The sequence below is a fragment of the Pristiophorus japonicus genome, chromosome 12 (assembly GCF_044704955.1).
Source record: "Pristiophorus japonicus isolate sPriJap1 chromosome 12, sPriJap1.hap1, whole genome shotgun sequence".
Lineage (NCBI taxonomy): Eukaryota > Metazoa > Chordata > Chondrichthyes > Pristiophoridae > Pristiophorus > Pristiophorus japonicus.
In genome coordinates, this window is record NC_091988.1 from 165770027 (window position 1) to 165830974 (window position 60948).

The 60948-nt window shown below is 43.4% G+C and overlaps 1 protein-coding gene across 1 annotated transcript; it reads right to left on the reverse strand.

The window, feature by feature from the left end:
• Positions 1 to 26361: 26361 nt before the first annotated feature.
• Positions 26362 to 44845, reverse strand: LOC139277039 (thyrotropin-releasing hormone receptor-like). The gene is made up of 3 exons (XM_070895042.1): positions 44816 to 44845; positions 43287 to 44138; positions 26362 to 27025 (listed from the first exon to the last, which is right to left on the reverse strand). The coding sequence occupies exons 2-3, from the start codon at positions 44076 to 44078 to the stop codon at positions 26615 to 26617; spliced, it is 1203 nt and encodes a 400-aa protein (XP_070751143.1). The 5' UTR covers positions 44079 to 44138; positions 44816 to 44845; the 3' UTR covers positions 26362 to 26614.
• Between the last annotated feature and the right edge of the window lie 16103 nt (positions 44846 to 60948).

The following is a 60948-nucleotide window of genomic DNA, read 5'->3' on the forward strand; positions in this document are numbered from 1 at the left end:
CCTCGACACTGCTCCCGACTGCCGCCGACGCTGGGCCCCGGACTCCCTGCTGTGCCTTTTATAGGCCTCTCCACGCACCTCCTCGACGCTGCTCCCGACTGCCGCCGACGCTGGGCCCCGGACTCCCTGCTGTGCCTTTTATAGGCCTCTCCACGCACCTCCTCGATGCTGCTCCCGACTGCCGCCGACGCTGGGCCCCGGACTCCCTGCTGTGCCTTTTATAGGCCTCTCCACGCACCACCTCGACGCTGTGTTCTGATCAATGTGTTTTATCAAATGATCTAAGGCATGTGTTTTTGAAAGTAGTGGTCCAATTAAAATAAAATCTGTCATGTATTTAATTGTCATTGCAACCCATGTATAAACTGACCTAAGTTGTACACTGTGAGAACATTGACTACTAGGTGGTGAACTTGTGGGAGACACTCCTAACCTGGACTTTTAGGTATAAAAGGGGAAGCTCCACCCACCTTCTGCACTTCAGTGCTGGCTAAAGAAGGTTACTGGTCACAGAGTGATGTTCTCTCAAGTATGGGCCTCGTGTGCATTTATACTGTATAGTAAGGACATATCAATATCATAGAAATTTTGGGTAGTGCTTAAACACCACTAAACACTCCCCTTTGCCTATGCCACTGATCTTCTGTCAGTGCGCTGTGTGGGTGCAAGCGTGGATTTACTGATTATATGGTGCATGCACATTAATATGTCCTTACTATACAGGATAAATGCACATGAGGCCCATACTTGAGAGAAGATCACTCTGTGACCAGTTACCTTTATTACCAAGACCTCAAGAGACAGACGGTGGGTGGAGCTTCCCCTTTTATACCGGAAAGTCCAGGTTAGGAGTGTCTCTCACATGTTCGCCCCCTGTGGTCAGTGTTCTCAAGGTGTACAACTTAGGTCAGCTTATACATGGGTTACAATGACAGTTGAATACATGACATCACCTCCCCCCCAAAATCTTATTGGGATCACAGGTTAAGTCTCTCTGGTGGTTTACGCTCCCTTGTAGAGCGCCTGAGTTGGGGCTCCGGTTGTTGGACGCTGGCCTGTGTAAGGGGTGGTTTTCAGGGGGTCAGCTTTCCCTTCTGACCTTATATGAGCGGTTCCGAATCGCTCCCACACCCTTGGTTTTAGACATTGTAATTATGAAGGGACTGTGACAGACTTGAACAGACAATCGGTTTCAAGGTAGGAAGCAGGTATAGCTTTATTGTGTCTAAAAAGAAGTGAAAAGGCACACCTTTAATAACACACACACAATATTAATACCAATACACACTGAGGGGTACAACGCATTGAATAAAATGTCAAATTACAGACTGTGGGGAAAAGAATACAGCTTAAACTCTAAATGGGGTAAAGAGGAGAATGCAGATACATTTACACAAGTTATCCCAGCCTCCCCCCTCCCAATTCCACTAACTAACTAAGTTATAGCTCTGGGGGGTTCAGGGGCTATGCTCACCAATCCCCTTTTGACAGTTCCAACTCCGGGGTTCGCCTTAGTTGTCCCTGGGGTTCGCTTTAGTTGTCTACGTTCTGTAGTCTGTACCCCTTGGTAGTGTAGGACCAGCTTGTAGAATCAAAAATCTTCGTTTTTTTCTTCGGTTTTGTCGGGTTGGTTCCGGTTGACTGTTTGTTTGGTCGCGATGGTCCAAAACTTTCCGATAGTCATTTTGAAAGCCTGTTTGCTGTCATGGTGCTGTCCTTCTGGGTTTTAGAGATTCCTTTCGCTGATGTTTCGGGGTCTCACTTTTTCGAGGCTGGTGTAGAACATATGCAATGAGACTGCTAACTTAATTGTGTCTCTAGAAGCACACCTAACTGCCAGAACAGGCTTCAATTATACTAAAACAGGCTTCCTTATCTTCCATCAAATCTAGCTCAGCTCTTTGTTTTGATTTTGTAGCCCAGCTAACTGAATCTTGATTAAGTGGGTTTAATCTGGCGTTAATAGACTTTTCGAAGTTGGTGAGCTCTCCTCCACTGTGCTAGTCTGGCCTGAGCCAGATATTTCTATGCCTGTTGAAAAGGTGTTGGAATATGTATGCGACATTTTGGTCTTCTGGGTGGGGTGGATAAATAGGTCCCAGACAATTTGATTAGCTCCAATATCCAAACTGGCCCTTTAGGGATTGACCCCACCCCTTTTCTTGCTGACCCAACATTCATCTTTTAAAGTTCGTGGTTTCTTCCATGTGCACTTTAGGATTTCAAACTTTGCGGTAGATAGTTCCAAATTAAATTCCCTTTCCTATGAGTCCAAACACTGGAGGGGGGGGGGGGGGGGGGGTAGGGGGGGGGGGGGTTCTCCATGAATGCATTCCCTTTTTATCCCCTGCAGGCTCCGTCTGCCCCTTTAAACTCATTTTAAAAGTCCAGAAAACAGTTCTTCTCCTCTGCAGGGGAAAGGTACCAGGAATCTTTGCGAAATATTGGTAAATTCTACACCTGAGTGTCTGCTGTTTGTGGTGCCTCAGGCCTGTCAGGACTTCCCACAGTGACTGGGCTGTCCTCCACTTGGTTCCAGTGTTCGGTCACCTGTGGTGGAGTAAACTCTACGTCGTGTTCTTCCTCTGCTTCTTCTATGGGGTTGCTGAACCTCCTTTTAGTTTGATCCACGTGTTTGCGGCAGATTTGTCCATTGGTAAGTTTAACTACCAAAACCCTATTCCCCTCTTTGGCAATCACAGTGCCTGCAAGCCATTTGGGCCCTGCAGCGTAATTAAGGACAAAAACATGGTCATTGACATCAATACATCGCGCCCTCGCATTCCTGTCATGGTAGTCACATTGTGACTGACGCCTGCTCTCAACGATTTCTTTCATAGTAGCATGTATAAGGGATAACCAGGATTTGAGCATCCTTTTCATTAGCAGCTCTACGGGTGGAACCCCTGTGAGCGAGTGTGGTCTGGATCTATTAGCCAACAGGAGGCGTGATAAGTGGGAACCCCCTTGGATTCTGAGCATCCCCTGTTTGATTATCTGCACTGCTCGTTCCGTCTGGCCGTTTGAGGCCGGCTTGAACGATGCCGTTCTGACATGGTTGATTCCATTGCCTGCCATGAAGTCCTGGAATTCAGTGCATGTGAAGCATGGGCCATTGTCAATGACAAAGACATTCGAAAGACCATGGGCGGCGAACATTGCCCATAGACTTTCTACTGTGGCAGAGGATGTGCTTGAATTTAAAATGGCACACTCAATCCATTTGGAGTAGGCGTCTACTACAACCAAAAACATTTTTCCCATGAAAGGACCTGAGTAGTCCACATGGATGCGTGACCATGGTTTGGAGGGCCAGGACCAGGGGTTAAGGGGGGCTTCCCTAGGTGCATTGCCCAGCTGAGCAAACGTGTTGCACCTGCGAAGACAAAGTTCCAGGTCTGCATCTATCCGTGGCCACCAAACGTGTGACCTGGCAATTGCCTTCATCATGTCAATGCCCGGGTGCTCATTGTGAAGTTCTCTGATAAACACCTCTCTGACCTAGGGCATGACTACTCGGTTTCCCCACAGTAGGCAATCGGCCTAAATCGAGAGTTCATCCTTGTGCCTATGAAACGGTTTAAACTCCTCAGGACATGCTCCGTACGAGGCTGCCCAGTCCCCATTCAGGACACATTTCTTAACTAAAGATAGTAGCGGGTCTTTCTATTTCCAGACTTTAATCTGACAGGCTGTCACAGGTGAGCCTTCGCTTTCGAAAGCTTCAACAGCCATGACCATCTCAGCATCATGCTCAGCTGCACCCTCAGAGGTGGCTAGTGGTAGCCTGCTGAGTGCATTGCACAGTTTTCAGTGCCCGGTCTGTGCCGAATTTTGTAGTCATAGGCAGCTAACGTAAGTGCCCACCTCTGTATGCGGGCCAATGCATTCGCATTTATGGCCTTGTTGTTGGCCAAAAGGGACGTTAGGGGTTTGTGATCTGTCTCCAGCTCAAATTTCCTGCCAAACAGGTACTGGTGCATTTTTTTTACTGCATATACACATCCGAGCGCCTCCTTTTCTACCATCCCGTAGCACCTTTCTGCCCGGGACAGACTTCTGGATGCATAAGCTACCGGCTGTAACTGACCCTTGGCATTCACATGCTGCAACACACACCCGACCCCATAGGATGATGCATCACACATTAAAACTAGTTTCTTACATGGGTCATATAACGTTAACAGTTTGTTGGAGCATAACAAATTGCGTGCTCTATCAAAAGCCCTTTGCTGGTTGTCCCCCCAGACCCAATCGCGACCTTTGCATAGGAGCACATGTAGCGGCTCTAACAGCGTGCTCAATTTGGGAAGAAAGTTGCCAAAATAGTTTAGGAGCCCCAGGAACGAATGTAGCTCTGTCGTGTTACGGGGTCTGGGTGCTCTCTGGATCACTTCCGTTTTGGACGCATTAGGTCTGATCCCATCTGCAGCTACCCTCCTCCCCAGGAATTCTATCTCTGGAGCTAAGAAGACGCACTTCGCCTTTTTCAGTTGCAGCCCTACCCGGTCCAGTCTGCGTAGCACCTACTCCAGGTTCTGGAGGTGTTCTTCAGTATCGCGACCCGTGATGAGGATGTCGTCTTGAAAAACCATCATCCTTGGAATCGACTTGAGGAGGCTTTCCATATTTCACTGAAAGATCGCGGTGGTCGAACGAATCCCGAACGGACATCTGTTATACTCAAACAACCCCTTGTGTGTCGTGATGGTGGTCAGCTTCTTTGACTCACTTGCCAGGTCCTGGGTCATGTAAGCTGAGGTCAGGTCCAATTTTGAAAAAAGTTTTCCACCGGATAGCGTCGCAAAGAGGTCGTCCGCTCTCGGTAGCGGGTACTGGTCTTGGAGTGACACCCGATTGATGGTGGCCTTGTAATCACCACATATCCTGACCGACCCATCCGCCTTGAGCACCGGCACGATCGGGCTTGCCCAGTCACTGAATTCAACTGGCAAGATGATGCCTTCCCTCAGCAGGCGGTCCAATTCGCATTCTATCTTTTCCCGCATCACGTACGGCACCGCTCTGGCCTTGTGGTGTACTGGCCTGGCGTCCGGGTTTATGTGAATCACCACCTTGGTCCCCATGAAAGTGCTGATGCCGGGTTGAAATAATGAATCAAATTTGTCCAGAACCTGTGAGCATGATACTCGCTCCACAGAAGAAATTGCATTGACATCGCCCCATTTCCAGTTCAAGATAGCAAGCCAACTCCTCCCGATAAGTGCGGGACTGTCCTCCGGGATAATCCAGAGTGGCAACCTGTTCGCCGAATCTTTGTGGGTCACGACTACCGTGGCGCTGCCTCGCACCGGAATGATCTCCTTTGTATATGTCCGTAGCAGTGCATCAATCGGCAATAATTTTGGCCTCCTGGCCTTGGACACCCACAACCTTTTGAACTGTTTGATACTCATCAGGGACTGGCTGGCCCTCGTGTCCAGCTCCATTAATACTGGGATGCCATTGAGGAGCACTTTCATCATTATCGGTGGCGTCCTGGTATATGAACTGTATATGTGCTCCACATGAACTCGCTGAACTTCAGCTTCCAGCGATTTCCCCCAGTAGTCATTTGGCCTCGTAGGGCTTACATCGGGCCCGTCCTCCTGCACACACACACCAAGTGACCGCTGCGTTGCAGTTTCTGCAGGTATATTGCTGATACCTGCAAACTCCGGCTGGGTGTTTGCCTCCACACCTCCAGCATGAGCTGGAGGCCCCATTGTTGGAAATAAAAGGTCCATTGCCAGTCGATCTTCTCTGACTCTCTGTAACTGTCCTTAAGCGCACCATTAACAGGTGTTGATGGCCCCATTACTGGCCGCGTTGTCCATTGCAATGGCATGAATCGCCGTTCAGCTAGCCATTGTCTCTGTTGAATTCCCCCTTTGGTTCGACTTCATGCTGGGGCATGTCAGATTGCCCTTGTCTGCCTAGAGAACTGTGTGCTGCGTTAACAATGTTGATTCCCTGGTCATTTGCCGCATTTGAGCCAAGATTTTTGCCATAAATCATTCTGGTCTCTTCCTCCCCTGAGATAATTGTCTGCACTATCAGAGCCATCGCTTCCAAGGTCAAGTCTTTGGTCTCAATCAGTTTCCTGAAAACCCCAGCATGCCCAATGCCCTCCATAAAAAAGTCTCGCAGCATCTCTGCTCTGCATGCATCTGTGAACTTACATAGGCTCGCCAGTCGCCTGAGATCGGCCATGAAGTCTGGAACTCTTTGCCCTTCTCATCGCCGGTGAGTGTAAAACCGGTGTCTCGCCATGTGCATGCTGCTCGCCGGTTTAAGGTGTTCCCTGATCAACTTACTGAGCTCTTCGAATGTCTTGTCCACTGGCTTCTCTGGCGCTAGAAGGTCCTTCATCAGGGAGTATGTTCTGGATCCACAGGAGATGAGCCCTGCGTTTGTCGGCCGAATTCTGTCCCAACCATTTCTTAGTGACAAAACTTTGCTGTAGTCGCTCAATAAAGTCGTCCCAATCATCACCAACACAGTACCTCTCTTCTGTGCTGCTAGTGGCCATGCTCACGTGGTTTAAATCCCAGTTTCTCGTCGCCAATAATATGTCCTTACTATATAGTATAAATGCGCACGAGGCCCATACTTGAGAGAAGATCACTCTGTGACCAGTTACCTTTATTACCAAGACCTCAAGAGACAGACGGTGGGTGGAGCTTCCCCTTTTATACCGGAAAGTCCAGGTTAGGAGTGTCTCCCACATGTTCGCCCCCTGTGGTCAGTGTTCTCAAGGTGTACAACTTAGATCAGCTTATACATGGGTTACAATGACAGTTGAATACATGACACACATCAAGAGAGTAGTCAGTGGGCTCTCCTACATTGCATAATTTCTGTCTGACTTGCACCCTAACAGGAATTTACTGGTTTAAGTGCTATATGGTTACATTTAATTTTATTGTAGTGATAAAATATGTGATGAAATTTACTATTTTGATGGTGTATCACTCTTGTGGTTCATAAATTGCAAAATTTAGTAGATGAAACTGATGATGTAGAAAGCTGTTATCACTGCCAATGGGACTAAACTGTCAGACAGTCAGGAAAATGTATTCAAAGTGATTGGAAGACTTGAAGTATTATACTTCAGGAATATAATTAGTCAGTAATGTATAATTTATGAAATGTTTTTGTTAATGCGATCTTGCAAAACACAATTCAGTGTTCATAAACATTTCACGACAAATGTGTATCAGAATTGAATTTTCCAATGCTATACTCTCTGGTCTTTCAATCACATGTTGTCCCTTCACAAACTTGCAATTTTAGAATAATGGCCTGTAATTTGTAGTGGGTAATAACAGCGAACAAACAGCGTTCACTGTCATTGCCCCTCTGAAACTGACTGCAACTTCAGGATGTAGCGCATGTACATCCCAACATGAAAATCCTGAGGGTGCGGTCAGTCATTCACTGACTGCTGTGACACAGCCTGTGCTGTGGCTTCTTCACCCAGACACGCCGACATACTCATCACCCAGAGATCCACTGGCTCCCATTGCCCCAGTGAATTGATTCCAAGATCCATGGCCTTGTTCCATCATATTTGAGCAATCGGTTTCAAATTCAAGTCCCTGCCCAAAACATCCATTCTGCTGACATCAGATTGCCTCAATATTGGAGGGCAATCTTTCAATAACTACTCTCCTGCCTTCTGGAATTCTCAACCCAAACCATTTTTCTACCTATCTCTCTCTGAATGCCCCGAAAAGCTCTTTACTTAGACCATGCCGTTGGACGTCTCCCCCTTGATTATCCTCCATTTGTGATAAATCTTTCCCTAGCAGTTATAAATGGAATATTTTGGATTGGTGAAAAAGTACAAATATATTGGAATGTGATAAGACAAATTTTATTTTGTTTTGGTTCATAATTGGCATAATTATATGATGTCATCAATAGCACTTGCAACCTACCAGTCCAAAGAAGGCCATAGGCAGGGCAGCCTTGCCCACATCAAATGTGGTCATTTACAGTTGGTGCTTTGCAATAATACAGCTGCATATTTGGGAGCTATTTTTCTTACAGTACAGGAAAGAACAATTTTCCTCACACATTCATGGCTGAGCAGTGTTATTTTTTGTTTAAAAATCAAGACTGAGGCAAGTTTCTGAGGGGATGCCTCAATGCACAATACATGAGTATGAGGTTGTGGATGTTCGAGCTTGCAGCAATTTTTCGATCTGTCGATGTGGTTTTGAACAGACTTCATATTTTAATTCTAGTCACACTGCCAACAATGCACTGACTAGAATTCTTGATCACTGCCTGCACCTTGGGACCCTAATGCGCACAGCAGAGTGAAATATGATACTGTCTGCAGCAGTCAGTATACTGATTTATTGCTCCTGTGCAGTGTCAATAGTAGCAATATGTAGTTCAGCTTGGATCAATGTGATCTTTTAGAATATCTATCACTCATGTAGAAAGGATACATATCAATTTGCTGATATAGGGCTGGTTATTAACTCGGTCTCTGATTACCATTTTTTGTTTACATTTCCCAACTGCAGTGAGTGAGATGGAGAGACTGGCTGGCTGTTCGGGCAGGTAGGCCTTCGGCACCAGGCCGCAGCCAGGGAGGAGAGAGGAGAGAGAGTGTAAAGTCCTTACTCTACAGCATGAAACCACACGAGGCACATTCTGGGGACAAGGTCACTCTGTGACCTGCTCTCTTTATTTACAGGACTCCAAAGACGATGACCCTGTGTGGGACCTCACTTTTTATACCTATGTGATCAGGTAAGAAGTGTCTCCCACAAGTTCACCCCTTGTGGTCAAGGTGTGCATCTAGGTTAAGTATATACAGTAATACAGTGGAGTTACATTGTGGTTGCATACATGACATCACCTTCCCCCCCCCAAAGTCTTATTGGGATCATAGGTTTAGTCTTTCAGGTGGTCTATGCTCCCTCGTGGAGTGCCGCAGTTGGGGCTCTGGTTGTTGGACACTGACGTGAGTGTCTGTCACCTGTGGTGATTCCGGCCTGTCCGGGCTGACCGCAGGGACTGTGCATTCTTCTGATTGCTCTTGTTGCTCGTTCACTGGTGGTGTTGTGAGCTCCATCTCATGGTCTTCTTCAGGTTCCTCCGTGTCGGTGCTGAACCTTTTTTTTACTTGGTGCAGATGCTTATGGCATATCTGACCATTGTTAAGTTTTACCACGATGACCCTATTCCCCTCGTTGTCAATTACAGTGCCCTCAAGCCATTTGGGCTCCATGGCGTGATTGAGGATGAATACAGGATCATTTATTTCTATACATCTCCCCCTCGAATTACGGTCATGGTACTCATTTTGTGACTTGTGCTTGCCCTCAACTATGTCGATCAGGACTGGGTGAATGAGGGACAACTGAGTTTTGAGTGTCCGTTTCATTAGTAGCCCTGCGGGCGGGACCCCCGTGAGTGAGTGCAGTCGGGATCTATAGGCCAGCAGGAGGCGCGACAGGCGGCATTGTAAGGAGGGTTCTTAAATCCAGAGCAATCCTTGCTTAATGATTTGGACCGCATGTTCCACCTGGCCATTGGAGGCCGGTTTGAACAGTGCAGTCCTGACGTGGTTGATGCAATAATCGCCCGACATAAACTCTCGGAATTCATAGCTTGTGAAACATGGGCCGTTATCACTAACCAGCATGCCATGGGTTGCAAAGATCGCACGTAGGCTTTCCACGGTGGTGGATGATGTGCATGAATTCTGAATGATGCACTCGATCCATTTCGAGTACGCATCTACCACAATAAGGAACATCTTACCCATGAATGGGCCCGCGTAGTCAACATGAATGCGTGACCATGGCCTGGTGGGCCAGGGCCATGGGCTGAGCGGGGCCTCCCTGGCGGCATTGCCTAGATGGGCACACGTCGTGAACCTGCGAACACAGTGTTCCAGGTCTGAGTCAATTCCAGGCCACCAAACATGTGATCGGACAATGGCCTTCATGCACAATGCCTGGGTGCTCGCTGTGGAGTTCCCTGATGAATGCCTCCCTGCCCTTCTGGGGCATAACTACCCAGCTGCCCCATAGTAGGCAGTCGGCTTGGATGGAGAGCTCATCCATCCATCTGTGGAACGGTCTGACCTCCTCAGGGCATGCTCCGTGTGCGGGTGCCCAATCCCCAGTCAGGACACATTTCTTAATCAGGGATAGGAGGGGATCTCTGTTCGTCCAGATTTTTATCCGGCGGGCTGTGATGGGGGAGCCTGCGCTGTCAAAGGCATCGACAGCCATGATCATCTCGGTGCTTTGTTCCGCTGCCCCCTTAGTAGTGACCAGTGGAAGCCTGTTGAGTGCGTCAGCACAATTTTCAGTGCTGGGCCGGTGCCGGATGGAGTAGTCATAGGCAGCCATCGTGAGAGCCCATCGCTGTATGCGAGCTGATGCGTTGACATTGATGGCCTTGATGGTCTGACAACAGGGATGTTAATAGCTTGTGGTCCGTCTCTAATTCAAACTTCCTACCAAAGAGTACTGATGCATTTTTTTTACACCATAGACACATGCAAACGCTTCTTTCTCAACCATCCCATATCCCCGTTCTGCTTGAGAGAGCGACCTGGAGGCATAAGCCACAGGTTTTAGTTGACCCTCAGCATTGCCCTGCTGCAACACACACCCAACCCCATAGGATGATACATCACATGTCAGAACCAATTTTCTACAGGGGTCGTACAGGGTCAACAACTTGTTTGAACAAAGTAGGTTTCACGCCTGATCAAAAGCCTATTCCTGACAGTCCCCCCAAAACCAATTGCAACCCTTACGCAGGAGCACGTGTAGCGGCTCCAACAACGTGCTCAAGTTCGGCAGAAAGTTCCCGAAATAGTTCAACAGTCCCAGGAATGAACGCAACTCCGATGTGTTGCAGGGCCTGAGTGCTCGTCGAATCTCCTCTGTTTTGGATTCGGTGGGCCAAATCCCATCTGCAGCAACCCTCCTGCCCAGAAACTCAACCTCAGGAGCTAAGACTTCTGGCTAAGAAGTCATTTAGACTTCTTGAGTCGCAGGCCTACCCGGTCCAGTCGGCGTAGCACCTCCTCCAGGTTGTGAAGGTGTTCCTCGGTGTCTCGACCCGTGATGAGGATGTCGTCCTGTAATACAACCGTTCCAGGAATGGATTTAAGTAGGCTTTCCATGTTTCGTTGAAAAATTGCAGCCGCTGATCGAATGCCAAACAGGCACCTGTTAGAAACGAACAGTCCCTTGTGCATGGTGATGGTGGTCAGTAGTTTAGATTCGTCAGCCAGTTCCTAGGTCATATTGGCTGAAGTGAGGTCCAACTTGGTGAACAGCTTGCCGCCTGCCAGCGTGGCGAAGAGGTCCTCCACTCTTGGGAGCGGGTATTGATCTTGTAGGGGCACCCGATTGATGGTGGCCTTGTAGTCGCCACAGATCCTGACAGAGCCATCCTCTTTTAGGACGGGAACGATGGGGCTCACCCAGTCGCTGAATTCAACAGGTGAGGTGATGCCCTCTCTCAACAGCCGGTCCAATTCGCTCTCGATCTTTTCCCGCATCACATACGGCACCGCTTTGTGGTGCACTGGCCTGGCATCCGGCCTTTGAAAGTCCCGACGCCCGGTTGGAATAGTGAATCGAATTGTTGTAGGACTTGTGAGCATGAACTTCGCTCCACAGATGACATTGCGTGAACATCCCCCCATTTCCAGTTCATCTCGGCTAACCAGCTCCTCCCCAACAGTGCGGGACCATTGCCCGGGACAATCCAGAGCGGCAGCCGATTCTCTATCCCATTGTGTGTGACAGCCAACATTGCACTGTCTAGCACCGGAATGATTTCTTTGGTGTAAGTCCGTAATTGTGTCTCGATACGTGCTAATTTGGGTCTACTAGCTTTAAGTGGTCATAGCTTCTCAAATTGCTGAACTCCCATGAGTGACTGGCTGGCCCCAGTGTCTAGCTCCATGCATACAGGGATGCCGTTTAGTAAAACCCTCATCATCATGGTGGCGTTGTGGTGTATGAACTGTGAATATTCGCCACATGGACCCGCTGAACCTCGGCGTCCATCGATTTGTCCCAAAAGTCATCCTGCCTCAAAGAACCCACTTCTGGTCCATCCGCCTCATATATTAGTCTGGTTGCAGGCTTCCTGCACATTCAAGCTAAATGGCCACTGAGATTGCAGTTCCTGCAGACAAGCTGTTGAAATCTGCAAGATCTAGCTGAGTGTTTTCCCCCACACCTCCAGCATGAGTTAAAGTTTCCATTGTTGGGAACAAAGGGACTATGGCCAGGCATTCCACGCTGACTGTCCCTTTGACTGCTCTTAAGTACCCAATTAGTGGGTGTCAATGGCCCCATCCCAGGCCGCATTGTCCACTGTGATGGTGTGAATGTCCGTTCAACCTGCCATTGCCTCTGTTGCAGTCCTACTCTGGGGTCTATTGCTGCCTGGGGAATGTCGGACTGCCCCTGCCTGCCTGCGGGCTCTGAGTCGCATTGATGATGTTGACTCCCTGATCCATCGCCGCGTTAGAGGCAGAATTGCGCGCGTATATTATTTTCGTCTCTTCCTCCCCTGCCATGAAAGTTTGAGCCATCAACGCCGCCGCTTCCAAGGTCAAATCCTTGGTCTCAATTAATTTGCGGAAAATTCCTGCATGACTGATGCCCACGATAAAGAAGCCCCTTAGCATCTCCCTCCTGCAGGCGTCTGTGAACTTACAGAGGCTGGCCAAACGCCGGAGGTCCGCTACAAAGTCCGGTATGCTCTGTCCTTCACGATGTCGGTGGTTGTAGAATCTGTGTCGGGCCATATGTATGCTACTTGCCGGTTTGAGGTGCTCCCTTATCAATTTGGTAAGTTCTTCAAAGGTTTTGTCCGCCGGCTTTTTGGGTGCTAGTAAGTCCTTCATGAGTGCGTAAGTCTTTGGTCCGCAGCTGGTCAAAAGATGAGCCCTTCGTTTGTCGGCCGTTGCATCCCCCAGCCATTCTTTCATAACGAAGCTTTGCTGAAGCCTCTCAACAAAATCATCCTAGTCTTCCCCAACACAGTACTGTTCCTCTGTGCTACCGGTGGCCATTATCGTGGGCCGTGAATTCCCGTTTCTCGTTGCCAATGTAAATTCCTTACTCTACAGCATGAAACCACATGAGGCACATTCTGGGGACAAGGTCACTCTGTGATCTGCTCTCCTTAATTACAGGACTCCAAAGACGATGACCTTGTGTGGGACCTCCCTTTTTGTACCTGTGTGATCAGGTAAGGAGTCTCTCCCACAAGTTCACCCCTTGTGGTCAAGATGTGCATCTAGGTTGAGTGTATACAGTAATACAGTGGTGTTACATTGTGGTTGCATACATGATAGAGGGAGGCATCGGGGAGGCCAAAGGGAAGAAGATCGGAGTCTGCAGGCAATATCGGGGAGGCTGGGAGGTGGGGGGAGGGGGCGGGGGAGAGGAAGATTGGAGACCGCCGGCCACAGCAGGGAGGCCGGAGCAGGAGGTGATCCGAGTCTTGAGGCCACAAGGAAGATCAGAGATCAATGCTGGGGTGAGATCAGAAAGAGCGGAGGGGTGAGACTGGAGGCCTTGTGGAGAAGATCGGAAAGGTTAGGAGGTGTACAATCGTGGAGGTGGGTGAAGCAGCTAAGCTCGGTCCACTTACCTCCTGGATGCAGCAGTCCTCACCTCCCTTTAACCGTCGGGTTTCCCCAGGCTCGGGAAACTCAGCCAGCCAGGATTAAATTTAAAATAGTGGATAAATCTGAGGCACGCAGCCTCATTATAATATTTAAATTACCAACTCGCCTCCTGTGAGCGGATTGATTGCCCACTCCTCATCTCGCTTCAGTTTAAACCAGAAGTGAGCGAGCTGGAGGCTGGTTGGGATCAGGATTCAAATTTTTAACATTTTAACATCCCATCCGACGCAAACCCGCCTGTTTTGGGTGGTTAAAATGCCTCCATGATGTCAGTCTTGTCTCTGACTCAAGTCACGGGTTTATACCCTACTACAGAGGGAAGACATTGATGACGGAGTCCAACACTGTCTTCAATGCACCAGTGCAACCTTCAGCCGCCAAAGCAAAATCCTGCAAATTCATTGGCAGGATAGGCGCACTAACATCAGTATTCTCTCTTAGGCCAACATCTCCAGCATCGAGGCATTAACCACGCTCGACAAGCTCTGGTGGGCGGTCCACATTGTCCACATGCCCGATGCTAAACGCCTGAAACAAGCACTCTACTCTGAGCTTCGTCACAGCAGGCAAGCCCCAGGAGGGCAGAGGGAATGCTTCAAGGACACCCTCAAAGCTTCCTTGAAAAAATGCAAAAGTCCACCGACTCTTGGGAATCCCTGGCCCAAGACCACTCAAATTGGAGGAGGAGCATCCAAGAAGGCACCGAACACTTCAAGTCTCTTTATCAGGAGCACACGGAAGTCAAGCACAAAAAGCAAAAAGAGTATATGACAAATCAAGTACCCCATCCACCCGCCCCTCTCACCACCATTTTCTGCAACGGTGACAGAGACTGTAGACCCCGCATTGGTCTCATCAGTCACCTTAGAACTCATTTTAGTGTGGAAGCAAGTCATCCTCGACTCCAAGAGACTGCCTAAGAGAAGAGAGAAGAAGACAGAGACATGGGCATGTAATCCAGGCCTATGCTTCAGTACAGTACTGAGGGAGTGCTGCACTATCAGAGCTGCTGTCTTTAAGAAGACACTTTAAACCAAGGCTCCATCTGCCCTCTTCGGTGAAGGTAACTTATCCTATGGCACCATTTGAAGAAGAACAGAGGTGTTCTCCCAGTGTTCTGGCCAATATTGATCCCTCAACCAACATTACTAGTCATGTATCTCATTGCTATTTGTGTCATCTTAATCTTTCCGTAAAACTGTGACTTCACTTCAAAAGTACTTCATTGGCTGTAAAGCACTTTGGGATGTCCTGAGGATGCGAAAGACACAATGAGCCTGCAATCACACTCCCCACGGGCGCGTACGAGGTTTATGCACGCGAAGAGCATGCGCCTAAACACAGCACTTGCGATCTGTCAAAAATGCTGTTGACAAATCGCACACATGTGAAATTAAAGGGCCTCCGTGGGTGGAGCGTTAAGCTATTTGTCCAACTCCTGCCCAGCAAATGTCCTTCAAATTCTTATGACTGAAAAAAGCAGGCGTAAGGCCTGTTTTTTTTATCAGCGTAAGACTTTTAAAGTACACAAAAAGACATTAAAAAAAATAATTTAAACATTTAAAATCCTGTTCCCTGATGGAAAGCCACTGCTCCTCCACTCAGGTCTCATCTTAAAATCTTAAATTCTTTTCGAGGAGGTAACAAGGAGGGTCGATGAAGGCAAAGCATATGATGTAATGTATATGGATGTTAGCAAAGCTTTTGATAAGGTCCCACATGGCAGACTGGCCACAAAAGTAAAAGCCCATGGGAAAGTTGAATCCAAAATTGGCTCAGAGGCAGGAAGCAAAGGGGAATGGTTGATGGATGTTTTTGCTACTGGAAGGTTGTTTCCAGTGGAGTTCCGCAGGGCTCAGTACTAGGTCCCTTGCTTTTTGTGATATACATCAATGACCTGGACCTGAATATAGGGGGTGTGATTAAGAAGTTTGCAGATGATACTGAAATCAGCTGTGTGGTTGATAATGAAGAAGAAAGCTGCGGACTGCAGGAAGATATCAATCAACTGGTCAGGTGGGCAGAACAGTGGCAAATTGAATTTAATCCAGAGAAGTGTGAGTTAATGCTTTTGGGGAGGGCTAACAAGGAGAGGGAATACACATTAAATTGTAGGATACTGAGAAGTGTAGAGGAACAAAGGGACCTTGGAGTGCATGTCCACAGACCCCTGTAAATAGCAGGTCAGGTAGATAAGATGGTTAAGAAGGCATATGGAATGCTTGCCTTTATTAGTTGAGGCATAGAATACAAGAGCAGGGGGGTTATGCTTATACTGTATAAAACACTGGTTAGGCCACAGCTGGAGTACTGCGTGCAGTTCCGGTCAGCACATTACAGGAAGGACGTGATTGCACTGGAGAGGGTACAGAGGAGACTTATGACAATATTGTCGGGAGTGGAGAATCTAAGCTATGAGGACAGATTAGATAGGCTGGATTTGTTTTCATTGGAACAGAGGAGGCTGAAGGGAGACCTCATTGAGGTGTATAAAATTATGAGAGGCTTATATATAGTGGACAGAAAGGGCCTATTTCCCTTAGCAGAGGAGTCAACAACCAGGGGGCATAAATTTAAAGTAATTAGTAGAAGGCTTAGAGGGGATTTGAGGGGAAATTTCTTCACGCAAAGGGTTGTGGGGGGGTCTGGACCTCACTGCCTGAAAGGGTGGTAGAAACCCTCATCACATTTAAAAAGTAGTTGGATATCCACCTGAAGTGCCGTAACCTGCAGGGTTATGGACCTAGAGCTGGAAAGTGGGATTAGGCTGGATAGCCTCTTCTTGGTCGGCGCAGACTCGATGGGCTGAAATGGCCTCCTTCCGTGCTGTAAACTTCTATGATTCTATGAAAATGGCACATCAGCCATCAATTATGTCACCGGAGCCTGATCTGCATATTTAAAGAGGCCACCACAGGCTTGGGGCATGTGCCCTTGCCACCTGCAATTTCACTCAATCAACTGCCATAACTTTGGTGGGGGGAGATTAGAGGGAATTCCTCATACTCCTTGTAAATTAGATTTCCGTCAATCTGCTACTAATGTTACGGTGGTCGAATTGGAGAATTCTTGGGGAAATTCCCAGCTATTATCACAACTCTAACTTGATACAAATTTATAGTTGTACTTAGGCAGAAGCTGCCAGCTAGCACCTGCAATTTTAACTTTGCATTTAAAAAGAATCTATGCATTTAAAAAGAGAAGGAAACATCCTCAAACTGCTTGTTCCCGCATTTGATATCCCAAATATTTACGACTCCTACATTCAGCATAATAAGGATTAAAATCCCTTTGGTGCATGCCACTTTAGATTAGTCTGAAAATAACCCTTAGATTCACATTCGACAGAAATATATCTTTGACCTACTCCTAAAACAGCAAGAATAGATGAATCTTTGACCTATCTACAAAACAGTAGAGTAGTTCAAACTAAAGTAGATATAAGTATAGGGCTGATTTTAACTTTCAGTGGCGTCGCTGACCAGGTGGTAGTGGTACTTTTTCTTTCCATTTACTTCACCGAAGCTTAAAATCAGCCCTAAGACATCAAAAGAGAAAATGACACATTTTCTTTAACTATATATAATGTATATATTGTTAATGAAACTGGTCATGTAAATGTCACAAAATAGTGCTGAACATCTGTTTAAAATGAGTGCTGAGGGGTCTTCATGCCATTTGTTGCAAAACAACAACATCTACTGGAGTGGCCTTCAGACAAGATTCAACAAAAGGACAACCCACCCCAATGTGATGAAAGTCATGATTGCATTGAACTTTTATTCTACTGGACCCTCTCCAGCCATTACTAGTGACATTTGCCAGTGCATCAAGCTGAAACCTTGTTTGTTAGGGACAACCTCAATATCACTTTTTCCAAGGCAAAGAGACAACAGCTCAAGAGGGCACAGCACTTTTACCAGGTGGTTGGTTTCCCTAAAGTGCCTGTTCAGAGGACACATCACAACAATCCTGTGATACATGTGAATTGCAAAGCCTACTACAGGCACAATGTCCAAAATCCGGAATCCTCAGGACGGACTCCGTTCGTTTTTTGGGGTTTTCTGGATTTCAAATAAGAAAATCAAGTCTGAAATCCAGAATCCTCGACCAAATACGTGCCAGGTTTTGAGCAGCGAGATCCGAAATCTGGCAAAGCCCAAAATCCGGCACAGACTCAGTCAAGGATTCCGGATTTCAGATGCGATTTTCTTTTCTGAAATCCGGTTTCCTCAACTGAATCCGTGCCGGATTTTGGGTTTTGCCTAAAAAATGTCCAGTTTTCGGACAATGATTCCGAACAACTCCATCAACTATGATCAAATTGTCCGGCTTTCGGACAATTCCGGTTTTTGGAGTTCCGGATTCGGGACGTTGCACCTGCATACAATTACCATTCAGGTAATCTCCAATCACAAGAACACAATGGGGGGAAAATTGCAGTCAAAGACTTCCTTCGGACGAACGCCTCCGACCCGAAAATAAATGACAAAAATACCTGGTGGTCCCAGAAAAACATAGGAGTCCAATCAGAGGCCTTCATTCGCTGTGCAGATTATGGGAACATGTCCATATTCATATCCTGGAATCACATGGGCCTGGACCACCAATCACTCTGGAGTATTCTCATTGATAATAATGGGAGCTCTGTTTTTGCGAGCTCTCATTACTATCAATGAGAATACCCCCTAAAACAAGAAATACAACACAATAAATTAAAAAAAACACCTCACATATTTAAAATAATTGAAATTGAACGTAATTAAATGGGGCTAATATTGCGGTCGGAGTCTTCCGCGGGTAATTGCCTCCAACCTGAAACATTTCTACCAATTTTCCTGGTAGTCCAGGGGGAGCATGAGATTCCCTTGGGGAGGCCTTCTCTTCCCGTGTCCTCCAGGTTCCCACACAGAAGGTGCAGTCACGTGTGACTGCTCAGCCAATCAGGTACAGTATTCCACAGCTTTCTCATTAAGAGCAATGAGAACGCCGTATCTACGAGTTCTCATTACAATTAATGAGAAAAACAAACAAACACACGAAACACATAATAAAAAATAAAAAACACACATCACGCAATTAAAATTAAAATTAATAAATATCTTAGAGAAAAAAAATTCCAAGTTTTTAAAAAGTTTTTTTAATTATGTTTAAACAATAAATGTAACGTAGTGGGCAGGGTTTTTAAAAATAATGTGTTTTTTAAATTTAATTATATTTTTGTATGTTTTTAAACTCTTACGCTTGTAAAATTGGCTAGATGCCTGCTTTTATCAGGCGCAAGAATTTTGAGGGCATTTGCTGGGCAAGATATGGGTAAATACCGCAACCTTGCCCAAGCAAATGTCCTCGCACCCGATATGCGTTGGATCTGTCACGCTCCCGGGGAGGCCGGGATTTCCAGCCCATTGTTTTAGAGAAATATATATATTTTTTAATGTTTTTGAATGTGTTTTAATAGGGTTAAAAATAAACTTACCTTAATAGACAAGGTTTTTAATGTAAAAATGTGTGATTAAATTTAATTTTTCTATGTTTTAAAATTCTTATGCATTAAAAGTAAACTATACGCCTGCTTTTACCAGGCAAAAGAGTTTGAAGGACATTCGCTGGGCAAATAGCCCAATCTCTGCCACGCGGATGCATTGGATCTATCAAAAGAAATTTTGACAGATCGGAAAAGCTGGTCCTTGGTGCATGCGCATCGCACGCTGAGAACCGGCATTTGCGGGGCCTCACCGGAAACGTGCGCACTTTGTATGCACCCGGCGAGGCCACAATTTTCACCTCAATATTTCAGGTGGTCTGTCAGCTACCCTGACACCAGCCACACTGTCTTCATTTTGTACAAATAAAAATGCCAGCCTATTTGAGGAAGCTGGCAGAGTGGATTGATGGCAGCTGGAGGCCCAGGGCTACCCTTTACAGCCCTGACAGTAAACACCTTTCTGAGGCAGAAAGTGCAATAAGGCTCTTGCTTCCACCAGAATTCTGGTGGGACACACAATCAGATTCTGAAACAGTGCTTACCCTGTCTTGGCACATCAGGTGCAGTTCTGCTCTACAGCCTGAGGAAGTTTCAATGGTCACCTTCATCTGCTGTGTGCTGCATCATTTTTCAATTTAGAGAGGGGAAGTCATTCAGCCGAAACTTGTGTTACAATCTAGCTGCTGTAAGCAGCTCTTGAGAAAAATGGGTGTTTTATAGACCATACCATCATCACTGTGGAGACAGTTTCTCTAGTAGTTACTTTGGAAATACAAATTGTTATTTTTAATTGTTTTTATATTGCAGTACTTGTGATTTATTGGTATTGTTTTGCTCATAAGCAAATGCATTAAATAGACACCAGGCTTGGTTTTGTATCTCCCCTACCGTCTGTGACATTTAGTGAAACAATGAATATATAGTCCTCAGATTGCTAACATGAGTGGAAAAAGTCACTGTTGGTATAACATATTTCTCCCGACACAAATTGGTCATTAATGACCTTTTTCCACACTCTATGTTAGCCTATTCCTATTTTTGAGGGGTAGAAATGCTCAGAGCAGTGTAAAACATGAATGAATAATCCACTGTTGCTTTATCCTAAAATTCATTACTCATACCTACTTTTTCCAGGAATATCAGGCCCTATTTTTTGATGTCATTGTGGACAATCGCAATTGTAAGTACAATGAACATCGACTGAATATATTTGAGTTTTATCAGGTGGTTGATTTCCCTAAAGTGCAGGGCCTCATCGTGGCATTAATATAGCGATTAGGGCACATCAAGTATTACATTTATTTGAGTAGTCTGCTGTTCTTTCCAATTAGGGATGTAAAAAGAAGCAGAATTAATAAAAAATAAAGTTATGTGGATGGTATATCTGGATAGACTGATACAAATTCTGGCAATACATCTGCGTGTTCTATAATATTTCTAATCATAATACTCCTTAAATAAATCTTCTAGCTGCCCTCTACACTTTCTCTATTGTCTTCTTACTTATATACATTTTAAGCCTAAAAATTCGGGTACTTACCACTCTCTGTTAAGGCCCATTTGTTGAAAGCAAAAGCCTTTAACCTCACTTCCACCCTCCTCTGGTGCAGGACTTGGCAACCGCCATTTTGGTGAGGGCTATACCACTGTCATTAGCAGTGCTGGCCTTAGAAATGCAAAACAACAAAGCATGACATCAGTCGGTGTGCAATGCTGACCTGACGCAACGCTCTGAAAACTTTAATGCTGGGCCCTAAGCTCACCCAGAAAAGTGAGCGTGCAGCAGACCTCATTATCATCATCATAGGCAGTCCCTCGGAATCGAGGAGCACTTGCTTCCACTCTTAAAATGAGTTCTTAGGTGGCTGAACAGTCCAATATGAGAACCACAGACTCTGTCACAGTTGAGGTAGATAATCGTTGAGGGAAGGGGTGGGTGGGACTGGTTTGCCGCACGCTCTTTCCGCTGCTTATGCTTGTTTTCTGCATGCTCTCGGCAACGAGACTCGAGGTGCTCAACGCCCTCCCCGATGCACTTCCTCCACTTAGGGCGGTCTTTGGCCAGGGACTCCCAGGTGTCAGTGGGTATGTTGCACTTTATCAGGAAGGCTTTGAGGATGATCTAAAGAGATGCTGTCAGCACTACTTAAAAGGACACACACATTGTTCAGGTTAAGTTTGGATTTAAGCTTTTGGACAGGATATTTTATTGGAGTAGTGGTTTTGTGCAATAGATGTTAAAAGGTTTTAAATTGTACAGGGAATGCTTCTGGATGCTTGCAAAGCCTCAGCTAGTAAAGGATAATCTTTGATGAGACAGAAAATGCTGGAAATACTCAGCAGGTCAGACAGCATCCATGGAGAGAGCAACAGAATTCACCTCTCGAGTTGAGATGCTGCCTGATCTGCTGAGTATTTCCAGGATTTTCTGCTTTTATTTCAGATTTCCAGTATCTGCTCACAGAGAGAAGAGGAAGACTCAGAAGAGGAAGATGCAGAAGAAGAGGAAGTGGATCTTGGCCAGGATACCAGTGACCACAACCCTAAATTCCCTTTCAACATTTGTCCTACACCTTACTTTCCCTCTGTTACTGACCATCACAACGTTCTCTTGGCCACAATGCTGAAATAAAAACCACCACAAAGCAAACTTTCCAATTCAATTTTATCCATCTATCCATCCAATATGTAAGAAATCAACTAATCACCCTTATGCATTCACTTAGTGACTGTGTGCCTTTGCCTATCCTGATGTCACACAGTGCTACCTCAGTGGCTGTAGCAGGGTTGGTGGAAGGTTGCTGACTTTCAGTGGGGGAGACTGCAAATTGCCTTGCAGGACGACCTCGAGGAGTTGGTGGATCGGAGTGTCTGTTCGACTGACAGTGTTTCTTCTTTCTTCTCGTTAACTCTCCTCCCCCTCTTCTTGGTCAACCACTGGCTGAGCAGGCTGCATTTCATGGGTGTGTGACATGAGGAAGGCGCAAGGGTGGAGTTATGGTGAGGGTAGGATGGGAAAGCAAGAAGTGCATGTGAGAAGGAGGATAAAGTATGAGGATACCATCATCTTGAATCCTTTCAGCCCCGCCACTGACCAAGGGCTTAGTCATGCTCCTGTCAAGAATAGACAGCACTATCTCCTCCAAGGGGGTGAGGTGAAGCTTGGAATGGGAGGTGTGCCTCGTGTTTGATAGAGATTGTTGGTAGGTGAGTGATTAGAGACGTTGTGCATTGAACCGTGTGTGAGGCTAGTGGTGCAGTTGGTAGAAGATGGCCTTTTAAGATGCATTCACTGACCACTGGTCTGAGGTCATGAAGCTTCTTTGGGTACTAGTGCCAATGGTGGGGCAACACTACTGGCAGTGATCTGTTCTCACCTCGCTCTTTCTGGAGGGCCTCCTGGCCCCTGTGGGCAGAGGACCTCTCTTACAGTGTTGACCCCCTGCATAAAGCTGGAGTGCTGCATGCGAGACCCTGGGTGTCCCTTCCCTGTTGAGCCATTTGTGCTAGTGCTGAAGCACTATTACCATTTTTTAGGTGCGGAAGGCAATTCACTTAAAAAGCTGAAGACTGCCATTTGGGAATTATGTTTAATGTTTTACATTTTTTCAGAAGGTATTTAAGCTCTAAAGGCTAAAAACTGCCTCTTTTAAATGACTGTTATTTTTCATTCTAGAAGGCAGTTCCTCTTTAAGGGACCAACTGCTTTTTAAAATGATAGACTAGCTTTAAGATAACGCTATTCTTGCTCCAGAGACATACGACCATGCTACATTGGGCCACCTGCTGAGGGTAGTGCAGGAAAACCAGCCTTACACAGTAGATTTTGCACTTTGCGAATGTTAAACAGCAGGCAGCGCCAAAATACCAGTGCTGCCTGCGTTATGAATTCAGATGGTTGTTAACTGTGACCCACGCTGGCATCGGCAGGTTTTTGACACAATGCAATTTCTTAATTAAACTTTAGTCTGAAACTAATTCTCATTACTTTTTGTTTCTTTGTATTTGATCATATTTTTGCTTGAACTTCAGTGGGAACTACTGAACTCTTTCCTACATTAAGCTTAATAAGGATAACAGTGAGCAATCTCTCTAAATTTATTTATATCAGATTTTAATCCAGTAATTCTCTGAGGTTCTAAGGCTCTTTTAAATTGCACAGCTACTCTGCCAAGATCCAATTATCCCAATATACTCAGATATTGCATATGCTCCACAATGAAAGCTTCAGTCATGATAGTTCTAACCTTGTCAGAGCTCTAACCAAATTTGCATTTAAAGCTTCAGGGATCAAAATTTATCGTCTTCATGCATCTGTAACAAAAACCACTGACTGAAACTAAAATGTTAATTATTCTTTCAAATATGGCCTGACAATAGCCTGTGGTGGCGAAATTGCCCCTCGCCCCGAGTGGGGGCAGTAACTGTTCGGAGGTGGGACTTCCTGTGCCCGGCCTGGAAGTCCCGCCCTCGAAACAGAATTGGGCCATGTGCCCCTCAAAGGAAACGGAGCACTATCTCCGGCATTCTACTTCCTTGGAGGGGCACTCCCAGGGTGGTAGCATCACACGGAGTCCTGCGCCGCACTGAGGAGACCAGCGCTATGCCGTAGGGCACAAAGGGGTCGGCACAGGGCAGTGAGGGGTCATCGCATATGTCATATGCCATCGCCTATGGCATCGCTACCGGGACAGAACCCCCCTCCCTGGGTGAAAATGCCATTGCGCCCCATTACGCTCCCCGGAGGCGCTAATAGGGCTTTAAAAAGGGGCAATTTTGGCCCCTGTTTTCTTTCTTGTATCTCAAAAACCTTGCAAAAGTAGTTATTAATTAAATTCTGCAAGGGTTCTACCTCACAAACTTTAGCCTTTAATTATTCATAATGGTTTTTAGTAAGGGGAAAATGATGTAACATAATTTCCTAAGTGAATATTTTATCAAAGATTGCAAACTAAAGGTATGCATTTCTTAAGTGTGCAGCTAATTAACATTAATTGTGCACAAGCTCTTCAGCGGTACCTATCCATGGGTGGAACATGGCCTCTCCTCCCAACCCCTGCCATGGTCCTCTCAGCTGCTTAAAAAAGCCAGTCGATCCACAAAAGTTGACAAAAAATTTTGGTGCTCAGCCTGACCATCTACCCTCCTAGAGGTCAGTAAATCTCCAATCACCCAGTTAAAATGCTTCCATTGATACGCTGGGTCCCACTGGAGCCTAAGGAACGGTAACTCCCATCCTAGAGTGACCCTACCCCTGGCTCCATCTCCTGGCCATCATTTGCGTTGGAAGGGATAGACGGAGGTGTTGTCACTTACAAATCAAATGGACCCGGAAGGAATTTCAGAACCGTTTTTTTATTTATTAAGGAATATTAAGTTTATGGCATTGTTTTGGACTGAAGCACAAAATAGCCTCATAGCAAATCAGCAGACCATTTTACATCAATGTATTATAAAATCAGGCACAGTGTAAAACAGGCTGTCGATTCACGATGAGTCCACTGTCTCGTTATTGACAATGGCCAATTTCACTTCCTGTACGTCTAATTCTGTGAAGAGATCTAAAAACAATTATCTTTGAATGTTATTTTTCCAAACTCAAAAACAACAAAAGTTTATCTTTCTTTGTTCATTTTTCTGAAAAGGTTCAGGTTTATGTCATAATTTAAATGTAAAATATTTTTTTAAATGAAAATTAAAATGACAATAATGAAAAGATTAGGAACTGAAAGCTAATAGGTGAGTAAATAAGGTGAGTAGTAACAATGAGCTTTAAGAAATGACAAATTCCTATAATGACAGATTTTCTGATATCAAGAGATATGGCCATTGTATTTATCACTTTAATGGACAAAATGCATAAGTACAAGAACATTCACTGAACATTACATACAGCCTTATTACTTTACAATTCAAGACATATACAACAACTTATGGAATCATTTAATGTGTACTATATAGAAATAAAAGATCACAAATCTATTCCAGTGGAAAATATTTTCTTTTACGATATACGTTAAATTAGTATTCTAAACAAATAAAGTAAACATATCTAAGACTCCCAAACAACATTGAAATGCTGGTTCACACTTACAGCATAAATAATTGTTGACATGACTATAAAGCTTGTTAGCATTCTAGCCTCAACCAAGTTCACAAAATTAGTTAAAAGCTGTAGGAATATTTTGTTTTATGCCATTTGATCCACTTGCATTTTAAACACGATTGCGTACTATATACAGTGCTGACAAAGGATGACGACAATTTATAATCAGCTCAATAAATTAACCTATAATATATTTACTTCATATTAACATTCACAGAAAGTGCATTGTGAAGTTCTCTCAAAGCCCTAGACCTAATAACTATGCAGAGCTGCAACATTTGCTTGAGGACATTTCCATATAAACATAAGCAAATTACATACATCGGCATAATGTTTTTAAAAACTCACAACAGAAAGTCATTCTATGAATTATCAGGATTGGATTTAGAAGTCTGGGTGCAATAGAAAAAAGCTAAATGTTGAAACAATAAATCAATTTTTGTATATTTTGTACTGTTGCATTCATTTTTATTTTGAATTTAAATACTGTAATGTAAAATTATTGGTTTATGTTAAACAAAAAAAAAACAACTATTAACACAAGTTGAAGAAATGGCACTTTATTTTATTGATGATTGTCATAAAGTTACTAAAAATAAGAATTCAAACATAGTAAATATTTCAAAACATGTCTGTCTATTTTAGGTGGTCTGCCCTGAAACTACCCAGTTTTAACATTTCTGTTATCACCCAGGGAAGATACATAGTAATCGGGCTATTGTGGTATTAGATTTGTCCCTGTATGATCAGCTGCAGCTCTCATTAATGAACATTTAAAATGGCAGAGCTTAAGGAGCATTCTGGACATTCTCTTGGTCTTAATGTAATGACATGCTAAATCAAAATGTTCTGGTATTTAGGAGCTGAATCATATTAGAATTACTAAGATAATATACATGTTTCTGTGAGTCAACTACTAACAAACTGTGTGAGGGGTAAGGAGTGTTTGTTAGCTCAACTGTAAACGCAAGTATAAAACATGTTTACAATTTTGCTACAAATAGCTAACCATGGAATTTTTTCCACTCATCTTATCAAGCCAGTGGTTTTTAATATGACAGCCTTTATTTCCAAATATAAAATCAAAGTTTTTATTTATTATAATTTAAAACATAATTGGTGTCTGAAATTGACAGCTTAACTGTCTCTTTAAAACCTTTAATATATTTGTTCACTTTAAAAATGTCAAGGAATTAAGATTCCCTTTGAGAGTATTTTACAGCGTGTAAGCAAAGGGGAATAATGGATCATTTAAACCATATGCTTGGCAAATAGGCGTTTAATGTTCTCATCTTAGTTTTATAAGATGATCATTACTATTTCAGGCAATGCTAAATGTGTTGGCATCACAAGCATTATTAAAATTTATCTTCTTGTTAGAAATTGGGTAACCATTAATATCCTCTTGTTCTGTTAGATCATGATCAGGACTTTCATGTGACATATCTTTCATCACACTGTAGTAAACAGGCACATTGTAGGCAGTAGGCTTCTCTGCCCGTGTCTGTTTGCATTTGCAAAGTTTTTTGAAGGCAGCACGAAATTTCTGAGACATTAGGTTGTAAATGACAGGGTTGATGGCGCTGTTCAGGTATATGCTCATCCTGCAGAACAACAGAAACCAGGTGTTCAAGTAGGGTGTATTCATCAAAGAGTTGACGACCACCAAGGTTCTGTAGGGCATCCAGAGGAGGGCGAAAAGAATAACCACCACTGCCAACATTTTTGTGACCTGGAAAGCAATGCATAAAACAGAGAAAAGATTATCAAACAAAATAGTATTAGTTCTTGAATAGTTAAATTGATTTCTCTGAGGATTTTCTGGTAAATCACCATCCAGAATATATACCGTTTTCCATAGATAGGAAATATTTTTTGATGGATGGACTCTTGCCCTTCCTTCCAAGAAAGAAAATAAACTTAAGGTGCTTGCATTATTAAACATTTTAATCAATGCAAACAAGAACATCCAAAGCAAGAGAAGATTTTTAAAAAAGAACATGAATTGATATAGTAGCTTTCAAAGCCCCAGGACGTCTCAAAGCGCTTGGCTGCCACTCTTATTTTGTAGGCAAACGTGATAGCCAATTTGTGAACAGCAAGGCCCCAAAACAGCAATGAGATGAGTGACCAGTTAATCTGTTTTGGTAGTGTTGGTTGAAGGATGCATTTTGGCTAGGACATTCTTCTTCGAAAATAGTGCTATGGCATCTTTTATGACCACCTGAACAGGCCATCAAAGCCTCAGTTTAATGTCTCATATGAAAGACCGTTTCTCCAGCAATGCAGTACTACCTCACTGTCAGCTCAGTGATGTGTTCAGGTTATGGGGTGGGAATTCAATCCTTAACCTTTTGATTCAGGCAAGAGTGATACCTGTGAGCAAAGCTGATACTGAAGATAATAAACAGTGTGCCACAAACCTAATACACATTTTGATAATATCTCAGAACCATACCATTATTAAATATAAATTTTGGGGAAATCAGAAATTGTGCTTTTTTTTTAAATATTCATAGTCATTATTTTGTGGTAAATAATACTTTCCAGAATGTCTGTTGACTTATCAGGGAACATAAGTGGGCAAGTAATCAGGCCTCACTCAGTGTCTGTAGCAAAAGTAAGAAAACTCATTGTAAGATTTGAAATGTTAAGGAACTTAAAGGAAATGGTTGTCCAGATCACACAGAAGAAAATGTGCAGCTTTTAATCTCTAGGGGTATATGTAAATATATGTCAGGAGTCAAGAACATAAACCATGTAAAACTCAGTAAACATTTGCTTTCCATGGTAACGCAAGAAAAATATTTAACCTTGCTGCTAAATCGTGCAAGAAAAGAAGAAATATCAATGTAGGGACTATGAAAGAAAATACTACTATTCTACATTGAGTGAGTTATATTTGTAGAATGTTGAATGAAGCAGGAAATTACTTAGAAAGAGAAAGTCAAATGTTTACAAATCTCGAAACCATAAAATTAGTGACTGGATAAAAACATTTTAGGTAGGTATAATCCAAAGCATCAATACTGGGAATGGTAACTGTGCATCATAAATAGGAATCAAAGTAAGAAAGAAAGAACTTGTGTTTATATAGCACCTTTCACAACCTCATGTCCCTAAGTGCTTTTCAGCCAATAAAGCACTTTTGAAGTGTAGTCATTGTTGTAATACAGGAAACGCAGCAGCCAATTTAAGCTAATGTCCCATAAAAAGCAATGTGATAATGATCCAATAATCTTTTTAGTGAGGTCAACTGAGGGATAAATATAAGCCAAAACACCGGGAAGAACTCCTGTGCTCGTCTTCGAAATAATGGCATGGGATCTTTTGCGTGCACCAGGGAGGGCAGATAAACCCTCGAATTAATGTCTCATCCGAAAAGTGGCACCTCTGACAGTGCAACACTCACTCAGTATTGCACTGGAGTGTCAACCTAGATTCTTGTGCTCAAGTTTCTGGAGTGGGATGAACCTACAACCTTCTGACTCAGAGGTGTGGGTGCTACCCACTGAGCCACGGCTGAAACTCTGACTAATTAGGATGTGGAATGTATGCATAGTCTATGATCTACAGCAGGTTCACTATTTTTGTAGCAAATAATTAGCATGATCTGAACAATGCCCAGTTTTTTCAGAGCATCAGGGGGCACTCTGATGTTCTGATTTTGGATGATTTGAATCATAGGCTATAATCCTGAGTTAGTCATCAAAGGCCAGGGTATAAAAGACTCAGTGGAAGGAATAGAACACTTGGAAAAAGTTACGGAAGTAAAGAATGGTTTTTAAAAAGATCTGGGAGCTTTTGGTTAACTTGAATGAGGCAAAAATATTTACATTTTCCACAGACATGACAACATGTTGGAACGAAAAGCTTGATTCACCAACATGGCAGCGGACTCTTCTATTGAACGTGATGAAATTTTTCTCTTTTCTCCTGCATGTTTTATGAGAAGTGGTGGAGGGGGATTGGAGATTTGTCTTGGGCAAATGGAATTTCAACTTCACTGGAAAAGAAAATTGGACAGAGTGTAAAACGGGCTGATAATTTGCTAGCGCCCGAGACATAACCCGTAACTTGTTGTTACTTCAAGATAATGCACTGCTGATCATTCCATTTTAAATGATCGACAACACTTAACTAACTAAGATATCTTCAAAATGCTCCTTCCAACGGGCACTGACTGCCTCGCTGTCCTTGATGAGTACCTCACCGTTCTTGGCCAGCAGTGGGGTAGGGCCTTGGGTGCTTGGACCGTAGATTGACGGCGCTGAAGAATCCACGCACGTAGTGGTTGTCGACTAACTGCTGGATCTCCTGTGCTTTCTCCACCCACCGTCTGTTTTTTAGGTCACGGGCTTTTTGTTGGACCTCGGCCTTCAGCTGTCTGTAGAGCTGCTTTCTTGCTCTTGTGTTGGGTTACTGTTTTAAATTCAGAAATGCCTTGCACTTGCAGCTAATTAGCTCCTGGATCTCCTGGTTATTTTCGTCAAACCAGTTTTGGTGTTTCCTGGTCGAGTGACCGAGCATCTCTTCGCAGGTGCTGATTATGGAGGCCTTGAGAACAGACCAGGTGCTGTGGGCACTATGCGTCTCTGGGTCAGCAAGGATTGCCAGGTTGGCAGTGAGGCGCTGCCTCAATTGAGCTTTCCTGTAGCCATGTTTCTGTTGCTGTCGCTGTTTCGGGGCTATATTGATGTTATTGATGATGCGGATTAGGCAGTGGTCCGTCGAGCAATCGTCGGCTCCTGTCATGGTGCGGGTGATGTGCACGTCCTTGCAGTTCCTCGCTCGGACAATGACATTTTCGAGCAGATGCCAGTGCTTGGAGCGAGGGTGCTGCCATGCTGCCTTGTTCTTGTCTCTTTGATGGAACAAGTTGTTGGTAATGACAAGTCCATGTTCTAGACATTTTGTCAGGAGCAGCGTACCGCTGGAGTTGATTTTCCCTACCCCTCTCTGCCAATCATACCTCCCCAGAGGTCTGTGTCCTTTCCGACTCTGACGTTGAAATCGCCGAGGAGGGTCAGCTTGTCATCTGTTGTGACTCGGGACGGATTGTTCGAGGCTGGAGTAGAATTCCTCTTTGGTCTCATCTGTAGCGTCCAGTGTTGGGGCATACGCGCTGGTGACTGTAGCGTACTGTTTCCGGGCGAGAGTGAGTTGAAGAATCATGAGACGTTTGCTTATCCCACAAAGGGAGTTTCATAGATGGCCCAGCAGCTCATTCTTGATGGCGAAGCCAACTCCATGGAGGCAGCGTTCTTCTTCTGGTTTGCCTTTCCAGAAGAAGGTGTAACCATCTCTTTGAGCTGGCCTTCCCCTGCCCGCCAGGTCTCGTTTAGGGCAGCGATGTCAACTTCGTAGTGTCTGAGTTGCCAGTCAACGATAGCAGCGGCGTTCCGGCCTGTCGCTGTTGGGGTTGTCCATGAGGGTCCTGACGTTCCAGATTCCAAACTTCATTTTGAAGGGTGGAAGATGCCTGTGCGTGAGTTCTTTTAACGTGGGGTGGCCATTGCACACCAGCTCCCACGTGGGCTTAGCAGAGCGAGGTCTTGGCCCAGTGGCAAAGGAATCCATGACGACTGGAGACCAGACTCTACTGTATGGGCCTAGATGCCTCTGTGAGTCGTAGGCTCGGCACTGAGAAGTGCCTTTAGGAGAGATGGCGAGAAATCTGAGGTGTGGAGAGTAAGAGACTTGAGGCAATATTTCACTCTCCCAGGTATTAGTTCCCGGCTGAGGGCAGATACTGGGGCCCTACTCGCGCTTTTTAGCTACACCCCACTCCATCTTTGCTTCTCAGTAAGAGAAGATAGAATAGCCACCGTCATTACATGCACCACGTGTCCACCGCAATTCCTCCAGCTGCTTTCGCCTCCACAGCCGAAGGGAGACTGAGACACCAACTGGATCGAGTAGACTCGATGAAAAGCTGGTCCCGGGACAGGCACACCGCGCTGCTTAGAGGGAACAGATGGTAGGTAAGTACTCGGTGGGATCCAAACCTGTAAGTTGGTCGGGAGCTTGCCGGACGCTGATAGTGTCTGCGATGAGTCCTTAACCAGGAATCTGTCTTCGACGTGAGTGCCCTCGACTCCATCTCGCAGCATGCCACCCGCCACCATCTCGGCACAACCCCAGCCCAGCTGAAGAGTAACAAGGCAACAGGAGCAGATGGAATCTCCGCCGAAGCACTAAAGCATGGCGGAGAAGCACTATTGGTACGAATACATGACCTAATTTCTCTTGTCTGGAAGGAGAGCATGCCAGGAGATTTCGGGGACGCCGTAATTGTGATCCTCTTCAAAAAAGGGGACAAGTCTGACTGCGGTAACTGCAGAGGAATCTCCCTGCTGTCGGCCACAGGGAGCGTCATTGCAAGAATACTCCTCAATCGTCTTCTCCCTGTGGCTGAAGAGCCTCTTCCAGAGTCGCAACGTGGATTCCGTCCACTATGGGGTACAATGGACATGATCTTCACTGTGCGACACCTACAAGAGAAATGCAGGGAACAGCACCCACCCTTGTACATGGCCGCCTTCGACCTCACAAAGGCCTTTGACATGGTCAACTGCGAAGGATTATGAAGCGTCCTCCTCCGTTTCAGCTGTCCTCAAAAGTTTGTCACCATCCTCCGTCTGCTCCACGATGACATGCAAGCCGTACTCCTGACCATTGGATCCACCACAGACCCAATCCACATTCGGACCGGGGTCAAGCAAGGCTGCGTCATCGCACCAATGCTCTTTCGATCTTCCTTGCTGCAATGCTTCATCTCACCCTTGGCAAGCTCCCCGCTGGAGGGGAGTTAAATTATAAAACAAATGGAAATCTGTTCAAACTTCGCCGCCTCCAGGCCAGACTCGGAGGCCGAACTCCAAGCCATCATCAACACCTTCACCGAGGCATTCAAAAGCATGGGTCTTACGCTAAACATCCGTAAGACAAAGGTCCTCTACCAGACCCCTCCACACAGCACTGCCCCCCAATTATCAAAATCCATGATGAGACCTTGGACAACGTGAACCATTTTCCATACCTCGGGAGCCTACTGTCAGCAAGAGCAGACATTGACGACGAAGTACAACACCACCTTCAGTACACCAGCGCAGCCTTCGGTCACCTGAGGAAGAGAGTGTTTGAAGACCAGGACCTCAAATCCGACACCAAGCTTATAGTCTACAGGGGAGAAGTGATTCCCACCCTCCGATATGGCTCAGAGACATGGACTATGTACAGCAGACTTCTTAAAACCCTGGAAAAGTACTACCAGCACTGCCTCCACAAAATCCTACAAATCCATTGGCAGGATAGACACACCGTTGTCCGTGTTCTCGCTCAGGCCAACACCCCCAGCATCGATGCATTGATAACGCTTGATCAGCTCCATTGGGCAGTCCACATCGTCCGCATGCCCGACACGAGACTCCCAAAGCAAGCGTTCTACTTGGAGCTTCCACATGGCAAGCGAGTGCCAGGTGGGCAGAGGAAATGTTTCAAGGACACCCTCAAAGCCTCCTTGATAAAGTGCAACATCCCCACCGGCACCTGGGAATCTCTGGCCCACGACCGCCCAAAGTGGAGGAAGAGCATCGGGGAGGGCCCTGAGCACCTCGAGTCCCATTGCCGAGAACAAGCAGAAACCAAGCGTAGACAGCGGAGGGTGCGTGTGTCAATCCAGGCTCCCCACCCACCCTTTCCTTCAACCATTGTCTGCCCCACATGTGACACAGACTGTAGTTCCCACATTGGACTCTTCAGTCACCTGAGAACTCACTTTTAAAGTGGAGCAAGTCATCCTCGACTCCGAGGGACTGCCTATGATGATATGATGATGAAATAAGATATTTAAGTTGGTATGAATTTTTTGATTTAATTAAGGCCTGGAGGAAGGCAAGACTATAAGAACATAAGAAATAGGAGCAGGAGTAGGCCATTCAGCCCCTCAAGCCTGCTCCGCCATTCAATAAGATTATGGCTGATCTTCTACCTCAATTGCACTTTCTTTCACTATCCCCATATCCCTTGATTCCCTTAATATTCAAAAATGTATTGATCTCTGTTTTGCAAATACTCAATGACTGAACCTCCACAGACTTCTGGGGTAGAACATTCCAAAGATTCACCACCCTATGATTGAAAAAATGTCTCCACGTCTCAATCCTAAATGGCCGGCCGCTTATTCTGAGACTGTGATCCCTAGTTCTAGACTCCCCAGCCAGGGCAAAGATCTTCCCTGCATCTACCCTGTCAAACCTTGTAAGAATTAGTATACAATTTTCACATTACATTTGCCTTGTAGATGACTCACTAAATATGAATGGATATAAAGTACTTACAAAGCAAATGTTTTAAAGGTTGTTTCAAGCACATAGCCACTGCTAGCAAACATTTAAAAATGATCTGTGGCATTATCATATGAATTATTCTAACATTAATATTTATCAAATTATGTAAAAGCTTGTTTTGCAATTATATTTTTCAGGTGTAAATGATTTGAGCATCTTTTCTGACTAATCTGAAAAACTTATCATTGTGACATTTCAGCTTTGCCAAAATAAAAAACGGAATAAATTGAATTATGCTACACTATTGATATTGTGGCATATAGTTACAGTGTATTCGACAAAAGAACTATATAAATGGCTAACACTATTCTTTATTTGCGCATTTATAACAAACAGTTGTGAATCACTGATTGAGCTAGGTTTATCGTTCCTGCAGAGCTATTCTTTAAAATATTGAGACTGCTGAGATACGCATTTTTTTTTACTTGAAGCAAATCTGGACTACATATTTTGTTTTAAATGATTATTTTCCTTGGATACTGGTGAAGATGTAAAATAAAACCCATAGGGCTAGAAATTCAGTTTTTGGCCATAGCGGTATTTTTTTGACATTTTTCACCAAAGATATTGCTAATCACACCGCCATTTTTAAAGGTTTAAGTTTCGTTACAAAATGCGCCCCAGTGGTAAAAATCGGCGTTACACGAAGATTCGCGGCGGGAACCGCAGTCCTCGCCAACTTTAGTCCGAGGCCGATTACCGTTGTGAGAGAGGCCTTGGGAGGGGGGAAAAACACACAAAAAAATAGCAAAAAACAAAAATTAAAAACTCATAAGACACTTAACTATTGAATCGCTGAAAAAAAATTAAAAAATAAAAACTTTAACTTACCTTTTTTGCAGGTCTTCATACCTACCACTGTTTTTGGGGCTGCAACATAAGTTTTTCTCAGGTGTTTTTTTCATCCATAGTACCGGTGCGCCAAAAGTCCTAACTAAGGCGATAGCGATATTTTCAGTCTTACACACCGGTGGTCCACTTTTCAGCAGTATTTCAAAACCGCCGGCGCAAGACTTTGGCAAAACTAGTAGATCACCGTTTTTCGCCAAAAACGGCAAAATATCGGTGCAAAAATGGGCGCAAGGTTGGTGAATTTCCAACCCATAATCTCCTCTGTTCTATTGAAAACAGCTCATATTTTTCAGTTTCAAGGGGCCCAAACTTGATCGGAAGCCAAGGCCTGGCCAAGTACTGCCCAAAGGACTGCTGATGGCCGCCGAGAGACCGGGCGGTACTTTGCCAGGAAGATTCCGCTAAAAGTGGTGGCAGTACCGCCCGGCGGCAAAATAATGGCTGACGCCGTCAATCTGGGTGACAGCTCTCAATCTCGGTGGCAAAGGCTCTTGCCGACCAAGTGCCGCCGAGGATGGAGTCGGGCACAGGGAGGGTGGAAGACCTGAAAAGTAAAAACTATTTCAAAAAAATAAATCACCGGAACACCCTCAGGGGAGCTCATACAGGTAAGTCGCTGTAAAAAGAAGTTCACTTACCTTCTTTTGCAGGTCTTCGTACTTATTGTCGGGGTTAGACTAGCCTCCACGCAACGGTCCTTCCCCGTTCTGGCGCCGGCTTCCACCCACACCAATCTGGCAGCTCGGCAGGCGGGAGGTCACTTACACAACTTGGCCGCCAGCAGCCGTCAGCCGACGGTTCCCGGCGGTAATCCATTCCCGCCCACTCCAGCCCAAGTGAAAACTGGCACAGAGGGTTGACCAGAGCGAAAACTCGGTGGCAGTCGGTGGCAGCAGGCAGCAGTGGGCGGTAAGGCCACCAATATCAGGGCCTATATATTTGTATTTCCTCATACCAGGCATCATCTGAGTGAATCTACGCTATACCCTTTATATTGCCTCCACATCTTTCCTGTAATTTGGAGGATTCCTAAAACAGTGCTCCAACGGTGTTCTCACTAAGATTTTATATAGATTCACCACTACACCTTGACTTTTATATTCTGTAACTCTTGCCATAAAACTCAGTATTCTATTCATTTTTTTTCAGCCTTATGCACATCTGATGAACCAGAATCCTCTGATCCCCATCGTCCAGGCTTCCCCTAGTCAAAGTTTAATTCATGTTGTTTTTATGAAAATGTACCACCTCACATTTACTGGTATTGAATTTTATCTGTTTTGTTTTCGCCCAGTCCACCAGCTTATCAATATCCCATTGCAGTGTCCTTTGGTCCTCAACATAATTTACTATGCCTTCCATTTTAGTATCATCTGCAAATGTGAACAGCACTCTCTCTGGCCTTTATATCAATGACAGGGACAAACTATTATGGAGGCTTAGCTTGAGGAAAAGTTTATGTGCTGCAATTTGATTGGGCAGAATTGTTTTAGAAACATAGAAACATAGAAAATAGGTGCAGGAGCAGGCCATTCAGCCCTTCTAGCCTGCACCGCCATTCAATGAGTTCATGGCTGAACATGAAACTTCAGTACCCCCTTCCTGCTTTCTCGCCATAACCCTTGATCCCCCGAGTAGTAAGGACTTCATCTAACTCCCTTTTGAATATATTTAGTGAATTGGCCTCAACTACTTTCTGTGGTAGAGAATTCCACAGGTTCACCACTCTGGGTGAAGATAGATGTATTTTGAAGTAGAAGAGATTTATTGAGGGCAGGGAGAAAGATTTTATGCAGTATGATGGGTAGGATTGGAAAGTGGAAAATAACCAATTAGAAGAGAAGAAAGAATACAAATGATGTACTGCATTCACAATACTTACGATGGTCACTACCAGAAACAAGCAATTTCATTAACTGCATACATGCTAAAACATTGATTCATTCATTTTCTGGATAATGCAGGCAATATTGTGTGAGGTTTTGCTTCCTTTGATATTTCCTTAGACTTTAACCATAATGTTAGTCAGGATAAGCATTTAAATATATTTTTAAAATATTTATTTTGAAAGTTAATCATTCCTAAATTAAGTTGAGTGGAACCTCCTTTATAGAGAAGGACCCTCCTAGGTGAATAGGAAAATTACAAATAATTAAGAGTTCCCAAATGTTAGACTTGCCTGTATGGTACAGCAATATCACAGGTACAGGATATGCGATACTTCTAACATAAATTGAATTTAATCTTTCTTGGACTGACACCAATTGATGCCATACAGGAGACTGTGATGCTGATTCATGTCATACAAAATATTAGTGTTAGTAACTTGTACAATGAAGTGATGTCTCATACAAATCTTTAACCCACACAAATTGTGGTAGATAATTGGAAAGTTAGTTAGAGAAGTACAGATAATGTAGATTCCATAGGTCTTGGCATTAATACTTCTTGTTATTGACTGTGAATTTAATGTTGTTAGGTGGTGAATAGTCTTTTGTACATGGCGTCTTTAGGTTAATGTTAGTGATAAACACATCATTGTTCATTGGAAAGTGACGGCTGTTCATAATTTGGATCTACAAGTATTATCAATTAATTTATGACCAATACTATTTATTTGACCAATGTGTCTGTTTAGTTTACAGCCTTTAACATATTTAAGTTTTTTTTCTAAAGGCTTATCAATTTACAGGCATTTCATTTCATTTTTGTCTCCTCTTGACACTTTTTATTTCTTGTACAAGTTGAGTTAGGCAGACTTGTTAAAGGAGTACATTGCATCAATTTTCACAGTGGAGGAAGAGGACAAAATACCAGGGGTATAAGGGAAGCTAAAAATAAGTCAAGGATGAAATTTAGTGGATTTAACACAAGAACATAAGAACTAGGAGCAGGAGTAGGCAATATGGCCCATCGAGCATGCTCCACCATTCAATAAGATCATGGCTGATCATCAACCTCAACTCCACTTTCCTGCCCGATCTCCATATCCCTTAATTCCCCTAGACTCCAAAAATCTATCTATCTCAGCCTTGAATATACTCAGAGACACAGCCCTCTGGGGCAGAGAATTCCAAAGATTCACAACCCTCAGTGAAGAAATTCCTCCTCATCTCTGTCTTAAATGTCCCACCCCTCATCCTGAGACTGTGCCCCCTAGCTCTAGACACTCCAGCCAGGGGAAACAACCTCTCAGCGTCTACCCTGTCAATCCCCTTTAGAATCTTGTATGTTTCCATGAGATCACCTCTCATTCTTCTAAACTCCAGAGAGTATAGGCCCATTCTACACAATCTAGTGAACCTCCATTGCACCTGAGTAAAAAATGTAAATGGGGCAAATAATAGGGCTTAAGAAGGACAAACCTCCGGGACCTAATGGCTTCAACCCTAGAGTATTCAAACAAAATATGTGAAGAAATTGCAGATATATTAGTCATAATTTTTCAATGCTCTCTAGATACAGGAATTGTGCCGTTGGATTGGAAAGTTGCAAATGTCACTCCATTATTTAAGAAGTGAGAGAGGAAGAAGCCAGGTAACTACAGACCTGTCAGTTTTACACCAGCTGTGGGGAATGTACTGGTATCTATCATCAGAGACAGGTTGACTGAGCACGTGGACAGGTATCAGCTGATCAAAAAGAGTCAGCGTGGATTTATGAAAGGTAGCTTAAGTCTGACTAATCTAGTTGAATTTTTGGGGAAAGTCACTCGCATGGTAGATAGGGATTGCCTATGGATGGATGTTGTATATATTAACTTCCAGAAGACATTTGGTAAGATCTGCACAATAGATTATTAGCAAAAATGAAAATGCATGTTATTGGGGTTGTGACAAGGGTTGATAAATGGTTGGGAGGTAGGATACAAAACTAGAGAAAAGGCAAAAGCAAAATACTGCGGATGCTGGAATCTGGAATAGAAACAGAAAATGTTGGACATTTCAGCAAGTCAGGCAGCATCTGTGGAGAGAAAGCAGAGTTAAAGTTTTCGGTTGATGACCCTTCAGAGAAAAGGCAACATTCTCTGATTGGCAGGATGTGACAAGCATTGATCCCCAGAGATCTATACTTGGGCCTCAGCTTTTCGCCATATATATCAATGACTTGGATGAAGGAATAGAGTTGTATATCCAAGTTTGCAGGTGGCACTAAATTAGGAAAGTTGTGTAGGGGGAGAAGGAAGCTGGAAAGTGAAATAGACAGACTAAGTGAGTGGCAGATGGAGTTCAATGTGGGGAATTTGACGCAATACAGTTTGGATCTGAGAAAGAAAAATCGGAATATTTTCTTAATGGCAAGAGTCTAGGAGTTGTGAAGGAGCAAAAAGAATTTATATGGCTAAAAGGTAGTGCACAAGTATAAAAAGTAATCGAAAAGGCTAATGGAATGTTAGCCTTTATTTCAAGGGAGTTGATATACAAAAGCACATCAGGGCTATGCATCAGAAAATAACACCTCACCAATAAAAGAATGTGACAGCCATAAATGCCAATACGAACTCAATATCTTGTTGAAAATCAGTGAACAAAACTTGAAATACTAAACCAAAATGTAATGAAAATTTTTTTTTTCATCTTATTTTTTTTCTTTCCTTTATCTTCTGAAAACATTGTGACCTTTCTGGGATACCAATCCATGGGCTCGGAGTGGTCTTCAATATCTTTCCCAAATAGTCATTATTCATGTGTAAACGTTGACAATCAGCAGACTTGTTGCTAGCAGAGATATCACATTATTTTCTTATGATCCCACATGACTTCCAACAATGGTCAGTAAATACTAACCAGGAACAGGGACACAATTACTTTTTACCCCACTCATCAATGGGTGTGAAGGCCAATTGTAACATGCCCTACAACCTGAAATACGATAACTCAGCATAGATCTTTATGGCTCAGCTACTCAATAAATAAACTCGATGGATAATCAAGTGAACTTGGCTGAAAGGATTTCTAAATTGCATTAAAGACACAAATAAACCAGAGAGCAAATTAGTTAATGTATGTAAAACCACATCGACAAATATACAGTTTTTTATAGCAGTGAAACCAAGTAATAGACATAGCAACGTGCCAAGTAATATTGAACCAATCTGTGTGCATTATAGTTCTTTCAATATGGTCCTATCTTGTGACAACTTCCGATTTCCTACTATTTGATTCAGAAATTATGTTATTTGAATACTGCAATATGCTTTGTGCTGCTGCAAAATGTTTCTGCTTCACAGGAATACGTGAATCGCAGTATAACAGTGAGCAAGCTGGTATCGAGAAATCATCGCACATTACTTCAGCTCAATAACCATTGTAGTCCTTGTTTTATTGGAAATTATAGTTTATGAAGAGCTTATGCAGTGCTACGGTTCCCTGCCTAAAGCGTGTGCAGCTGCACAGTATAACTCATTACCATCTCCTTTTGCTTCGTATTACTGTATCATATATTTTGTCATTTAACATCTTCTGCCTTCCACCCTATCACAGACCTTCCCTTTTGTTCTTTGCTCCCCTCCCCCGTTTCCTGCCCTTGCACTTGCTGTTACATCTCTAACCTTTTCCAGGTCTGAGGAAAGGTCATTGACATGAAATGTTAACTCTGTTGCTCTCTCCACAGAAGCTGCCAGGCCTGCTGAGACTGAAGGCTGATAAATCCCCAGGGCCTGATAGTCTGCATCCCAGAGCACTTAAGGAAGTGGCCCTAGAAATAGTGGATGCATTGGTGATCATTTTCCAACTCGGGATCAGTTCCTATGGACTGGAGGGTAGCTAATGTAATGCCACTTTTTAAGAAAGGAGGGAGAGAGAAAATGGGTAATTATAGATCAGTTAGCCTGACATCAATAGTGGGGAAATGCTGGAATCAATTATTAAAGATGAAATAGCAGCGCATTTGGAAAGCAGTGACAGGATCGGTCCAAGTCAGCATGGATTTATGAAAGGGAAATCATGCTTGACAAATCTTCTAGAATTTTTTGAGGATGTAACTGGTAGAGTGGACAAAGGAGAACCAGTGGAAGTGGTGTATTTGGACTTTCAAAAGGCTTTTGACAAGGTCCCACATGAATGATTGGTGTGCAAAATTAAAGCACATTGTATTGAGGGTAATGTATTGACGTGGATAGAGAACTGGTTGGCAGACAGGCAGCAGAGAGTCGGGATAAACGAGTCCTTTTCAGAATGGCAGGCAGTAGTGGGGTGCCGCAGGGCTCAGTGCTGGGACCCCAGCTATTTACAATATACATTAATGATTTAGATGAAGGAATTGAGTGTAATATCTCCAAGTTTGCAGATGACACTAAGCTGGGTGGTGGTGTGAGCTGTGAGGAGGACGCTTAGAGGCTGCAGGGTGACTTGGAAAGGTTAGGTGAGTGGACAAATGCATGGCAGATGCAGTATAATGTGGATAAATGTGAGGTTATCCATTTTAGTGGCAAAAACGCGAAGGCAGAATATTATCTGAATGGTGGCAGATTAGGAAAAGGAGAGGTGCAATGAGATCTGGGTGTCTTGGTACATCAGTCATTGAAAGTTGGCATGCAGGTACAGCAGGCAGTGAAGAAGGCAAATGGTACGTTGGTCTTCATAGCTAGGGGATTTGAGTAGAGGAGCAGGGAGGTCTTACTGCAGTTGTACAGGGCCTTGGTGAGGCCTCACCTGGAATATTGTGTTCAGTTTTGTTCACCTAATCTGAGGAAGGACGTTCTTGCTATTGAGGGAGTGTAGCGAAGGTTCACCAGACTGATTCCTGGAATGGCAGGACTGACATATGAGGAGAGACTGGATCGACTAGGCCTGTATTCACTGGAGTTTAGAAGGATGAGAGGGGATCTCATAGAAACATATAAAATTCTGACGGGATTGGACAGGTTAGATGCAGGAAGAATGTTCCCGATATTGGGGAAGTCCAGAACCAGGGGACATAGTCTAAGGATAAGGGGTAAGCCATTTAGGACCAAGATGAGGAGAAATTTCTTCACTCAGAGAGTTGTTAATCTGTAGAATTCCTTACCGCAGAGAATTGTTGATGCCAGTTCATTGGATATATTCAAGAGGGAGTTAGATATGGCTCTTACGGCTAAAGGGATCAAGAGGTATGGAGAGAAAGCAGGAAAGGGGTACTGAGGTGAATGATCAGCCATGATCTTATTGAATGGTGGTGCAGTCTCGAAGTGCCGAATGGCCTACTCCTGCACCTATTTTCTATATTTCCATGTTTCTATGTTGCCAGCATTTTCTGTTTTTTATTTCAGTATAACTCAGTGCTACTTCCAAAAGCAAGTACTGGTGTCAAAGGTTACCTGTTGCACTCCAAGATGAATTTTAAAAGTAGTCACTGTTTGTATCTTCATTCAGTTTTTTGCTGCAATTAAACTGTAGCATTTTAGCTACTGGACTTAAATTAGCAGCAAATGAATTTAAAATTCAGGGTTGCAGTGATTATCTGTGAGAATAGATTACAAAGAATATAGAGATAAGCGAAAGTGTTTTTCCTTTGTATTTTTAGAGAGGACACATATCGCCACCTACTGTAACCTTCGGGAATTCTACTTTCCAGCATTTCAAATTATAAAATATAAACTTGCATTGTGTAAAAATAAAAGGTATTCATTTATTTCAGAGCACTAAAGAGGTGTGTGCCTTTGTGATCACCCACGAAACGTTGTATAAACATCAAATCTGATTTAATAGTCCGGTATTTTCAGGTACTTCGACAATATCTATTGCAAAAAGAACGTTTCGTCGAAGAAGATGACTTTTGTAAGATTGTGTTGGCAAAAATATAGAATCACAGAATGGAATCATAGAATAGTTACAGCACAGAAGGAGGCCATTTGGCCCATCGAGCCTGTGCCAGCTCCCTGCAAGAGCACTTCAGCTAGTCCACACCCCCGCCCTTTCCCCGTAGCCCTGAAAATCTTTTCTTTCAGGTACTTATCCAACTCCCATTTGAAAGCAGTGATTGAGTCTGCCTCCACCACCCTTTCAGGCCATGCATTCCAGATCCTAACCACTCACTGCGTAAAAAAGTATTTTCTTCTATTGCCTTTGGTTCCTTTACCAATCACCTTAAATCTGGTTCTTGACGCTGAGCAGTTTTTCTCGATCTACTCTGTCCAGACCTCTCATGACTTTGAACACCTCTATCAAATCTCCTCTCAATCTTCTCTGCTCTAAGGAGAACAACCCCAGCTTCTCTAGTCTATCCATGCAAGTCCCTCATCCCTGGAATCAGCGTGTGTAACAAGAGGCAGTAGATTCATTGCCCACAAAGTTGTGTACCGACAGTACCGTCCATTCCCTGCAGACTGGCGATTTACAGTTAGGAGTGGGGCTGATGACTGACTACTCATTGGCACCTAACAATTACAAGTACCGTATCATTTGAGTTCGATCCAAACAGAAACCCATTAACTATAAACAAATCCAATCACATCGGCTTTCACATAAGGACTAGGAGCAGGAGTCTGCCATACGGCCCCTCGAGCCTGCTCCGCCATGCATCAAGATCATGGCTGATATATGTTCAAACCTCAAATGACGACTATTAGTTGTCCATTTCAGCATTATTGCAGGAAACAAACTTGCTTGTTGTAGATTAGGAATGATTTCCAGAACATGTTTGACTGCCTATCTCATGTATTATATCATTCTAATATTCCGAGACATAATTTTGCAAACAGATGAAGTAAAATGGTCTAGCACCAAACAATTGAGGATAATGGAGGAAGTGTAGCGGGCCAGGGAACAGGAGATAGCAATTCACTGAGCGTAGATGAATTGGGATTGTTACCTGTTTTCTTGAAGATTGCGCGCCCTTGTTGCGGCGACAGGACACATTGATGGTGCGTCCCTTGTGGATGGAGTTATTGGCTGTATCCTGGGGGGTACTGGGGATCGGGTTCAGGAACAGTATCCGAGCAATGAGCCCATAGAGAACAGTGGCCACGAATAACGGAATCACGTAGAATATAGTGAAGTCCAGAAAGTAGATGGGCAAGTAATGGTTTCTGGACACCTTATAGTCACAAACCACCTTGATGCCATTGGCGTGTGGGATCTGCTTGATATCCAGTAAAAAGAACCACATCACGCAGTACACAGATGTGAAGGCCCATACAAAAGCCAGTATTTTCTTGGCTCTGGACACGGTGCAGATGAACTGAGCTTTGATGGGATGGCAGATTGCAATGTACCGCTCGATGGTGAAAGCGGTGATGGAACACGAGGACGCGTTGATGCCCAAGTATTGCAGGTATGTGATGCAAAGGCAGCCGACATATCCATAGACCCAAGAGGCGGCCACACTCTCTGTGATATTGGGCAGACCGGCCGCCAACAGGACAATCAGGTCGGCGATGGCCAGGCTCACCAGGTAGCAGTTAGTGGGAGTCCTCATGTGTTTGGTCTTCAGCACCACCAGCACAACCATGACGTTGCCAGCAATCCCCATCCCACAGATCAACAGGGCCAGAAGTATAGTGACTACCTGGTACTCGAGAGGGTTCTGGGGCACCCTTCCCGCCTCTTCAGTCTGGTTCATTGAATTGTTCAATAACTCCATCACACTTGTTATGTTGTCCATGGTCACTGCGGTCTTGCACTGGGCTCCGTTAGGGTTGAGGATTCATTGCTCTACGCAACCCTGCGTTAGAAACAGCAACAGACACAACTTAATGAAGAATCTTAGACAATTCCAATCAACTTTTCAACAATCACTGAGGCTCAAACTGTTGCTTTAAATGTAGACAGGCTGCTAGTTGTCACTCAAGCTTTCTTTTTCATTCGCTGACAGTTTTAGTCGCTGCAAACTCTTTCGTTGTCATTCGTTTCGTCCCGCCCAAACATTGTGAGACAAATTCGAAAGAAAGCGATGTGTGAAACTGAGGAGCTAGATCCCAATGATTTCTCTTTAACAAATTCCTAGTCAGAGGGGCATTTCATACAGAAATATTCTTTATCATGAAGTCCCATTAACCATTACTAACTGGTTCGTTTGAGAGAGAAAACACACCACTGTATAAAGTTAACCGCCTTAGTGCATTTGCTCAAACCTGTTCTATTTTGAAAATACAGAGTACTTATTTATGTGCATCTTCCAGCTTTAAATCTAGATTTTTTTTCACGGATTAAAGAAAAGTCGTGAATTTCTGCTCAGTTCTGAGTATTTTCCAGTTTCTAATATGTGTGACCATCAGCGCACTTCATATCAGTAAACTAATCAGTAACAAATCAAAGGATGCACTGAGCTGTACATCAAACCATTTGAAATGTGTTATTTTTAATGCCGAAATGGTGATTTCCAATGAAAGCATCACTTACTTCGGGAGAAGCTGATTTTCATCTGTTGTCTTGTTCAGTTGGCTTGGTAGTCGGTGGTTTGCGATGATCTTGTTGGACTAGAATGACAAGAGACCGTCATTTCGCCTGTGCTACTGTCTGAATGCTGCAGGGAGAGTGAGGAGCCGGCCAACGAGCAGCTGCAGCGACTCAGGGGCGGGGGCGGCTGCAACCCCAGGTCCTAACGCCTCCTGTCTCACACATCCACAGGAACATTTCGATGACAAAACCTTCTTTGCCACAAAAGAAGACGTACTGAGCATTACTAATTGGATAGCGTTAAGGAAGTAATACATTTTAAGTTCGTCTACAGTATACAGCTCAACTGGGCATTGCTGACCACTGATTCGAAAGAAAACTCACTTGTGATTCCCGAGCTGAGAAAATACTGTAGTGTAACAAAAGATTAAGCCAACAGTCATCATAGAACATAAGAACATAAGAATTAGGAACAGGAGTAGGCCATCTAGCCCCTTGAGTCTGCTCCGCGACTCAACAAGATCATGGCTGATCTGGCCGTGGACTCAGCTCCACTTACCCGCCCGATCCCCATAACTCTTAATTCCCTTATTGGTTAAAAATCTATCTATCTGTGATTTGAATACATTCAATAAGCTAGCCTCAACTGCTTCCCTGGGCAGAGAATTCCACAGATTCACAACCCTCTGGGAGAAGTAATTCCTTCTCAACTCGGTTTTAAATTGGCTCCCCCGTATTTTGAGGCTGTGCCCCCTAGTTCTAGTCTCCCCAACCAGTGGAAACAACCTCTCTGCCTCTATCTTGTCTATCTCTTTCATGATTTCAAATGTTTCTATAAGATCACCCCTAATCCTTCTGAACACCAACGAGTAAAGACCCAGTCTACTCAATCTATCATCATAAGGTAACCCCCTCATCTCTGGAATCAGCCTAGTGAATCGTCTCTGTACCCCCTCCAAAGCTAGTATATTCTTCCTTAAGTAAGGTGACCAAAACTGCACACAGTACTCCAGGTGCGGCCTCACCAATACCCTGTACAGTTGCAGCAGGACCTCCATGCTTTTGTACTCCATCCCTCTCGCAATGAAGGCCAACATTCCATTCGCCTTCCTGATTACCTGCTGCACCTGCAAACTAACTTTTTGGGATTCATGCACAAGGACCCTCAGGTCCCTCTGCAACACAGCATGTTGTAATTTCTCCCCATTCAAATAATATTCACTTTTACTGTTTTTTTTCCAAGCTGGATGACCTCACATTTTACGACATTGTATTCCATCTGCCAAACTTTAGCCCATTCGCTTAACCTATCTAAATCTCTTTGCAGCCTCTCTGTGTCCTCTACACAACCTGCTTTCCCACTAATCTTTGTGTCATCTGCAAATTTTGTTACACTACACTCTGTCCCCTCTTCCAGGTCATCTATGTATATTGTAAACAGTTGTGGTCCCAGCACCGATCCCTGTGGCACACTACTAACCACTGATTTCCAACCCGAAAAGGACCCATTTATCCCGACTCTTTGCTTTCTGTTAGCCAGCCAATTCTCTATCCATGCTAATACATTTCCACTGACTCCTCGTACCTTTATCTTCTGCAGTAACCTTTTGCGTGGCACCTTATCGAATGCCTTTTGGAAATCTAAATACACCACATCCATCGGTACACCTCTATCCACCATGCTCGTTATATCCTCAAAGAATTCCAGTATATTAGATAAACATGATTTCCCCTTCATGAATCCATGTTGCGTCTGCTTGATTGCACTGTTCCTATCTAGATGTCCCGCTATTTCTTCCTTAATGATAGCTTCAAGCATTTTCTCCACTACAGATGTTAAACTAACCAGCCAATAGTTACCTGCCTTTTGTCTGCCCCTTTTTTTAAACAGAGGCATTACATTAGCTGCTTTGCAATCCGCTGGTACCTCCCCAGAGTCCAGAGAATTTTGACAGATTATAACGAATGCATCTGCTATAACTTCTGCCATCTCTTTTAATACCCTGGGATGCATTTCATCAGGACCAGGGGACTTGTCTACCTTGAGATCCATTAGCCTGTCCAGCACTACCCCCCTAGTGATAGTGATTGTCTCAAGGTCCTCCCTTCCCACATTCCCGTGACCAGCAATTTTTGGCATGGTTTTGTGTCTTCCACTGTGAAAACTGAAGCAAAATAATTGTTTAAGGTCTCAGCCATTTCCATATTTCCCATTATTAAATCCCCCTTCTCATCTTCGAAGGGACCAACATTTACTTTAGTCACTCTTTTCCATTTTATATATCGGTAAAAGCTTTTACTATCTGTTTTTATGTTTTGCGCAAGTTTACTTTCGTAATCATAGGCGGTCCCTCGGACGAGGATGACTTGCTTCCACATGAGATCACAGATGTTTCAATGAAGGACCCGATGTTCCAGTCCTGATCTCCAATTGAGGGGGTGAATTTTTTTAACGTGTAGTGACCCCACACGGGCTTGACAGAGCTAGGCCTTTATCCAGTGGCAAGGGTTAACCAGGACGACTGGAGACCTGCTCTGCTGCACGGACCTAGTGCGCACACATATCGCAGTGTGGACAGGCCCGTGCTGCCCCTGGGCCCCTGGCTCTTCTGGGCCCTGTGCCCTCATTTACCGCACCTCCGCCACGATCTCTCGCCGCTCCTCTGCCACAAACATTCGCCGCACCTGTGCCACGATCCCTCACCGCTCCTCCGCCACAAAAACACTCGCCGCACCTCCGCCATGATCGCCTGCCGCACCTCCGTCACGATCACCCACCAAATCTCAGCCATGACCCCTCATCACTCCTCCACCCCGATCACTCGTTGCAAGTCCGCCACGACCTCTCTGCTCCTCTGCTGTACCAGGGCCCCACCGATGCTCCTGCCCATGCTCCAAATGGTGACCTGGGCCAACAGATCTAAGCAGTCACACACATGAGGAGGGGGTTGGAGTGGAGTTTCATTCTTGTGAGTAGAACAACATATAATTCTTGAATGTTAATGTTCTTGCGGTCATTCACTGAGGAAGACGAGCAACTTGGAAGGGTTGCTCTGTAATTGGAGGTTGGGGTACTTCCCACTTGGTTCTACATTACCCTGGACCCCAATGCTCCACTGTCTCGGGCTGGTCACTCTGCGCAAGTAGCACAAAGCTAGGGCTTAGCAAGGCTCTGTGCAACACTCTGCCAACCCTCAAACCTAAACCAAGAGTTTGCACTGTAATTCCCCAAATTAGCATTACTTGCGCTGTCTAATGTTAGATAAGGAGTAGAGACAAATCCAGATTTGTGGTAATGGTTAGTGCAGAAAAATATCATTGTTGGGTTGTCATTGATGATAATACTATTATAATAAAAATTAGTTCATCTTCCGTAGTATTGCAGTTAGAAAAATAGGACAAAGAGTAGTGTTGAATTGAAATAGGGTTAGAGGGCAGTGCAAAATTGAACAAGGGCATGAAAATGAAATTAGGTTCTCATTTACAGTCAAACATTCTGTCCATGTTTGTATACCTTCATTTTGTATTATGTATAGATCAATAGCAAAACTAATGGAATGTAGAGAAGCATAAAACGAGAACAGGTGGCAGCACAAGAGTTTGAATCCAGTTCAAAGTTATTCATTTGATGTCAATGTTTTCATTGTGCCATTATTTTGAATCCATTAACCTTGTTTTCATTTATTCCTGAAGTTGATATCAATAAATTCCCTTTACCAGTAATGCCTCATATGTACTTTCCTACATTCCTTATAAAACTGATAGGGGTAGAATATATGGTCGGTATGATGGCATATGGTCAGAGTAAGCCATCATACCACTTTTGCAAATCAGGATTTCCGCATGCGCTTGCGCTAAATCCTGAATTTCTAACTTGACAGATCATCGGCTCCGACTGTATTATCCCATTGCTGGCGCAGAGTTGGGCTAATTGCCCACCAACTGCCCAGCAATTATGCATGAAAATTTTACAGCTGGTGCAAACAGGTGCAGGACAGCATAAGGGGACACTCATCATGATAAAAAAATTAATCTGATGCTTTTTTGTTTAAATATATATGAAAAAGTGATCTACTTGTGTTACATTAATACACCATTTAGCAATATGCGAAGCATTCATTGCGGTCTGACTTGGATTACTGTAAATATATTTGCCCTTTAGGCTGAGGGATTAGCAAACCCCCAAAAGTTCAGTTCAACGTTATCCAAATGTTGCTTGAATAAAGTAGTTAAGCAGCCTGCAGTGTAGTGTGATTGCTGTGAGTCTATTGATAATTTTCCCCAAAATTCATTTCTAAATCTAAGAATGTAAATCTAGACTGGGGTGAGTGAGAGACTGGGGTTGAATGAGGGACCTTCTGTTTCCTGATTGGAGCACTGCTCCTAGGTAAGCTTACGCACTCGGTGCGCCCCTGGGATCCGTGGGCCACTATGCGGCACTCAACTGTGCATCATCTGACAGCAACTTCTCGAAGAAGGGTTCCCAGCAGGTGTGCACATTCCTTTCAGAGATCACGGCGCACTACGTAGCTACGCTGCCAACCGTAATTTCAACGCTATTGTTTTGTTATTAACCTGGCTGTTTATTTATATATCAGTTTCAATCCTTAATAAGAGACTCAACAAAGCCATGTTCTTTTTATGCCATCTTAGCAAATGACTTAAATTTTCATTAAAAAGGCATAAGAACATCGGAGATTCTAATAAACTTCTTCTTAGTTTAGACCTTTAAGCAAACTAACATAAATAACACTAAGAAATCTGTGCTATGTACGCTGTATTATTTTCACATAATTGTGCTCTTTCTTGGTTCCTCTTTCTACTCCATAATTTATATTCCTAATCTTTCTTTTATTGGTTCCTGGAATGTGGGCGTCGCTAGCAAGGCCAGCATTTATTGCCCATCCCTAATTACCCTCTCTCTGGCTCCATAATCTGCATTCCAAAATAAAACATAAAGACAGTAATATTGAAGTAAATTACGTAAACATTTATGCAGCAATAATCTCAGTGGACCAATAGCTTGTTATAACTGTGTAGCAATAGAATCAGCATTAGACTTTTATAGGTTTGCTTTCCACTTGTCCACATTAAGACTACATTGTCCTTAATTTTTCATTTAAATCATAACAAAAGTATCAGTGATGCAACAACAGAAGCTAACAAGCTCTTTGGTGTAGATTGTAACCTCTGAACTCTTGAATTAAAATGTGAATCTAACCATTTTAGCTTAAATTAATTATGTGGATCAAAGGGGGATTGTTTCTCTGTGGGTTATTATTCTTATTCAATAGCATGCTGTCTGAAGAAGAATATGAATATAGAAGTGTGGGGAAAACTGTGTAGAAAGCCTTGTTTGTAGTAGGAAAGTTGCAGAGCTGTTAATACAGAAAATTATAGAAGGAGATGTTCAGTTGTATCCATCTGCTTAACAGAGATAAGAGTTTAGACACAGGCTTTAAAAAAAGAATACATTTGTTTTAAAATTAAGTATCATTGATAATAAAAATTACTACACTGCATATTTTTTTACCAGGCTCCTACCAGGCCACAGCAGATGACATCAGAGACATCTTAGAGTATGCAGTCCACAGCTGTATCAGGGAGGTCATCGAGGCTCTCTATGCCAAGAGGAACAGCTACTTTACTTTCTCCATAGACAGAGCGAAGTAGGACAAGAGATCATTAGGCTGCGCCCGCATTGCAGGCTTCCCCAGTCTCCAAGATGCCATAGATTTCAATCACGTTTCCTTGAATGCTCCCCATCACCAGCCTAGAACATAAGAACATAAGAAATAAGAGCAGGAATAGGCCACCTGGCCCCTCGAGCCTGCTCTGCCATTTAATAAGATCATGGCTGATCTGATCATGGACTCAGCTCCACTTCCCTGCCATTCCCCATAACCCTTTATTCCTTTATATCCCTTATCAAAAATCTGTCTATCTCAACCTTAAATATATTCAATGACCCAGCCTCCACAACTCCACAGCCTAGCATCATTATCAATCAAAAGGGATTCCACTCATTCAACATCCAGCTAGTTTGCAACCACAGGCAGCACATCATGTCCAGTGCCCAATTTCCTGGCATCTGTCATAACTCATTCATCCTTCGCCAGTCCTCTGTGCCGGATTTGTTCTAACCAGGCCGTCAGGTTAAAGGCTGGTTATAAGAACATAAGAACATAAGAAATGGAGCAGGCCCCTCTAGCCTGCTCTGCCATTTAATACGATTATGGCTGATCCGATCATGGACTCAGGTCCACTTCCCTGCCCGCTCTCCATAACCCCTTATTCCCTTATCGTTTAAGAAACTGTCTATTTCTGTCTTAAATTTATTCAATGTCCCAGCTTCTACAGCTTTCTGAGGCAGCGAATTCCACAGATCCACAACCCTCAGAGAAGAAATTTCTCCTCATCTCAGTTTTAAATGGGCGGCCCCTTATTCTAAGATTATGCCCTCTAGTTCTAGTCTCCCCTATCAGTGGAAATATCCTCTCTGAATCCACCTTGTCAAGCCCCCTCATAATCTTATACATTTCAATAAGATCACCTCTCATTCTTCTGAACTCCAATGAGTAGAGGCCCAACCTCCTCAACCTTTCCTCATAAGTCAACCCCCTCATCTCTGGAATCAACCTTGTGAATCTTCTCTGAACTGCCTCCAAAACAAATATATCCTTTTGTAAATATGGAAACCAAAACTGCACGCAGTATTCCAGTTGTGGCCTCACCAATACCCTGTACAACTGTAGCAAGACTTCCCTGCTTTTATACTCCATCCCCTTTGCAATAAAGGCCAAGATTCCATTGGCCTTCCTGATCACTTGCTTTACCTGCATACTAACCTTTTGTGTTCCATGCACAAGTTGCCCCGGGTCCCGCTGTACTGCAGCATTTTGCAATCTTTCTCCGTTTAAATAATAACTTGCTCTTTGATTTTTCCTGCCAAAGTGCATGACCTCACACTTTCCAACATTATACTCCATCTGCCAAATTTTTGCCCACTCACTTAGCCTGTCTATGTCCTTTTGCAGATTTTTTGTGTTCTCCTCACACGTTGCTTTTCCTCCCATCTTTGTATCATCGGCAAACTTGGCTATGTTATACTCAGTCCCTTCCTCCAAGTCATTAATATAGATTGTAAATAGTTGGGGTCCAAGCACTGATCCCTGCGGCACCCCACTGGTTACTGATTGCCAACCCGAGAGTGAACCATTTATCCCTACTCTCTGTTTTCTGTTCGTCAGCCAATCCTCTATCCATGCTAATATATTACCCCCAACCCTGTGAACTTTTATCTTGTGCAATAACCTTTTATGTGGCACCTTGTCAAATGCCTTCTGGAAGTCCAAATACACCACATCCACTGGTTCCCCTTTATCCACCCTCTTTGTTACAGGGTGGATAAAGGGGAACCAGTGGATGTGGTGTATTTGGATTCTAGCAAATCTGTCAAACATGAATTCTCCTTCACAAATCCATGCCAACACTGCCTGACCTAATTTTGCTTTTTCAATGTCCTGCTACTGCTTCTTTAATAATGGACTCCAACATCTTCCCAACCACAGATGTTGGCTAACTGGTCTATAGTTTCCTGCTTTTTGTCTGCCTCCTTTTTTAAATAGGGGCGTTACATTTGCAGTTTTCCAATCTGCTGGAACCTCCCCAGAATCCAGGGAATTTTGGTAAATTATAACCAATGCATCCACTATCCCTGGTTATTGGGTGACAAAGGATATCTCCTTCATACTTGGCCCAAGACTCCTATCAGGAACCTGGGCACAGCTGCAGAGCTGGCCTACAACAAGAGCCATGTTGTCAACAGAAATGTAATCGAACAGACAAGTGGCATGCTCGAGCATCGCTTCCACTGCCTGGACCATTTGCCAGGAGCTTTGTAGTACAGCTCTGATTCACTATCCAGATTTGCAGTCATCATCTGCATGCTCCATAACTTTTCCATTATGAGAGGGCAGCCCTTACCACCATCTGGGCAACAAAACATGCAGAAGGAGCAGTAGCAGGAATCATCTCGCCCATACCCAATACACCAACAGTTCCATAATCCGTATCACCATCCTCCATCCAATTGTCTTCCTTCAGTCCAGCTTTATGGGTCTTGCCCTCACTTCACTACAAATATAAACACCAACACCATATCCAGCAGAAAAAGCAAATGATGAAACAACTCAATTCCATCTGTATCTAATATTTAACAGAAATAATTATGAATCACCCTTGTATAAGCCTGTCTTTTGTGCTCATTTACCTGTTCTGGTGCTACAACCAAGTGTCTCCCTAGTGACTACAGATTGGGAGATGGAAGGTTGCTTAGCTTCAGATAGCCATCTTGGGCGACCTTGAACAGCTCTGATCCTTGATGGCCCAACTCCAAATTGCAGCATCTCAGCATGGGCTGGAGCAGTCTGGGCCAGCTGGCTGTGTGGGACTAACAAGGGCACTGATAGAGTGGGTAATGGTGGAGCAAGCATGCTATTGTCCTGAGAGGGGATAGCAGATGCTTCTCTCATGAATCCAAGGCTGCATTCCTAAGACTGCGGCTTAGCACTCCTACAGTTCTGTGCGAGAACACAGTGCAGGAGTGATGTGATGCCATGGAAGCCTCTGTCAACACTAGCCCCCAAAACCAAGATGGAAGCTGTCTAAGCTGTCAGCAAAGGCTCCATAATAATGGATGCCACTGTCATGTTCATAGACTGCTCCATGTTGGTCTCCATGCTCTGTGCAAAGCCCTTGACACAATTTGAAGCTGGATTCCTTTATGCTCTGAGCTATTGTGTACAAGCTTGCTAGCAGGCTTTTCAGTAAACCTAGTATTTCCTAGTGTATGCTCATCAGTCTTATTTGGTTACCTGGGCCCTCAAAGTCAGCATCTGAGTCCTCTGCAGCAGAGCTAGTATGCGATCTCACCCTCGGGCGAGCTGACATGTGGCGTACTATCCCCTGCCCTAGCTCCTGTACAGTTGTGGCAGGTGTTTACCATGTGAATACCCGTCCTATAGCCTAGCCTCTAAAAAATGCTCCGTGTAAGTTTCTGTGCTGGTGCTTGCGAGGGTGAGATGAAATGATGGTGCATCTTCAGGAAGGCTGGCCTCTTCTTCCTGAAGTGGCAGAAGTATTTCCACATCCTCAGCAAAATGAAAGAGAGGGACAAGGGTTAGCTTTTAGTGTGAAGGGAGAACAAAGAGTGATGAGTGTCTGGTGAAAGCATTTTAAGTTTGTCATTCAGAGTGTGTAGGGTGCGATAGAAGGATTAAGGGAAAAAAGAGAACACGGTGTAAAGTAACCATGCATGACATCTCCTCCAGACTTGCCAGTTACCATGGCCATCACTCTTCCCCTGCCTGTGATGACCAGGCCACTTTCTCCGATGGGGGAAAGGGTGTACAGGTGGGCTCGGCCTCCTTCTTTAAGAAAAGCATTAATTTTAGCAATGAACATGAATGTGAAATATTAGAGCAGGCTATGTGTAGACATGACAGGACAAAGGCAATGAGAATTTAATATAAAGGATCAGAAGAGACCCATGTAAGTAAATGGGAGATGGAAAACAAAAATAACTGTTCAAGTAAAGGCAAACAAGCGATCTACATAAAACTATAACAGGATCGTGAAAGGTAATGGATTGTTTTATTTAGTAAAAAGGTTCACTGTTGCTCTGCTGTGTGTTAATTATTACAGCCTGTTGTGATTGATTGTGAAACTCAGCTGTTTTCTTGTCACCTTATTAAGTCGCACCTTGCATGAAGTAAATCAAGATGAACTGGAATACAAATCTGAACTGATGCCAACACAGATTAATTCTTGTTTGTATCATTTAAATTAAGTAAATGGAAGCATACAGCTCTGATTAAACTGACTTAATGTGCCAAAGTAGTACTGCAAGAACTAATGATCCATCTGGAAATAGTAAAAATAAATCATTGTAGTATTAATTTGTATTGAATATATTCAACTTTAGAAGGATAGATGCACAGACTGACATATAGCCTGCTGTTTATGGATGGGTATATGAATATCTTTGCAGAAATGTAATCCAAAGATTAACAATACATTTAGAAATGTATAAAAAGGTATTTGGAGAATGATATTTTTGAAATCAGCAACTGGGCTTTACACTGCACATGGCAGAATCTAATTTGCTAATGGATATTGAAGTCTACCTGGAGAGAACACAGCTTTTTCTCTCTCTCTCTCTGACAAGGGTCACATTATGGAAAAAGGATCACATTGTTACTGCATCTGTATTCCTTCGATACATACTAGAAGCATTGGATAGAAATGCTTTTTCATCTGGGTTTCTATCATAAGTTAATTAACCAAAAGCTGCAATTCTACTTTGAGTTTTTAATCAAACCTTTATTGTTATTATATTTCCTAAAACTTGTCAGCTAGATGGTACTTCCGTCAACAAAAAAACAGTAAATACTCATCAAATGACAGTGGGTATTGCCCAGTGGTCTTCATTTCCGTAAGATTCTATGAAGAGCTGAATAAAGAGATTTCTTGCAGGCCGATTCATACTGACGGTTAGGTTTTATTCTGAACTAATTTAATTTTAAAAAATAAGACTTGCATTTCTATAGCGCCTTTCATAACCACCAGATATCTCAAAGGGCTTTATAGCCAATGAAGTACTTTTGGAATGTAGTCACTGTTGTAATGCAGGAAACGCAGCAGCTAATTTGTACACAAGCAAGCTCCCACAAACATCAATGTGATAATGACCAGATAATCTGTTTATTTATTATGTTGATTGAGGGATAAATAATTCCCCTGCTGTTCTTTGAAATAGTGGCATGGGATCTTTTATATTCACCTGAGAGCGCAGATGGGGCCTCTGTTTAATGTCTCATTCAAAAGACAGCACCTCCGACAGTGCAGCACTGCACTGGAGTGTCAGCCTAGTTTTTGTGCTCAAGTCCTTGGAGTGGGACTTGAACCCAAAATCTTCTGACTCAGAGGTGACTGTGCTACCCACTGAGCCACAGCTGACATATGCTGGTAATATATAATTTGTTTTAAATATCATAACAGTGCAGGAAGCTTGGAGTGTTGATGGCAACAGGCTGTCTCAGTGCTGAGGATCCTGACAACATGGAGTGTTCTTACTTTACACTTCAACAGAATGTGTGTGGCAGGGCAGGCCTGCATTACACAGATAATTTTCATGCCCACTTTAATATTTTTCAGTGATCAGACGGAGTGCAGGCCGCATTTGTGGTAAGTGCTAAGAGCAGTTTATTAATATTGATAGAGAATTCAAACAGGCTGCATTTAGACAGGCTGTGAAAATTCACAGACAACAAGTCAGAGATGCTACGTGAGTGGTAGCATGTTGCATTAAGCCATCAATCAACTTGACATTTTCGGACCTTGGGTAGTGAGCCAATAAGGTCAAAGAAGGCGAGTTATTTTCTGTAAATTGATCCAGGTATAAAATACAGCCATTTTGACCATGTGTCTCAATAAGACAAAGGAACTGGCAATCAGCCAGCAGTTTGTTGCTCTCTGCCAAGATTAAAAAGTTAAAACTACAATCGGAGTTCGTATTTCATTGGAAATTAAGAGATCTAACAATATAAACACATAGCTATTGATCAATTAATTCAATTTTCATATAGAATACATCACACATTATTCAGGAGATACAGTACATATTACACATAACACATGGCATTAGTACAGTGTCAGATCTGCAAGAGAAGATATGACTAGACCTAAATGTAAATAAAGAAGAAAAAACTTACATTTATATAGCACCTTTCATATCCTCAGAATGTCCCTAACTACTTCAAAGCATAGGGATTACTTTTAAATTGCAATTACAGTTATGTAGACAAATATTTTGAAATCACACTATGCAATATTAATAATAACCATGTTCAAAGATTGCATAGTTAAGAGTGGAACCAGATGAAGGCAGTCCCACTGAGGTGGAGAACACAGAAAAGGCATTGGCAGAAGATTACATAGAATTACACATTCCACAGCACAGAAACAGTCCATTTGGCCCAACTGGTCTATGTCAGCATTTATGCTCCACCCGAATCTCCTCCCACCCCTCTTCAGCTAACCTTATCAGCATATCCTGGTGTGTGGTCGACTTTGTCAAAGGCTACAGAGAGGTTTGGCATGACGAGGTGGGAACCAGTCAGTTTGCAACATCGGCATCCTATTCAACTTCGACCTGAGCTTCCAACCCCATATGTTCTCCATCACAAATGCCATCTACTTCCACCTACATAACATCACCCGCCTCTACCCAAATCTCATCTCATCTGCTGCTCAAGCCCTCATTCATGCCTTTGTTATCTGCAGACTTAACTATTCCAATGCTCTCCTGGCCAGCATTCAATACTTTATTCTCCATATTATGAACTTCAGCATCCAATATTCATATCCTATACCAAGTCTCACTCACCCATCACCCCTGTCCTTGCTGACCTACATTGGTTCAACAACAATAACAACTTGCATTTATATAGTGCCTTTAACATAGTAAAAATTTCTACGGCACTTCACAGGAGCGTTATCAAGCAAAATTTGACACCAAGCCACATAAGCAAATATTAGAGCAGATGACCAATAGGCTACCGGGCCTCCAGCACCTTAAATTTAAAATTCTCATCCTCATGTTTAACTCCCTTCATGGCCTCGCCCATCTCTATCTCAGTAAACTCCTCCAGCGTTACAACCCTTCATTCAAACTCTTGGTTATTCTGATTCTAGCTTCTTGTACATCTCCTTTCCTTTGTCCACCATTGGCAGCATACCTTCAGCCGCCTAGGCCTTAGGCTCTGTAATTTCCACCGCCACCCCCAACCCTTACCTCTCTACCTCCTCCTCCTCTTTTAAGACTGTCCTTGTCTAAGCTTTTGGTCACCTCTCCTGCTATTTCCTTCGTTGGTTAGCATCCATTTTTTGATTCCGACTTCAAGTGCTTTGGGACATTTTTCCACATTAAAAGCACTATTTAAATATAGGTTGTTGTTACTTGTTTGCTATTATTTACCAAACTATGCAAAAAATTATATGAGCAACATGTTTGTATGTGTAATTATGCAACATTGGAAATTTCAGATCCTAGTTTAAAGGGAACAACATTATGTAATCTTTTGGTAATTATAATTGAAAAAAAACTTTCCATTAGCTTATAAATGATGCCAAGATTCATTCTCTAGTATTTGTGGTTGTTTAAATGCTGGAAAATACTGAAAACATATCCTTGATGTTTGTAAGAATGGTAAATAATCTTGTAATTATGTGCAAGGAATTAAGAAAAATAAAATTAATACTTGATACAAATGATCTTTGTTAAGAGTTCCAAGCATAATTTTTTCAAGACTTTATTTGGTTGCGTAAGGAAATTGCACTATATCATTTCCAAGGTAATCTGATCAGTGTTGCTAGCTCAAGTATTGCATGGCAATCAGAACACAAATGCCACACTGATGGCCCTAGCTCACCTCATTAAAGTAGTCTGTCTCAACCCTTTCCACAGCAGTGCAGAAGAAATGGGTCATTGCTCACAGAGCTATTAGAATAGGTCAATTTGGTTCTCACCACACAAAGAATCAGAGAATGATACAGCACAGAAGGAGGCCACACATCATACTGTTATTATTCAGTTATGGTGAAATAGTAATACAATTTTCCTCAATATATTCAATTTTTTGTGATTCTAAATTTCATGCAACAGTGCCACTTACAAATAAATACATAAAGGAAAAAGTCTATGATGAAATTCTAAACAATTGTAAAAATATGATTTTATGATCAATACGGTGCAGCAAGTTTAGGCAAAGGTGCAAATATTACATTAAATTGTGTAATTAATGAGCACTGCTATTGAAAGTTAATCAAAATTGCCATATTTAACAGTACATCATGAATGATGACTTGATATTGTTAAAGTCTATAAAAAGTAAAGAAAAGCACAATTTATTTTAAGACTGAAAAAACAAAGTGATTATCTTACTATCTTTTCCTGGCACAAATTCTTAAAGTCAGTAGATGGCTGATGGTTGGCAGTAGTCTAATGCAGTGTAATAAATTTCAGTGTGCCTTGTTCCCTTTTTATACCAAATTCATAATTCATTTTGATTCAGGCAAATAAATCACTCGTGCTTAGCGGCCTGTTAAAGTGAAAATGCCTTCTCAGCATTCAACCAGAACTACACAGAGGTAAGCAATAGTACCCAGACAACTAGAGCTTTCAAACAATGGTGTACTACAGTAGATATACAGGCAGAAACATATATTAACAGTTACTATTTTACCTGACTTAATTATATTTTGCCGTTAAAACCTATCAATTCAATGTTAATTAATCCTATGACCTTGGAAGTAAATAGCAGAGAGGACAGTTGTGTACAGCCTTTTATACGGTTTGTGCAGCTTTAGTATTGATAGTGCAACATTGCCAACATTGTCTCCTGAAGTTCCGAAGCTGGATATATAGCAAATGTGTGGGTGGCTGCTGGGCCAAGTGGAGGGTGGAGGTCACTCTTAAGGCTTAAGGTGAGAGTGGGTGCTGGGTTGAGGTTTGAGATGTGAAGGTATCAGGACTGGATGTTAGGGAGATAATAGAAAGAAGTTAAGCTCAGAAGGAATGCACAGCCAAGTATAAGTGAAAGTGACCACAGGGAAAAGCGTGACTCCTTAAATGAAATTCAAGACTTGTAAAGGCCAATTTATCTCTTATTAATCTATTGTAAATGAAATTATAGTAAACATAGAAACATACAAAATAGGTGCAGGAGCAGGCCATTTGGCCCTTCAAACCTGCACCAACATTCAATATGATCATGGCTGATCAAGCAACTTCAGTACCCCACTCCTGCCTTCTCTCCTTACCCCCGATCCCTTTAGCCTTAAGGGCCACATCTAACTCCCTTTTGAATATATCCAACGAACTGGACTCGACCGACAACTTTCTGTGGTAGAGAATTCCACAGGTTCACAATTCTCTGGGTGAAAAAGTTTCTCCTCATTTCGGTCCTATATGGCTTACCCCTTAGCCTTAGACTGTGACCCCTGGTTTTGGACTTCCCCAATTTCGGGAACAATTCTTCCTGCATCTAACCTGTCCAATTCCATCAGAATTTTATATGCTTCTATGAAAACCCCTCTCATTCTTCTAAATTCCAGTGAATATAAGCCTAGTTGATCCAGTCTTTCTTCATATGTCAGTCCTGCCATCCCAGAAATCAGTCTGGTGAACCTTCGCTGAACTCCTTCAATAGCAAGAATGTCCTTCCTCAGATTAGAAGACCAAAACTGCACACAATACTCAAGGTGTAGTCTCACCAAGGCCCTGTACAACTGCAGCAAGACCTCCCACGCTCCTATACTCAAATCATCTCGCTATGAAGGCCAACGTGCCATTTGCTTTCTTTACTGCCTGGTGTACCTGTATGCCAACCTTCAATGACTGATGTACCATGACACCCAGGTCTCGTTGCACCTCCACTTTTACTAAACTGTCATCAATCCCATCAATTTCCCTAACACCATTTCCTGACTAATAAGGATTTCCCTCAATTCCTCCTTCTCGCTAGGCCCTCGGTTCCCTAGTATTTTCGGGAGGTTATTCATGTCTTCCTTAGTGAAGACAGTATCAAAGTATTTGTTGATTTGGTCTGCCATTTCCTTGTTCCCCATTATGAATTCCCCTGATTCTGACTGCAAGGGACCCACATTACTCTTCATTAATCTTTTTCTCTTCACATATCCATAGAAGCTTTTGCAGTCAGTTTTTATGTTCCCTGCAAGCTTACTCTCATACTCTATTTTCCCCCTCCTAATTAAACCCTTTGTCCTTCTCTGCTGAATTCTAAATTTCTCCCAATCCTCAGGGTTGCTGCTTTTTCTGGCCAATTTATATGCCTGTTCCTTGGATTTAACACTATCCCTAATTTCCCTTGTTAGCCACGGTTGAGCCACCTCCCGTTTTATTTTTATGCCAGACAGGGTTGTACAATTGTTGAAGTTCATCAATGTGATCTTTAAATGTTGCCATTGCCTATCTACAGTCAACCCTTTAAATATCATTCACCAGTCTATCCTAGTCAATTCAAGTCTCATCCCATCGAAGTTACCTTTCTTTA

Bases quoted from the DNA above. Each gene is read 5' to 3' on its own strand.
- LOC139277039 (XM_070895042.1), bottom strand. From the start codon at position 44,078: ATGGACAACATAACAAGTGTGATGGAGTTATTGAACAATTCAATGAAC. The intron at 27,026-43,286 runs GTAACAATCCCA...ATTGCTTTCCAG, and splicing joins CGCAATCTTCAAGAAAACAG to GTCACAAAAATGTTGGCAGT.